General features: G+C 41.3%; 4 protein-coding genes across 5 annotated transcripts in view; 1 reads left to right on the forward strand and 3 right to left on the reverse strand.

Moving 5' to 3' along the window:
• Positions 1-7,181: 7,181 nt before the first annotated feature.
• On the reverse strand, positions 7,182-11,333 carry Timm8a (translocase of inner mitochondrial membrane 8A). Its single transcript, XM_051179597.1, has 2 exons — positions 11,165-11,333; positions 7,182-8,199 (listed from the first exon to the last, which is right to left on the reverse strand). Exons 1-2 carry the CDS (start codon positions 11,294-11,296, stop codon positions 8,038-8,040), a joined length of 294 nt encoding a protein of 97 aa, XP_051035554.1. The 5' UTR covers positions 11,297-11,333; the 3' UTR covers positions 7,182-8,037.
• Positions 11,334-11,977: 644 nt separating this feature from the next.
• On the reverse strand, positions 11,978-56,659 carry Btk (Bruton tyrosine kinase). Of its 2 annotated transcripts, none has more exons than XM_051179598.1 (19): positions 56,495-56,659; positions 48,045-48,215; positions 46,931-47,029; positions 41,494-41,562; positions 38,403-38,484; positions 29,578-29,706; positions 29,027-29,094; positions 26,828-27,015; positions 26,374-26,436; positions 25,447-25,501; positions 25,136-25,215; positions 24,834-24,961; positions 23,241-23,315; positions 22,355-22,526; positions 21,452-21,668; positions 19,485-19,549; positions 16,591-16,709; positions 15,621-15,778; positions 11,978-12,545 (listed from the first exon to the last, which is right to left on the reverse strand). In XM_051179598.1, the coding sequence occupies exons 2-19, from the start codon at positions 48,183-48,185 to the stop codon at positions 12,474-12,476; spliced, it is 1,980 nt and encodes a 659-aa protein (XP_051035555.1). In that variant the 5' UTR covers positions 48,186-48,215; positions 56,495-56,659; the 3' UTR covers positions 11,978-12,473. The 2 variants fall into 2 exon arrangements, with proteins under 2 accessions (XP_051035555.1, XP_051035556.1); XM_051179599.1 differs by having other exon boundaries at positions 56,484-56,642.
• A 4,361-nt stretch (positions 56,660-61,020) lies between these two features.
• Rpl36a (ribosomal protein L36a) lies at positions 61,021-64,110 on the forward strand. The gene is made up of 5 exons (XM_051179604.1): positions 61,021-61,180; positions 61,537-61,642; positions 61,946-62,013; positions 63,253-63,375; positions 64,052-64,110. Exons 1-5 carry the CDS (start codon positions 61,070-61,072, stop codon positions 64,070-64,072), a joined length of 429 nt encoding a protein of 142 aa, XP_051035561.1. The 5' UTR covers positions 61,021-61,069; the 3' UTR covers positions 64,073-64,110.
• Positions 64,111-65,308: 1,198 nt separating this feature from the next.
• Gla (galactosidase alpha) overlaps positions 65,309-71,375 on the reverse strand; it is an 11,680-nt gene continuing 5,613 nt past the window's right edge. The window contains exons 4-7 of the mRNA XM_051179603.1: positions 70,249-70,340; positions 68,797-68,958; positions 66,824-67,021; positions 65,309-65,867 (exon numbers count right to left, since the gene is read on the reverse strand). Coding sequence (XP_051035560.1) covers positions 65,604-65,867; positions 66,824-67,021; positions 68,797-68,958; positions 70,249-70,340 — 716 coding nt within the window. The 3' untranslated portion in view covers positions 65,309-65,603. The remainder of the gene's footprint in view (positions 65,868-66,823; positions 67,022-68,796; positions 68,959-70,248; positions 70,341-71,375) is intronic.

Consider the following 71,375-nt stretch of genomic DNA (forward strand, 5'->3'; position numbering starts at 1 on the left):
GAAGATCTTTTCCCATTATGTGAGCTGCTGTTTTGTCTTACTGACTGTGTCTTTTGCCTTACAGAAGTTATATGCACACACACACACACACACACACACACACACACACACACACAAACACACACACACAGTGTGTATGTATGTGATTAAATATATAAATACAACCTACTGAGTCTACATGTGTATATATGCTTTTAGGTCTGACCTATGTTAAAACTTACAGAACTGAATTTGAAAACAAGCCATATAGTTGATAATAATTTAAATATTTTAAAGTTAAATTCTGACCTAACATAATATTTTAAACTGTTTTTCCCCTTGAGGGCAAATTACCTGTTTATCATATGTAAGACCACATGGCCATAATACACAGCAGACTTTTTGTCATTAAACATACTAATATACACAATAAGTTTGGACTGCTACTTATAGTCCTAACACATGTAATTAGTTTGCCCAATGGGTTGGCTATAGTTCCTTTTTATTACAAACTTTCCTGTGTGTCAGTTTTTACACATGGGTACATTCACAGCATGAATTCCTAGAGGTCAGACTATGGAACAGAAACTGTGTACATTTGCAACCTGTCAAATGCTATTAATGTGGTGTCCATGAATATAGAACCAATTTACAATCCCACCAATTATAAGAAAAAGTACCTGTTTCTTCACACCCACATACAACAGGATGGCATCAGACTTTTGATTGTATGTTCTAAATATAAACACACCCAAAATTTAAAAACCAAAAAATAAAAAGTGACATATCTCTGTGACAATTTTTATTTCTTTTAGATATGAATGACTTTTGTCTTTGTTGTGGGAAAATGGGAATGGAAAACACCACACATAGAGCAGGCACCAGGGACTGAGTGGAGAATTTAAGGAGTGTATTCCCTCTGGCAGACTCTGGAGAGTAACCTCTAAATTACCTGAGCACATGGTCCAGTGACTTGGACTAGGCTAATCAGCATCATTTCTGACTTCTATCATTAGTGGGTTCAAATCATAGTATGCTTGACTGGGGACCATGAGTGAGAACTTAGCCTATGGGACTGAAGATGAGGAGTGCGAAATTCTAGAAGCAAGCACATTTCTAGAAATGGAAAGAGGGCCAGACAGGGAAGGTCTTTTCCAAGTAGCTGCAAATTTGAGATAAAGCCCTGTGCTTTTGCTTCCCAACACCAGTCTTTTCAATGTTCAAGAGCCATTTACATTTCCATATCTTTGAACTGTTCCATCTGTTATGGTTGATTGCATATTGACTTGAGTATGTTAAGGAGTACCCTGGGAATTTGCAAATACTATTTCTGGATATGCCTGTTGAGAGTATTTCCAAAAGCAATAACATTAGAATCAGTAGAGGGAGCCAAGAAGACTCAGGTTTATCAGAGTGAGCAGACATTCTCAGTTCCTGAATTCTGTATTTAGTGGAAAAGTCTAATTAAAACCCACTCAAAGAAAAAGATTTGTGTTCCTTTTGTTGGTTTTCTTTGATTATTAAATTTGTATTATTGCTGTAAAGGGTGTAATGCCAGAATGTACACTGTTAGTCAGAGGACAAATTGTGGTGTTGACTCTCTCTTTTCACCAATAAGTAGGATCCAGAGATTGAATTCCGGTTGTCATTCCTGGCATGGCAAGTGCCCTTGTCCACTAAACCTTCCCTGCTTTTCTTTTAGAGCCAGGGTCTCACTCTGTAGCCCAGCTTGACATAAAAGCCAGGCTGGCCTTGAATTCAAGATCTTCTTACCTCAGCCTCCTCCTGAGTGCTGAGATTTCAGGGATGTACCACCAAGTTTGGTTCCTGAGAAGGATCCATATCAGCGAGGACTTGAATAGGAATCAGAGCTGTCTATTAGAAATGTGTGTACAACCTTGGAGGTTTCCCTTATGAAGGAAAATGGACCTGTAACTAAAATACTGAGAACCACTGACAGAGGATAATAGTCAATGGAAAGAAGAACCCTAAAGTGTTGGCACCTTTGAAGAAAAGCAAATGACCTTAAGACCTACCATTGGGAAATAAAAATCAGAAAGCCCATGGAAACAGAAATTAGCCCTTAAAGACATGGTGTGTCCTTCTACACAGCGAAGGCAAAGAATAGCTGCTCAGAAGATAATTAGGGAGTGTTGATAATCTTTGCTTTGTAGCAACAATGTGTGTCTAGCAATGCTAGGACATGTTAGATTAAACTGGAACAATACTGCACTAGTCAATCAGGCCAGTTACATTATGTAGCAAGTAGTCTAAACCTTACCAAAAAAAAAAAAAAAAAAAAAACCTACAAGGCCAAATCATAGCCTAACAATTAACTGCTGAGGCCCTGAGGCAAAATGCCTCAAACAGATTAAATATAACCTAATTCAAAATTTGAGAACCTGAAATACTATAAAACTTTGTGGGTTGTGCTGAGACCCAAACCCGGGGTCCCAGGCATGCTAAGAACTGTTTCTTATTTTTCTTTCTATTGCTTTTTCCTTTCTTTATCAAAATAAAATGGTAAAAGTCAAATTTGCTGGGAGTGGTAATGCTGACCTGTAATCTGAACACTTGGGCAGACGAGGCAGGAGGACTAGAAATTCAAGATTTTTCCTTGGCCAGCTTGGATCATATGAAATCCTGACTCAAACAAAATGAACATCAAATGACTAATAGTTCACCCTTTTTTGTTCTTGGCTTGTTTAATAATTTTTTATGTTAAATTTTTATAGATCATTGTGAGTTAACTTTTAAGTATTTCTGAGTTTAGTTGTTTGCATATGTTCCTTAATTTGTAGGACGCACTAAATAACTTCAGGGGTTACCCAGTCTATGGAACTGAGGATAGCTGAATGTGAAACTCCATGTAACCCATTCAACTTGATTAGTTGTACTATTTTCCTTCCTAGATGTGTTTGTTTCCATTCTCATTGGCACATTATTCTCCAACTTATCTCTTCCTCCATTTATTTTTCTTTTACAATAGTAGGGACTGAACCCACAGTTGTCTTCATGCAAGCTGTTTTATTACTGAGCTACATCCACAGCCCCTTTTAAATTCTTTATTCTGGAACAGGGTCTTATTACATTGCTCAGGCTGACCTTGAACATGCAACCTTCCTGCTTCAGCCTCCAGAGTGGCTGGGATTACTTCGCAGCTCCTGCTCCTTTTCTATGATGCCTGCCATTCTACCTCTCTCCAAATTTCTCTCTCATGGCTTCTTTCTTTTCCTGGTATTGTCCCACTTCTACCTTAAGCCTTTCCTGTAGTCTCCTCTCAACTACTGCAATGGCCTTATAATTATTTTCTTTTCCTCTAACCCAAACTATGTACAGCTGCTAAAGTGATCTTTCTAAATAGATATGTAAGGATGATTCAAGGACTTTCATATACTTCAAGTAATTTTATATAGTTCTTGAAAGATTTAAAGCATGCATGGAGCCAGGTGTGGTGGCACACACCCATATCCCATCACTTGAGAGATGGTGGCAGGAGGATACAGAATTCATGACCAGTGTAGGGCTTCTGATCAGAGCAAGTTTCTGATTGGTTTGGAACTACATGAGACCTTGTCAGAAATCAATAAATAAAACCAAAAAAGCAAAACAAAACAAAAAGGGAGTGGATTACATCTGTTATTAATGTTTCTCATGCCATAGTGGATGGCCTCATGCCAATACTCATATGATCAGCACAAATTGGAACAAGGGGGTTAATGATAATGAAAAAAGATGTCATGAAATTGGAAAGGGGGCTAGAGAGATGACTCAGTGGTTAAGAGCACTGGTTGCTCTTCCAGAAGTCATGAGTTCAATTCCCAGCAATCATATGGTGTCTCACAATCATCTGTAGTGACCTCTGGTGCCCTCTTCTGGCCTGCAGGCAGACATGCAGGTAGAATAAGGTATGCTAAATAAATGAATTGGAAGGGGACTTGGGGGTATTGAGGAATTGATAAAATAAAAATACATTGTAAATATGTATGACCTTTTAGTATTAAAAATACGATTCAAAATGCAAATAATGCCATTTCACTCTCTAAAATCTTCCAATATCTTTCCATTGACTGTAGGAAAAACATCCAAAGTGTATTCATTTATGTGTATGGATGTTTTGCCTGCATGTATATTTGTGCACCATATGTGTACCTGGTACCCACCAAGGGAGTCAGATCTAGATCTGGAATTATGGCTGGTTGTGCCCCACCACGTAGATGTTGAGAATTGAATTTAGGTCCTCTGTAAGAATAACAAGTGGCCTTAACCACTGAGAAATCTCTCCAGCATCTCAAGATAGATACCCTTTTTAAAGGTTTTATCTTGGCTCACAGTTCCAGGAGATACAGTCTATTACTGCAGAAAACGCAGAAAAGAGCTGGTTACATTGCATCCACAACCACAAAGTAGAGATCAGTGATTCCAAACTCAAAATTCCTAACATAATATATTCCATTGGCTCTGGTACTTCATCAGTTAATTCGTTATTGAAGTGACTATTAAATGAGTACTGGAGAGATGTTTCTGTGGTTAAAAGGCTTCCTGCTCTTCCAGAGGACCTGAGTCCAGCTCCAGAGGTTTGGATACACTCTTCACAGACACATACAAATAAAACTAGAAAATAAAAATTTTGTAACAAAATAAGGCATGCCCTCATGTAGCCTTACACTCACTATTTAACCAAGGATGAATGTTAACTTTTCATTCTTATTCCATCTACTGAATGCTGGGATTAGAGACACATGCTGCCACACCGGGCTTTAAAGTGGCTTCTTGTTCTTCTCTTTTTCTCCCAAGCAATTACTTTGCCAGCATTATAAAAAATGCTGGTCTTTCAGTCAAATACATTCTTGACCCAGTGAGATAGTGCTCCATTCTGAACAATGATAATAATAATAATCAGCTAGCATTTACAGCTTTGCCAGGTGCTTTTCATGTTATTTCATTTTACAAGCCTGTGAGGTAGGTATACTATCTCAGTTTAATAGATGAAGAAATTGGTGATGAAAGAAGACTGGGAGATAACCCAGTGGGTACTGCTTGCTGCATAACAATGAGGACCTGAGTTTGGCTCCCTAGCATGTGAATAAGATGCCAAGCATGGAGGTATGTACCTGATACCCCAGTGTTGGGGAACAGAAACATGTAGGTCCCAGGAAAATGCTTGCCTGACAATCTAGGCAATATGGTGCTCTGGATCCAGAGAAAGACTCTGTATCTAAAATTAAGGTAGAGAATGATACAGAAAGATAATGTTAATCTCTAGCCTCCATATGTATATACAAGCAAGGGCACACGCGCACACACACACACACACACCACACACCCATGTGCATGTGTGCACTCACGTTGAACTAATGATGTAGCCCAGTCAGAATGCTTGCTTAGCCTAAAGAAAGTTCTGAATTCCATCTCCAATACCATATGAGCCAGCTTTCATTTGAGAGTTTTTAAAAATTATTACTATTATTAATAGTAGTAGTGGTGGTGATAGTAGTAACAGGTGTGTGAGAGACACAGACAGAATGCAGGTACACATGTGCCATGGTGTCTTGGTCAGTGTTCTATTGCTGTGAAGAGACACTATGATGGCAACTCTTATAAAAGGAAGCATTTAATTGGGCTGGCTTACAGTTTCAGAGGTTCAGTCCATTATCATCATGGCAGGAAGCATGGTGGCACACAGGCAGACATGATGCTAGTGGGGTAGCTTAGAGTTCTCCATCAGGATCTGCAGATAGCAGGAAGATGCTCTGGGCTTGGAATGGGCTTTTTAAAACTTCCAAGTCCACACCCAGTGACACACATCCAAGAAGGCCACACTTCCTAATTCTTTTAAATAGTGCTACTTCCTAACCACCAAGTATTCAAATCTATGAGCCTGTAGTAGCCATTCTCATTGTGTGTGTGTGTGTGTGTGTGTGTGTGTGTAATTCTGAGGACAACTTTTGGGAGTCTGTTCCCTCCTTCCACTATGTAGGTCCTGGGGATCAAATTCGAGTTGATCAGAAGGAATAATACAATATTTTAAGAATGAATAGTAATTCCAGGCTTAGTGGTACATGGCTTTAATTCCAGCACTTGGGAGGCAGAGACAGGAGGTTCTCTGAGTTTGAGGTCAGTCTGGTCTATGTAGTGAGCTCCAGGACAGCCAAGACAAAGAGAGAAACTCTCAAAAAACAAAAATAGAAAAAAGAACACTCTGTGTCACTTGTTTTAACCTTGACACATAAAAAAAAAAACAAAAAAAAAAACATGTCAGGTACCTACCTAAGTGTCTGAACTCTGCTTAACAGGAAAAAGGCTTAACTATTATTGCTACTACTTACCACACTACTATTACATGACATTACACACCTGCTAAAAAAAAATGTACTCAAATAGCTTTCCATCACACATCAAAAGGCCTCAAGCTGTCCTACCCTCACTTGTCTCATCCTACTGGACTTTTAATTTTACCTCATGGCATGTAGCTTTTACCCTGAGGCACTTGGGCTGTTATCTCTGCCAAACAATGCTCTTTGACACTCATTTGGTCACTTGGTTCTTCTTTCAGGTCTCAACTATTTGTTAAAAAATAGCAAAGCTCCACAAACATTTCCTAACACCCTTATAGACTTAATTTTTTTATGTATATGAAAACCTGCTTGCAGGTATGTATATGTACCATGTGTACCTAGTGCACATTGAAGTCAGAAAATGGCCTTGGAGCCTCTGGAACTAGCATTAGGATGGTTGTAAGTCCGTCATATGGATAAGAATTGAACACAGTCCTCTGCAAGAGCAACAAGCGCTCACTAAACCACTGAGCCAATCTCTCCAGTCCCATGCTGCTTCTTAATGGAACTTACTACACTTATATTCTAGAACTCTTCAGCCTTAGGGCTGGTGCTGTTGAATCCCTCTTACCAAACCCTGAGTATGACTTCAAAATGGCATTTTAGTTTGTTGACTTATATTTTCATCACAATTGGTAAAAAAAAAAAAAATATTCCCTATAGTGCCTATGAGGAAACATGGGCAACTTCCCTCTAGGTCTACACTCCAGTCTATTGAGTATTTCAAAACAAGAGGGACTACAATATAAGCTCTTCTATCAGGGACCTCTAGAAGAGACTAACCACATTTGTGTCTTGGAATGCGCCCACATGAAATCTGAGTTACAGATAAAAACCCAAAATAGAAAGCCTCTCCATCACAAGTTGATCTTGCAGAGCTTTTATTGCAGTGACCAAAAGAATGCAGTTAATGGAATTTATGACTAACATCAGGCATGCACCTCTACCTGAAACTGTTGTTAGTTCTTAACTGGCCTAAACTGTTAGACTTCTTTAGGCACATCTGTGAATTGTTTTGTAGCCTGATATACAAAGTAAGTTAACTTCTTCCCGTGGCAGTCTGGTACTAAGAAATATGCTCATGAGTTAGATTCCTTTATAACTAACTAAAGCCCTCTGGATTCTCAGGCTGCCCATTCTATCTTGAGACCATGTTTTTAATTGAGATTTAGTAAATCCCAGTATAGGGAAGGCAACCAAAAAGGCTGGATTGTATGAACACCCGTAGAACGTTTTTCAGCTCGGATAGTCAAACTTGAAAGATAAGAAAGCTCAGGGTTAAACAGTGCCAGGTTATTTCCCCACTGCTACTTTTTCTGACACAAAGACCACCCTAGAAAACCAGAAATGAATCCATACAAAGAGTTTTACCCTATGTGGTCCCATTATCAAATTATAGAAAGCACTTCCACTATCAAAATTATAGAAAGCAGTTAAGGGACCTTGAGAAAGCATAGTCCCGTATACAGTAATATGTGCATCTCATAATATCATTTGTCTGTCAATTATTTTCACATAATTAGCTTTAAAAACACAACCAAATACACATGACTCTCAACTCCCATACATAAAAATTGGTCTTTGTTCATTCTCAGGTGACAAGATGTCCCAAGGTGATAAAGAAAACTGGGAGCCAATCCCCCCCACAGCCATTTCTTCAACCATCCCATCCACAGCTCTTCATTGCTTGAACTACTTTTCCAAAGAGGTAATGCTGAGATCAGTCAGAAAGGCTTTCTGAGAAGACTGGTTTGGACTTCTGGGTCTGTTCCAGTCGATTTAAGATGAATTGGCTTGTATCAATGAAGCGCTCAACACAGTTCACAAAACAGGCCTCAGCCCGACTGTCCAACTTTGGCCCAGGCTTATCCATGCACTTCTCCTGTTATGAATAAGACAGAGAATCACAAAGGGAACTTGCAAACAAAATCCTTTTGCTTATAGAAATAATTTCACCTAAATCATCTGATTTGCTAGTACATTCGGACCCTGTGTTTTCTCTTACCTGTCACACCTAGATTTAAAATTGTATGGTATGTGTATATCTATGCATGTGTGGTATAACTAGAAAGAAGACTATGAGGAAAGAGATTGTAAAGGAGGTAAGAAATACCCATTAAGACAGACTTTGATCCATGGAAGGCCTTACCCTGCCTGGGGAGCAGAATAGGGATGGGCTGGAGTTTGGTGGGAGTGATAGGAGAGGATGGGAGGGTGAAGAAAGTGGGATTGACATGTAAAACAACCTTGTTTCAAAAAAAAGAAAAAATGAAACAAATATACAAAATTAATCATATGTGAAAGCAAGGAGAAAAAAGAAATACCCATTAGAAGAACACATATACCATGAAGAAACCAAAGGCTTTTTAAGATGACTTAAAAAAATTTATATAAAAATTTTCACATTACATTTTTCAAAAAGCCAATGAGAAACACAATTATCAATCCTTGTGTATAACAGAGTGGGAAAAGAGGCAAAAATACAAGTGAAGTAATACTTTTCAGGCAGTGGTGATGGTGGTGCACACCTTACCTCAGTCCCTGGAAGACAGAGGCAGAGGGATTCTGAGTTTGAGGGCTACACAGAAAAACCCTGACTGGTAAAACAAATCTACAAAAAACTAGTTAGGTACCCTAAAATCAATCAACAAAGAACGTCTATGAATGAACATTCTTTTTTTTTTTTTTAAGATTTTTTTGAGACAGGGTTTCTCTGTGTAGCTTTGTAGCTCAGGCTGACCTTGAACTCACAGAGCTCCCCCGTCTCAGCCTCCCAAGTGCTGGATTTAAAGCCGTGTGCCACCACCACCCTGAACTGACATTCTTTAACCTTGTTTACTTAAGGCAAAGTGGTTTGTCTTTTGAGATCGGGTCTCACTATGTAAACCTGGCTGGCTGGAACTCTATGTAGGCCAAGCTGGACAGAACTTGTGATCATTTTGTCTTTGTTTCCTAAGTTCTGGGACTGTACCATCCTACCCAACACCTATCAACAGTTCTTGAATCCCTCAGGAGTAGTGAAAAACTAGAGTTTTAAAAACACTGACAATTTCATATATGCAAAATACAGGTATATAATTTAATCATATTCACCATTATCCTCTACTTCCCAACTCCTCCTTCCCAACAACTCTTCCTGAACTCCCTTTATGATCCACTGAGTTTTGGGTTGCTTGCATGAGCATATAAGGTTCTTCTATTGGAGCATAAGAAACTTCAGTGGCTCACTTAGGAAAAATAAGGTTCCCTCTTCTAGTTCATTATTATTATTATTAATATAGACTAGGCTGGCCTCGAACTCACAGGGATCCGAGTGGTTGGATTAAAGACATGTGCCACCACTGCCCAGCTAGCTCATTATTCTTAAAGTAGTCATTAACCCCACTACTTCCCACCCAAGCATAATGAATCAGAGACTTTTTTAAAAAAGAAAAATGGGCATGGTGGTGCAACCCTTTAATCCCAGCACTCTGGTTGAGGCAGGTAGATCTGTATGAACTGCACAGCCTGGTCTACAAAGCAAATTCCAGGATAGCCAAGGCTGTTACACAAAGAAACCCTGTCTCAAGCGCGCGCGCACACACGCACACACGCACACACGCGCACGCACACACGCACACACGCGCGCGCACACACACACACACAGGGAGGGAGGGAGGGAGGGAGGGAGGGAAGGAGGGAGGGAGAAAGCAAGGAAGGAAGGAAGGAAAGAAGAAAGGGAGAGAGAGAGAATTGCCCATATCTTGGTGGTAAACACCTTTAATAGCACCAATCAGGAGGCAGAGGCAAGAAGATCTCTATAAATTCCAGGCCAGTCAGGTCGGGAGTGAATAGCAAATCTCAAAAGAAACAATTTTTAAAAATCAAAACACAAAAAAGCTGGAGGCATGAAGACCATTTTCAAGGTCATCTTTGGCTTTTCTCAGCTATCAATTCAGTATGTGGCTAGCTTGGAATACATGAAAACTTGTCTCAATTTTTAAAAAAGTCAAAGAATCGAAGCCTTCTGATTGAAGACAAACCAGAATCCAGCATTTCTAAAGAGTACAATCCAGCAATACATAAGTTTACAGAAAAAGGACCAAGTAAACCGATGATGTATGTGTTATAGTTAGAAGCTTTTAGAATACATTTCGTTCATGATTCTCTACATTATACACAAGACTCAGACTCTCTAATTCCACCGAATAATATCCATGGCCTCTAAATTCCTTAAGTTTTTATGTCACAGGAGGGCAGTGTGCTTGTCCTTGGCAACCAGAACACTTTGATCTCAGCTACAAACAAATGCCTTCTGCCCCTCTGCCAAAGTCCCCTCACCGAGCCGACTCAATTTCTCAACCTCAGACTTTAATGTCTTGGTATTACACAACTCACCGTGAGACAAATAAATATGTATGTTGGAAGAGATTATGCCACTTTTATATTTAATGGGCTAGAACCGCTTGTCTTTTCATCAGGAGGGGTTATAACTGGGTAATCTAGGTAAATCCCCAGGAGTCCAGAAATAACAATTACGGACTCTCTGGGATTTGGGCTCCCTAAAATTCCAGGACTGGGGCTTGTGATCGGTCTTAGTGGCCAGCACTACAGCCTCAAACCTCAGGTGCCTCCCGAGTGCTGGGTGGGACAGCCGTGTAAGCCCGTGACTCCCAACACTCTGCACCTATGTTCTCTCAGAGAAGTAGTCACCCTGGTCCCTTCCGACTCGGCCTAAGGAATCTGAGAACCCAGAGTGCAGTCAAGACCACCCACTATGGAGTTCCCGATATCCTAACAAGTCCTGTGGGGGCAAGGACACAGGGAGAGTAGGCACAGGGTCCAGATCCAAGCCCGGGGATCCTCACCCAGCAAAGTTCCGTCATCTGGTGCACCAGCTGCTGGAAGCGCTGCTTCTGAGTCTCCACCTCGATGAAATGCTGCAACTGCGGGTCTACAGCGCCCAAACCCGCGCCGGAAGAGGACGAGGAGGAATCCATCCCGGCGCGACCACGCGGGCCGAAACGAGCTCAGAACCAACTCGCCGACCTTCACGTGTCTGGGTGACGGAACCGGAACCACAACCTCCCCCCCCCACGCGGCGCCCCGCCCCGCCCCGTCCCACCTCGGGACCGCCCTGTGAGCTCACTGCGTCGGCGCGGAGCAGGCATCGCGCCGGCTCCCCCAGCTTCCCAAGCGATCGCGCTCTGCTGTCTCTATGGGCCATACCCTCTCCCAGCTGCGCCCCAGAGGTAGCGCCCAGCCAAGGCCTGAAGCCCCGCGGCGCCATGGGAGCGCTGATCCAAAGAGAAAAGAATAAAGGAAAAAAGGAAGCAGCTTCACACCACGTGGTCAAGTGAAGGCCCGGCCTTACAACTCCGCCCTACCCACTTCCAAATTGGCCCGCGCTTTCTCAGCCTCGGTTTTTACCCTCAGCCGGAACTCTTCCGCGAATTAAGTGGCTACTCTGGGTGGTCCCCTGGGTCCAGTCCTTTGATAGGGTTTCTTCTTGATGGAGGGAAATGAGGCTCTGACTGAGTTTGTCCCTAACTTTAAGATTCATTCAAATCATATCATATGTCTGTGTACCAAGCACCGTGAAAGTCTTATAGATTCATCTATAATTAAGAGGCAGGTTTGAACAAGTGAAATGTTTATTCTGTCGAATTCTAGATTAGGAATACGCCAAATTAATAACACATGATTTTCTGCAGTTCTCAAATAGGAAACTTGAGGGTGGCTGCGTGATGAATTAAAAGAGGAGATACCTTCATCTTTCCAGTAATTTTATTTTATCAAAACAACCCCTCCCATTTTAATGGCACCATTCCAGTCTGTCCTGCCCTCCAAACTCTTAACACTTACCCAACAAGCTGTTAGACAACTAGTGGAGCTATTTACACCTTTCCCTCCCCCCAAATGTTCCCATCCCAAATTCAGTCTGTTCGGAGTCTTGAAGTTATGGACAATACCAGGCACAGAAATTCTTTGGACTTTGCTCAGAAGCCGTGTGCTGGGAACTGAAAGAAGAAAGGCATTCCTAGATGTACAGGGGCCTTTATGTATTCAGTAGGAGCAGGGAAGGCTACAGAGCCCATTAGCCTTGGTGACCTCAGAAAAAAGTGGAATTAGGGCTTGTAGGAGAGAGGCGTAGATCCACGAAGCATTTCGGCCAGTTCAGGATTCTTCATCCATGACATCTAGAATGTTACTCAAGAGAATTTTGAAACTAGGACGTTCATCTGCTTTCTAAAACCAGAGAAAAAAATGTTACAGTGGAGAATCCAGAATCCACAAGGAATCCAGTAGTCAGTCACAAACTATTAGGCTTATTATGTATATACTAAATACCTAGCCACATATCTTCTTGATAACACGAAAAGAAGAGAAATGAAAAAGCAGGTCTCTGTAAAGTCCTTGTGTGCTTTTCATCTTTAGCAACTCAAGTAGTTTTTTTTTTTTTACAATTTATTTTTTTATTTTATGTGCATTGGTGTTTTGCCTGCATGTATGTCTGTGTGAAGGTGTTGGATCCCTTGGAACTTCAATTATAGACAGTTGTGAGCTGCTATGTGTGTGCTGAGAATTGAACCCTGGTCCTCAGAAAGAGCAGTCAGAGTTCTTAACCAAAAGGTATTTCTCCAGTCTATAATGCTAATAACTTTTGCCTTATCCCTCGAATCTCTTTCCAGAAATCAGTCAAGGACTTCCTATTTCCACTTCCATCTAGCTGTTATAAAAAACAATTCTAGGATTACTCTTTAAAAAAAAAATTGTATTTATTTATTGTGTGTACAGTGTTCTGCCTGCATACATACTTACAGGCCAAAAGAGGGCACCACATCTCTTTACAGATGATTATGAACCATGTGGTTGCTGGGAACTGAATTCAGGACCTCTGGAAGAACAGCCAGTGCTGTTAACCCCTGAGCCATCTCTCCAGCCCCAGATTACTCTTTTTTTTTATGTTTGGTTTTGAAACAGGGTTTCTCTACATAGCCCTGGCTGTCCTGAAACTGGATCTGTAGATCAGACAGGTCTCAAACTCATAAGAGATCCACCTGCCTCTCCCTTCTGAGTGCTGGGATTAAAGATGTGAACCACGGAGCCAGGCATAATTCAAGTTATTTGTGTGATAAGAACAATTTGCAAATAAATCTTACGGGCTGATTAAAACTGACACGTTCATTGCAAATTTATACACGCTATCTCCTTACTTCAGAGCTTGGAATGAAGATGGCTATCAAGTATCCTTCCCTGGTTCACAAGCATACTTCACAGAATTTCTGGGATAATGTTTAGCTAGCTTCCAAATGCATTTTCTGTCATCACAAAGCTAAATGGAAAAAAGTGAACTTTGCTAAGGGCTGGATTGGACCCTAAGCAAGCAGGGACTTTTGTTAGGCTGTCTTTAAGATTACAACTGTTTTGGCAATCCATGGTCAGATTGCCAATCCATGGAAAGTATACCAGGCTAGCCTTGAACTCACAGAGATCCACTTGCCTCTGTCTCCCAAATGCTGAGATTAAAGGCAGGTGCCACCACATGTGGTTGAGATTTGGTCTTTTTTGAAAAGAAAATTGTTTGGGTTTTTGTTGTTTGTGATAAGATGGAACTCTATATCTCAGGCTGCCATGTAGCCCAAGCTAGCCAGCCTGACACTCATGGCAAAACCCTCCTGCTTCAGATTCCTGAATGTTGGGACCACATAGGCCTAGTTGTCCTGATGTGTTTGATAATTCAGGAAGGATTCATAACAGAGTGGCCTCAATCTTACAGAAACAAAGGGTCATGAATTTCTTAGTATTCAGATCAGTGGTTTTCAAACTAGGCAAGTATCAGAAGTTCTAAGAAACATGAAAGGTTTTCTGAGTTCCATAGTTCCAGAATCTCTAGAAAAGAAACCCTGTAATTTATATTTTTTGTAAATGCCTTGGGAGACTAGACATGGTGGCACATGCCTTTAATCCTGACACTTGGAAAGAAGAGATAGGTGACTCTGTGAGTTCAGAGGCTGGTCTGGTCTACATAGTGAGCTCCAGGACAGTCAGGAATATGTAAAGAGACTGTATCTCAAAATAATAATAGTAATAATAAAATTCTTAGGAGTAAGGCATAGTAGCTCATGCTTGTAATCTTAGCACATGGGTGGTAGAAGCAGAAGAACCAGAAGCTGAACGTCAACCTTGGCTATATAATGAGTTTAAGGCCAGCCTGTCAATTGGAGACCCTGTCTGAAACAAATGCTTGCACCACATACCTGGTTTATGAAGTGCTAGGGACCAAACCAAGGCTTTATTCATGGTAGGTAAACATTCTACCAATTGAGGCACATTCCCCAGCCCCAGCAAATATATGGTGGCTCACTGTCCATAACTGTCCATACCTCCAGGTCCAGGGGACCTGATACCCTCTTCTGGTATCAGGCATAAACATGGTGCATAGACATACATACAAGCAAAACACCCATATATGTAAAAAAATTTAAAATATTTTAGAATCAAAACCCAAAAACCAAATCAGATAAACAAAAAGTACTTTAGGTCCCTTCTAAGCAACAGAGTTCTTAAGTCTCATTTAGAACCTCAACCAGAAAAGTTTGGCAGCTACTAAAGTGTAAGAGCCTGGAGGGGCAGAGAATGCATCCTCTGGAGCAGGAAGACTGTGGTAGATATTCACTATTATCTGCGTAAGTGCTTTCCTAATGAATACCTGTTTATCATTTATCTTGGGTATTGTGGCCACACTTAAGCCTCACCTTCAATTGGTACCCATGTGGGTTGATTCTCACAATCAGCTCACTTGGCTGGCTGGTCATGGCATCCATGACCCAAAGCAAGGCCTGCCAGCCTCCCTGTGTTTACTCAGTCAGATGATCCAGCCCCTTCCCTCCCTTATAATGGATCATGTTTGTACCTGAAGCCATGCCCCTAGGATATGGCCACCACTGCAATTTCACTGGCAAAGCAAGATGCCACTACAAGCAGGATCAAAACTCCTAGGTGAGTCCCAGATGATTTCAGATTGTAATGCCCATTGTCTTACCTGAGTGCTTTTGATAGATAGTACGGTCCCACAAACTCCCCACATTTAGAGCTGATATACGAATTTGTGTCTGGTCTGCTAATGATACTCTATCCAGGATGAGGGTGGCCATGGAAAAGCCATCAGAGGATTGGGATGCAGGCCAGAGTGAGAAAGTACATGCAGCTATAAGTCTGTGCCCAGCTGACAAGTGACCATGGAGAGAGGAGACTGGCTAGCAAATGAGAAATTAAGGAAATTCAAGGGAATAATTTAAAAGAGAACACTACAACGCTTACCTCATGCCAGCAGCTGTACATGATGGTATATACCCTCTCTGATGCCAGATGAGGCCTGTAGAGACGTAAGCCCTGAGCAATGTGTTCTGCCGTCTCACTGTTAGTAAATCTCTCATATGGCATCTTCCCAAGGGAGTAAATTTCCCACATTAAAACCCCTAGAAGATACAAAAGAAAAGTGTATTCAGTCTTTTAGGAGTACTTGGGGCCTAATCCTTCTGGATGAACCTTAAAGATTAAAATTAGTTTCACCCTCTGTGAATTTTGCATTTTGATCAAACATCTGCCATGGTCCTGGCTACACCGGTGTTAGAAGTCAGAGTCACACTATACTTGAACATTAGCTTGTCTAGAAGAGAGGCCGTGTCTTGTTTGTCTTGGTAGCTTCAGTGTCTGGCAGAATGCCTAGTACATAATCAGTATTCAGAAGCCATTCAATAATGAATGGTTTGTTTCCCAGGCTATATTGTAAGTTCTAAGAAAACACAGATTATGTCCAATTTGCTATGGTTGTCCTCAGAAGCCCCTGTGGTTCCTGACATCCTGACACATAAAAAGCACCCAAGGATCAGATGAATGATAAAAGGAATGCAAATGTCAACTGTCCCGATATGTTCTTCTTTGAACTGTATAATCTATATTCTTTCCCATCACCAGCATGTGTGTGTGTGTGTGCTTGCTCATGTACACCACAGCATACAGTGGAGGTCAGATAACAACCTTGAGTGTTGATCCACACCTTCCATTTGTTAGAGACAGGGTGTCCCTTGCTGTTTTTCTGGTCTCTGACTCCTATCTGCTGGTAGAGACATAGTGGGATTCCAGATGCCTGTATTCACTACTGCTTCCAGCTTTTGTCTGGGCTCTGGTGATCTGAACTTAAGTTGTAAGGCTTGCATGAGAAGCAGTTTTGTTTGTTTACCCACTGAGCCATCTCCACAACCTAACCTGTATGTTTGTATCTACTTACCAAAAGCCCAAATGTCAGATTTACTGCTGAACTTGCTATACATGAGCACTTCTGGTGGAGACCACCGGACTGGGAATTTGGAGCCTACTGAGCTGGTGTATTCATCATCCAGGACATACCTGCAAAGAATTCAAGACTGGTTTCCATTAAGATTTAGACAGCTTGATATGTGCCTGAGTCTTCTCAGCACACCCGTGGGGGCTGCACAAACACACATTCATATGTTTTCCCAAAATTTTCTGCAGGTCAGCCAGTGCATTCTACAAATGTAACTTTTAACAAAACCTTCGTTACAATTTTCTTCTTTAAAAAAAGTATTTATTTGCCTTCTATGTGGTTGAATCCACAGCATTGCATATGCCAGGCTACTACCTACTAGTGATATTCACTTCTGGTCCTTTTTGTACTTTGGGGTTTTTGTTGTTGTTTTGTTTTTGTTTTTTGTTAGTTTGTTCATTTAGTAGGTTTTTTGTTGTTCTTTTGGTTTGGTTTTTGTTGTTGTTGTTGTTGTTACTGGGTTTTTTGTTTGTTTGTTTGTTTGTTTTTTGAGACGGTTTCTCTGTGGCTTTGGAGCCTGTCCTGGAACTCACTCTTGTAGACCTGGTTGGTCTTGAACTCACAGAGATCCGCCTGCCTCTGCCTCCTGAGTGCTGGGATTAAAGGAATGCCACCAACAACCGGCTTGCACTTTTTTTTTTAACGAGACAGGGTGTCACTAAATTAAGTTTCTCCGTGTACTCTGTGTACTCTGGCTATCCTGGAAATCATTCTGTAGAAAAGGTTGGCCTTGAAATCATGGAGATCTGCCTGCCTCTGCCTCCAAGTTCTGGAACTAAAGATGTGTGCCACTACCACCCAGCTAATTGTGAGCCACAGGTGGAAACTGGGCTTGAACCCGGGTCCTCTGGAAGAGCATCCAGTGATCTTAACCAATGAACCATCTCTCCAGTCCCTTGAAATTTCCATCATGACTGCTACTTGAGCTTCCAGAGTAGCTGCGATTACAGGACTGCACCATCAGGCTCAGCTTTCAGATTGGTTTCTGATTTAGCTTTCCTGATACACAATATGCTTACAATAAGAATAAACAGATGAGAGGCTGGAGAGGTGGCTCAGAGGTTAAGAGTACTGACTGCTCTTCCAGAGGTCCTGAATTCAATTCCCAATAACCACATGTGGTGGCTCACAACCACCTATAATGCGATCTGGTGCCCTCTTCTGTTGTGCAGGCAAAATACTGTATATATAATAAATAAATCTTTATAAAAAAAAGAACAGGTGAATAAAACTAATAAGGACTTCTTTCCTCTTCTCTACCATTTTCTTTCTCTGCATTTCTTTTTTCCTTTTCTTTCATTCTGCAGTAGCCAATAAGGGTTAGATCAAAAAAGGAGGAATGGAAGACAGTCAGTAGGTTTAATATCAAGATAAGATATTGGGGAAATAGGAGAAGGATGAAGAGGGGGAGAAAGAGTGCAGAGGAAAAAGATGAAAGGAGAAGAGGGTTACGACAATGATGGAAAGGATGATCTTGGTGTGTTGGCACATGCTTGGAATCCCAGGATTCCAGAGGTTGAATCTGTTGATCTTGAACCCACAGATCACTAGGGAAAACACACAAGAGACTCTTCTCCAAGATAAAATACTTGCTTTTCTGCCTGGAAAACTGGGAGTGGGTTTTGTTAATCTGTTGACTTTTTTGCTATCTGTGGAGGGAGACCTCACCCACATTTTGCTATAGAGGCAGACCTTATCCAAAGTCGCCAGAAAGGTTATCCCAGGCTCTTCCTTCCCTAGACCGTTACCCATCCTTACGGGAGTTTTCACATGTACTTTATGTCATGCTGATCTCATTAGATTCTAGGCCTTTTAGCTACAGAACCCACCCTCATGGTTGCATGTACTGTCTAAAAGTTTCTATCTAGTCACAGCTTAAGCTTCATTGTGTGCCTGGAATTGGATTGATTACACTGATTATTACCTGGAAACCTTTTCCCAAAGTGTAGTGAGTTTTATATATGCTGACAATGAACCGTCTGGCATTAGACTCCCTGAAGTCTGATCAATCTGCATGGGGTTTTCACTCTCATCTCCTCAAGGGTTCACTTCCCTGCCCAAATACCTCATGAGTCAAGAGGATAGCTGAGTTCCAGAGCAGCCTGGGCTACACACTGAGTTTCAGACTAGTCTGTACTGGAGTGAGACATTTTGTCTCAAAAAAAAAAAACTAAAACCATAAGAAACATAACCAAACTTTAATCCCATCATGCAGGAAACACAGGCAGGCAGATCTCTGTGAGTTCAAGGCCAGCCTGGTCTAGAGATCTAGTTCCAAGACAGGCTCCAAAACAATACAGAGAAACCCTGTCTCAAAAAACCAAAAAAAAAAAAAAAAAAAAAAAGAAAGAAAGAAAAGAAATATAACAAAAAAGAAAGGGAAGAAAGGAAGGAAGGAGGAAGGATGAAATGAACTAAATATTTCAGACTGTACAGATGTTAGAAGACATTAGAATGAGAACAGGAAAAAAAGGAAACACACACACACACAAATGAGAACAGGAAGTCCAGGCATGATGATGCCTTTAATCCCTCCTGGTCTACATAGTGAGCTCCAGGATAGCCAGACCCTACATAGGGAGATCCTGTCTCAAAAAACAAAAAATGTAGAACAGAAAAACAACACAAAAAGTGTAACATAATCCTGTTTGTTCTGTGCTATTTTCATATCTAAAGTTGTCGATAAAGTCAGATGTGCTAGCAATGCCTGTAATCCCAGCAGTGGAGAAGCTGAGGCACGATAGAACACTCACGAGTTTGAGGCCACCATGGACTACATAGAATAACCATTTTTCCAAAATAAATACTAAATAGGAAGATGAAAAAGGCACACTCACCTAGACAGGCCAAAGTCAGATACTTTCACAACTCCTTGATCGTTTACCAAACAGTTTCGAGCTGCCTACAATACAATACATATCAGTGAGACTGCATCCTTGGCTACCAGGTAAAAGACATGAAGTTTCTGCCTACCAGCAAAATGAAAGTGGGAAGGCTCAGGGCCTTCTGCTAAGGGCACCTGCCACGTAACAGGAGTTATTTGATGCTACTGAGGTAGGGGTGTGTGTGTGTGTGTGTGTGTGTGTGTGTGTGTAGTTGTGTCTAAATGTGTATGCATGTGCATGTGTCGGTCAGAGCTTGATATCAGGTGTCTTCTTTGATCAATCTCTATTTCTTGAGATAGAGTCACTGAACCTAAAACTCACTGATTGGGCTAGGCTGGCCAATGAGCTCTATCTCTGCCTACAGCCCTAGTGCTGGGATTGCAGATGTGTGCTGCCACACCTGACTTTTATATGGGCACTATGGACCTGAACTTGGGTCTTTTTTTCTTACTCTGGAGGCACTTTACCAGAAAACCTACCTCCCTTGCCCTGAATTTTGTCTTTTTTGTTTGCTTGCTTGTTTGGTTTTTTTTTTTTTTTTTTTTTTTTTAGAGAGAAAGGGTCTTATCCTATACTTCAGGCTGACCTAGAACTCACTATGTAGCTCAGGCTGGCCTCAAACTCACAGGAATCTTCCTGTTTCCATCTCAAAGGTGCTGAGATTATGAGCATGGGGCAGCATGCTTGACTGATGCTGAGAAATTTTGTTGCATTTCCATCACATGGAAAGCAGCCTCCTATGTACTCCCTAAATCATGCAGAACAATTTCATTCTTGTGGACAGCTCCACGTCCCTGAATGGCTAAGAAAATTCAGAAGAAACACTGGGCAAATTTGTTTTGTTTTCTGCCCTTCTGGTAGCGGGACTAGGGCAATTCGAGTCTTCATCTGGCCGAAAGAGACAGAGGTACAAACTGATGCCTCTAGGGGCTAAGCAGGCAAACAAAGAGTTAAGTGGGTGGAATCTGCAGCCCAGCACCAGGTGACAATTAGCATGGACAGTGAGAGTATGTTTCCTGTCTTCCCAGATGGTCTAGGTTTTCAAGAGAAACTGGAAAGTACAGTTGATTTTTAAATGTAGAATGCTCCTCTCTAAGTATTATAGTATGTCAACTATAATAAAACAGTTTTTAAAATCATGAAAGATGACTGGAGAGATGGCTCAGAGGTTAAGAGCACATGGGCAGCTCTCCCACAGGTCTTGAGTTCAATTCCCAGCAACTACATGGTGGGTCATAGCCTTCTGTAATGAGATCTAGTGACCTCTTCTGGCCTGCAAGCATAATGCAGGTAGAGTGACCTCTTCTGGCCTGCAAGCATAATGCAGATAGAACATTGTATACATAATAAATACACAAATCTTTAAAAAACAAAACAACTCATGAGACAGCTGGAAAGATGGTCTGTTGGTAGAATGCTTGACTAGCAAGCACAAACCAGATGTGGTGATGCACACCTATAATCCTAGCATTTGGGAATAGAAAGAGAAAGACCAGAAGTCCAAATTCAGCCTGGGCTACATGTAACCCTGTCTCACAAATAAATTAAAATGAAAAGAACAAAAAAGTGGAACAAAATTTGTCCGTGGGTCCTGTTTGTAATTCTCATGTAACCTTGTACCAGGAAGAGTCCCACTAGTAGCCCTACTGGGAAACACGGGATTGCTCTTCTCCTCAAGGTCTAGAATGGGTTGTGTTTCCTCACAGGTGATGGAGACTTGGGGTAAATGGCAGGTTGGAATTGAGGCTGGAGACAACTTATGGGCTCAACACTGGTGCAGATGCATGCTTAATAATAACGTTTTCTAGAGAAAATCTAATGCTGGCTGGCGCTTGTGACCCTCCTCAACAGTGTATGCTATATCTTCCAATGCCCATTCCACCCCCTTGATCCCCACCCCAGCCCTTCCGAGGTCCCACCAGGTCTCGGTGAAGGAACTGCTTTGACTCCAAGTACTCCATTGCTTCACAGACATCTTTGCACATCTCCAGCAGCTGCTGAGTCTGAAAGCGGTGGCGCATCTCCCTCAGGTAGTTCAAAAGACACCCATTAGCCATGTACTCAGTGATAATGAAGATGGGGCGCTGTTTGGTGCAGACTCCATACAATTGCACCAGCTTCTCATGGGAAAGATTCCTACAGGAGAGGCAAGGAGCTAGTCCTCCAGTCTTGCCCCTGCAGACCAGTCATAAAGGGGCATAGGAGGAAAGGGAATGGCCTAGCATTGAACATCCAGTAAGGTACCACAATAACAAGGATATTTCTTTCTTCCCATCACAAAACCCAAAGGTGCTTCAGATGTGAGGAAGAACAGAGATTTGGAGTGTACCAAATGGACCAGAAACAAGCCCAAGCTTTAAAATCAGTAAGTAAAACTAGAATCAACCTTTCTTTTGAAAGTCTAATATTGTAATCTAGCCCCAAATGCTATTGAAAGGGGCAATATACATGCCCAACACTATTCTCAACCAGTATCTAAGTCAAAGAAATAATTACCTTAGCAATTCAGCTATTTATTTATTTATTTATTTATTTATTTATTTATTTAGAGACAGTGTTTCGCTGTGTGGCCTTGGAGCCTGTCCTGGAACTTGCTCTCTAGACCAGGCTAGCTTCAAACTCACAGAGATCAAAGGGATCAAAGGCATGCACCACCACTGCTCCACACCTTAGCAGTTTTTTAAGGTAACCTACCAAAGGTTAACTTCAGGGCCCTGATCAAAAGTTCCTCTCACTGTAAGTGATCTTAGACCACAGCGTGCTGTCCTTATGGTTCTAGACTTCTACAACTGGTCTGAGAATTAAATTTAGATGGAACTCACATCATGACTTTGGCTTCTTCAATGAATTCATCCTCAGACATGGAGCCTTCTCTGATCATCTTGATGGCCACATCATACTGGCCCCTCCATTTCCCATATTTTACTACACCGAATTGTCCAGTTCCAAGCTCCTTCAAGAAGGTCAGGTCTTTTGGATCGATTTCCCATGATCCTACCAACAAAGTCTTATTGTGACTCTTTGAGGAGGCATACATATATACATGCATACATACATAATGCCTATAATATGTAAGATTCCATACTAGGAAATAAATAGGAAAAATAGTAAAGGATCAATCCTCAGGAATACTAATCTACCTTTCTTTACTCAGATAAATCTCAGGGGAGGGGATTTACTGGTTGGAGGAATCAGGGGGTTTTAGGTACAAATTGGCCAAAAGAGAAGAAGATAAAACAAGCCACTTTCCAAAATCCAGTTGTGATTAGGTTAATAATGACAGTTAATAAACTCATGAATGATGTTGATTTTTTTAAACATGATAAAATAGAGCTGGTGAGATATCTCTGTAGGTAAAGGTACTTGTGCTTGGCACCAAACTTGAAGACACGAGTTTGAGCCCCTGAACACACATGTTGGAAGGAGAGAAACAATTCAATGTTATTTTCTGACCTGTGTGTGTGCTAATACAAGTTTGTGTGCACATGCACAAATGCATCAACAAGAAAGTCTCTTCTGTATCTGTTTTTGCAGTCCCAGAAGGAACCACTAGAGGGAGAAATTATTAAATATCTTGGTTCTGTCTGGCCTTTCCTAGAGACAGCTGGCACAGAAAAGTATCTCTTAAGAACATTCCAAAGGACAAGGTCTACTGAGGTAATTCTTGTAACTGCCAGTCCACCCAACTCTATAGAAAGAAGCTGTTACCATAGCCCAGGCCTGCAGTGGAAGGTGCATTTTTGTTTTGTTTAGACACAGGATATTTCAGCCTGGATATGAGTCCTGAAACAGAGAAGTTACAATGTCAGCATAGGAGATGGGAATTCCTTGTACATCAATTTAAATTCTCACAATTCTAGTATGAATCTTTCAAAGTAATTTTGAATCCCAGATCTCCACTAATTCATTGTTTTCTGAAGGTTTCTTCCCTCACAAATGTTTTTGAGGGCAAAAAAGGAAAAAAATAATTGAAATATATTCCTTATTGTTTCATATGGTAGTTCACACCTGTAATCCCATCAGTTTGGAAACTGAGGTGGAAAGATTGCTGTGAGTTGGAGGCCATCCTGGGCTACTTGACAAGATAGCAAGACCCTATCTCAAAAGAAAATAAAACTAGAAACAATGTGAAAGAAAGAAAAAGGACAGAAAGACTCTTCTTACTGAATGATTGAATAAATCCCCACATCACAGCCTGGGATTAGCTCACTTACATCCTACTCTCTCAATAAAGCATTCCCAAGTGTTCATGCTTCACCAATCCTCCCTGCTTTCATCGTGTTAGTCTGTGTGTACTTAGAAAGTGTGTTCTGCTGTTGTCTAACCTGTATGTTCTCTCAGGCCAACGATCTCGACTCAGAATTTTACTAACTTCTAGAGCAGAATGAATTGCAAGAGTACATGGTAGGAACATGAATAATTGCTGGCAAGTACATTCTGGTTCATTACTCACTAGTCTCATCATTATGTGTCCTTAGCACCAAATAAGAACTTAGTCCTGGGCTGGAGAAGTGGCTCAGTAGTTAAGAGTGCATAGTACTCTTGTAGAGGAACTAAATTCAGTTTCCAGCATTCACATAACTATAGTTCCAGGAAATCCAATGCCTCTGGCCTCGACAGGCACCTGCTCTCATTTACACAGACACAGACACACACACACACACACACACACATACATAAATTTTAAATCATAAATGTATGTTAAGAAGAAGAAGGAAGAGAAATAGTCTTGCCAGTCCTGGTGTGCAGGCCTGTAATCCCAACTAAGGAAGCAGAAGCAGGAGAATCATGCTTGAGCTACAGATTAAGGTCCAGGCCAGCCTGAATAACATAGTGAGAGGCTGTTTTAAATAAATAAATAAATAAAGTTGTATGTAGAGTAGCACAAGCCTTTAACCCCAGCACTGGGAGGCAGAGAGAGGCAGATCTCTAAATTCAAGGTCAGCCTGGTCTGAAAAGCAAATTCCAGGAGAGTCAGGGCTACATAGAGAAATCCTGTCTCGAAAACCAAAAGAAAAAAGTGTGAAAACAAACAGGCCTGGGAAAATTGCTCAGTGAAAGAATACCTGCCTAGGATGTTGGGTTCAATTTCCTGGCACTATATTTAAAAAAAAAAAAAAGTTAATACCTGTTGGATGCAAGGTGTGATTACATCTTGACTAGAACCCCATCCAGCATCACAGGGATTAACTTTCATCACTAATTCATACTGCCCTGTGTGACTACACTTCCTCCCACCCTTTTGTCTTGAGTTGCTTTTCTGGGGGTTTGGAGGCCTTCTCAGCTGCCTAGGGTACTCACCTGCAGAGTTATGTTGATGGTAGTTAATGAGTTCTGGGATGGTACTGAAAAGGTGTTTCTCAGCCAGATAATACTGGCTCTGTGGTGTGGAGCATACAACATAATGGCGTATCACCCCTTGAGGGTCCCTGAATGAATGATATTTAGTCAGTAACTTGAGGACCAGATAGGGAAGGCCCCAGAGAGTAAAGGGAGATGAGTGTTGAGTTTAAGACTGAGGAGTAAGAGAGGCAAAACATCAGGAAGTGTTGGGATGCCACCCTTGTCCTTTGCCCCCATGACTTTGGAACAGAAACACTTACCCTGTAGATTTAGCAAATACAGACACAGTATATTTTCCAGCTTTGCTGGAGTCTCTGACAATGAAACCTCCTTCTTTTCCCTAAAACAATAAAAAAGAAGTTAACCATTAAGAGAAAATGGTGTTTATGCCTACATCCTTCCTGCCCCAAACACGGGGAAGGGAAAAATAGAACGGCCCTGATTTTCCCCTCAAGATCTATGTTGGAGATTCAACCTCCTTGTTTTTAATGAATCAAATGGCCGAACTGGGATCCCAGTAGGCTTGTATTCACTGTACAGAGAATGCCCTTTGCCTGTGGCCTGTACTCACCTCTTGCTTTAGCAATTGCTCAGCTTGACTCCGAGTCATGTGCTTGGAATACCACCTGTGAAGAGAGAGTGCTTGATTGGCCTCTAGGCCATGTCCAAGTGTCTTTGAAGTTAGAGCATCCTCAGGGCTCACAGGTACTATGATTCCATCATTTCATTCCAACACTTTCAAGCATCTAGCAATAATCCACACAGCACACTCTAGCCCTTCCAAAGCTCAAGTTGACACTGAGTACTCAAGGATACAGAGTGTAGAGTGCAAACAGGGACATGGGTTCAATTTTGGTGTTTGTATGCTTGCAAATGTTTTCTGTGAGAGTTTCAGTTTGAGTGAGAGTCTTCTGCATTTGGGAGTCTGAAAAACTCTCCACCACGCATATGTGATTGGGGGGTGCATCCTAACAAAATATAAACACTAACTTGGCATATAGCATCATTTGACTGAGTTGGTACTAATTTTGATGTCAGTCTTAAAATAAACAAAGTTATTAAAAGTATATATAAAATATTTTAATCCCAGCACCCGGGAAACAGCGGCAAGGGGATCTATGTGATTCTGAGGCCAGCCTTGTCTACAGATTAAGTTCTAGGACAGTCAGGGCTACACAGAAAAAAAAAACCTGTCGTGAGAAACAAAACAAAAGAGTATATTTAAAAAAGTATGTAAAAATATATTTTGGGGGGGTGGGTTACTAGAGATGACTCAGCTGTTAAGAGCACTGACTTGTCTTCCAGAGGACCACATAGCAGCTTACAACTGTAACACTCATTCCAGGGGATCCAGCACACTCACACAGACTCACATGCAGGCAAAACACCAATGCACATAAAATAAAAATAAACAAAATCATTTTATAAAAAGTATATGCTGTCCTGAAATTTGTCCTGCAAGTTTGTGCCCAGAAAACATAAGTATAATCATACTCACTCATACATCTCTATGGAGTCTTCTGCTTCAGTGACATAGTTGCTAGGAATGTAACCCTCCTGCCTGTGGAGGAGACAATATGGTCATGCAGTGTTTCTTCATCCTTGGGTAGACAGATTCCTGTACCCACTTCCCTGAGCGCAAACCAAATAGCAGTGAGAGATATAAATATACCCCTCAATGAAGACTGTGTATCTGATGCACAGTGAAGCCAGCGAAGGGTGGAACTTCTGAACTCTGATATTGCATTGTGTGCATCAGCACAGACATTCTTAGAGGGGACATGCTGCACATAGAGCTGTACACGGACAAATACTGGAAGGGAGAGTGCATTTATGGTGTTGTGAGAAGAATAAGCTCTGGTCCAGACACTGAACAGGAGAATGGTGTTGTGGCATTTTGTGTGCAAGTGGAGTGGGCCGGCAGAGGTTCAGGAGGGGCTGCACACACTCACCCATTTTTATCTCGTGCTCGCCACCATGGTAGATTGCTTTCCTCCAGGATAAAGTACTCCTCGCCTTTTCGCAATTGTAAGTCATTTGCATTCATTGGCATATAATCATAAAGAGCCACAACCTTTTTCAGCTCACTTGTGGAAACTGGTGCTGCTGTTGGCTCAGGGGGGAGTGGTTTTTTCAAGATCTGTGTAGTTAGGAGGAAAAGTATAGGACAGAAGTTTGGCTAGTCATCAGACATGCTCCTCTCCTCCTTCCTTCTAACTCTTTGGTTTACAGGAGAAAGAAAATATTCTAACCCACAACAGGCATAATAAATACTTTGGTCAAGTTTCATTCCACCATCATTTAAGTCCCATTCAGGTGCTCCCAACTTGGGTACACATGAAGATCACCTAAGGAGTGTTTCATTATTCTTATCGACAGAAAGTTTCCAACAGACCAACTACATCAAATTTTCTGTTAGTAGAACCAAAACATTAGCATTCTCTAAATTCGACCAGGAATCCTGTTTGGTACTTAAGTAGTTCATGGATCTAGTAACTGATTTGGAACCTCAGATTCCTTCTTTGCAAAACGATCATACTAAAGCTTAAAGTAAAAATGGAGCCGCAAATCAAGTTTTTAAATCCTCTCTCTCTCTCTCTCTCTCTCTCTCTCTCTCTCTCTCTCTCTCTCTCTCTGTGTGTGTGTGTGTGTGTGTATTTATGCAAGTGTACAACAATGTACATGTGGAAGTCAGAATACAACTTTTCTTTAACCATGTATATCCCAAGGATCAAACTCACGTTGTGAGACTTGGTGGCAATCACCTTTACCTCACCAGCCATCTCAACAGCCCCCCAAAAATCAAATTTTGGAGTAAAATGTTAACCAGGGATGATGAAGTATGGACATAATCCCAGCGCTTTGGAGACAGAGGCAGATGGATTAAGAGTTTGAGGTCAGCCAAACATGATAATACACATGCCATCACTTGAGAGGGGTATAAAGGAAGATTAGCAGTTCAAGACCATCCTAAACTACATCTTGGCTACCTAAGACCATGCCCTCCCACTAAAACATGCTCAAGGAAAGGAAAGGAAAGGAGAGAGTTGAGGCCATCTTGGATTGTATAATGAGACACTATCTCAAAATGCAAAGGAGAAAGCAAGAAATAAATGAGGAATGGTAGTGATAGAATTTAATGTGCTCAGTGCTAAATTCTTTTAACCTTCTTGTATGTTTGAAAACACTTTTAACTAAAAATACATAAATAAACTGTACATGGTGCCGAATGCCTTTAATCCCACTACTCTGGATGTAGAGGCAGGCAGATCTTAGTGAGTTTGAGGACAGGCTGTCTACAGGATGAGTTCCAGGACACTCACAGCTACACAGAAAAACCATGTCTTGTCTTAGTTAGGGTTTCTATTGCTATGAAGGGACACCATGACCATAGCAACTCTTATAAAGGTAAACATTTCATTGGGGCTGGCTTACAGTTTCAGAGGTTTAGTCCATTATCGTCATGGTGGGAAGCATGGTGGCATGCAGGCAGACATGGTGCTGAAGAAGGAGCTGAGAGTTCTACATCCAGATCCAAAGGCAGTAGGAAAGGACTGAGCCACTAGGCCTTGTTTGGCCTTCTTTGACCTCAAAGCCCACCCCACCCCCACCCGCAGTGACAGAGTTCCTCCAACAAAGCCACATCTATAGGGAGGCCACACTACCTAACAGTGCTACTTCCTATGAGCCTATGGGGACCATTTTCTTTTAAACTACCACATGTATCAAAAAATTGAGATTAAATAAATTAAATAGCTGCCAAGAGGTACCTAATAGCCTTCTTCTCATTGAAGAGGAAGTCTAAGTAGAAGGGCAAACCATTTTGCTCAGTGTAGAGATCAATGAGTACTTCTAAGTTCCAGGCAACCCTGAGATGCTGATGTGTAGTCAGCGACTGACAATGTTTTTTTGTTGTTGTTGTTGTTTTGTTTTGTTTTTTAGTTTGTTTTTGTTTTTTGAGACAATTTCTCTGTGTAGCTCTGGCTGTTCTGGAACTGTCTATGGAACTCACTCTGTAGAGCAGGCTGGCCTCAACTCAGAAATTTACATGCTTCTGCCACCCAAGTGTTGAGATTAAAGGTATGGACCACCATGCCCGGTGACAGCAAGTTTTTATTTAGCCCACAGCTGCATGTACTTTCCCTTTATACCTGATCTTCTTCTGGGGTAGGGGGAAGAGGCTTTTTTGTTTTTCGATGAGAACTCCCAGGTTTTAAGCCTGTAAAACAAGAAGCCAGTGATACTATAAGATGCATTTATACGGGAGGGCCCAGAGACAGGTTTTATCCTCAGTCTTGCTGTTGTATATACTTCATTTGGCAAGTCAAAAGAGATTCTGGGTGCCTAGTCATTCATCTTAGCACGATACCAGGCGGATGTCAGCCACCATTAACTAATCTCTCCCCCAGCAGTGAAAACATGCAAATTTATGCTGAGTCCTTGAATTTGACAGACCTTTGAGACTAAAAAAAACTAATGTCAAAGGAAGGAGAAATCAGGATGAGGCACAGCTGTATGAAGCCTGGGATTCCATCTCCAGCAACACACACAGACACATGCACACACTCACTCACACACACAATCACTCACACACACTCACATACACACACTCTCTCTTTCTCTCTCTCTCTCTCTCTCTCTCTCTCACACACACACACACACACACATACACACGAGGGGTTGTACTGATCATGTATCTTACTTCCATTCCTGTTCTCCAAAATTTGGCAGCCCATAGCATTTTTGGCTGTTTGAGAGCAGCAGAGATACTGTCCATCAATCCAGAAGCAAGGGTGGTATTTCTGTACCAGGTCACTATTGTACCGGATTACTGTTGCAAGAGAGAAGAAAAATCACATAGAAAATGTCAGAGAACATACCCTCTGCCTGCTTTCCTCTTTGCCAAAGGTGAGTGTCAAGCATCAAACTACTACTCTCTCTCTCTCTCTCTCTACTTAGCCATCCTGAAGGACCCAGACAGCAAGCAGCCTGGTTGGTTCACAGGAGTAGCCTGGCCTGCCTGTCTGCACTTACTGGAATTATTTCCTGCACAGTTATCTTTGGTAGTTTGTCATAATGAGTATTCTTCAATCAACATGATAAGACTAGTTGATGTCTCCAGAACCCAATGACAAAGATAGTATCTATGTTTTTCCAGTAGCCATTATAGTTATCCTGCAACACAATTGTTAGTTACAGTGTTTGTTTTTCAGAAGAGGGAAATAAATGTACCCAGTTCTAACTCATTCCATATTTTAGTATACTAATTTCCTGGTTCCCACTTCCTGAGTCATCTTTTTTTATTATTATTATATGTTTGTTGATACAAAGTCTCACTTTGTAGCCCAGGCTGACCTGTAATTCACTATATAGCCGAGAGTAGCCTTAGACTCAAAATTAATGACTACTGCTTCATATCTTGAAGTTCCGTGGGTAAGCTACTCTGCCTGGACCCTGAGCCGTATTAGTGACACCTACATTAGGGAGAGCTTGCAACATTAGGCATATAGAATAGTCAGCAGAGCTGAGCTTGTCAGATATTGTGAGTCTAGCTTTAGGAAAAACCAAACACACATACAAACCAAAAAAGACACCATGATCCCAATCTTCCTTGGCCACTGACATTGGTATAAATATACATGCATACATATATACATAATCATCTCAATGTCAAAATACGTGTAAGTTTCATTTCCCTCACAGGGCTTGTAGGCAGGCTCAAAAAGTCTTCTAGGAAGCAAAGTAATTGACAAAGAGTGGTTTGCAGATAGGTATAATTACTGTTCATAATTCAGTGGCATCTCAAGAACCTTACAATGAAGTCAACTTCAAAAGCATTTTTTGTCTTATTGGTTTTTTTTGTTATTGTTGTTTTGATTTTCTTTTTTTTTTTTTTTTTCTTTTTTCTTTTTTCTTTCAAGACGGTTTTTTCTGTGCAGCCCTGGCTATCCTGGAACTCACTCTGCAAACTAAGCTGGCTTTGAAAAGAGATCCACCTGCTTCTACCTCCTGAGTGCTGGGATTAAAGGTGTGCACCACCACCACCTGGCAATTTCCATTTACTTTTAGAGAGCAATGTAATGTTAGGTGGATAGGGAGGTGGGCAGGATTATTCTAGATTCTAGGAGGAGTTGGAGGAGGGGGGAAACATGATTAAAAATATATTGTATGAAAGTTTAGTTTTAAAAAAGTATTCAGGCCATGACTGATAGACTGAAGCCTGGCAACCTGAACTGGATTCCAAGACCATACCTAAAAGTTAACTGTGGGGGCTGAAGAGATGGCTCAGAGGTTAAGAGCACTAATTGCTCTCTCTGAGGTCCAGAGTTCAATTCCCAGCAACCATATGGTGGCTCACAACCATCTGTAACGAGATTTGGTGCCCTATTCTGTCATGCATAATAAATAAATACATACTACATAAATAAATAAATCTTTTTTAAAAAACTTAACTGTGGTCCACAAATGTGTAACTCCAGCATTTCTCCTGAGATGGATGTTAACGAGAAGAAAATCAAGGTGGGAGGTGGAGACAGGAGAGTTCCCTGGGAGCTTGAAAATGTAACACAATGGCAGAAAGGAGACATGATGCCTCAAAACTATGATGTAAGGTGAGACACAATTTCCCAAAAGTTCTCTTCTGAACTCACACTTGGCCATGGCACATGCACACCCACAGTCACTCACAAGCAAACAAAGTAAATCAACACCTGAAAAGGCATCTGGGGTTCGTGGCGTCAGAGCACCGAGAGCAGTAAAGACAGGGGAAACAACCCACAACAGGGAGCACTGTGACAAAGATCCAGGCTGCTCCAAAGCCTTGCACATTACTGCAAAGAAGAATCTTTTAGAAAATAAGAAGAAAACCAAAATATTCCAGTGTAGAAAATAACTAAAGTTCTTAAGAGCTCACAGTCATACCTTACTCTCTTAACGCTGCGGGAAGAGGCCTAGAAGTTTCAAGGGCCATGTGTGTTTTATAGGCAAACAAACTAAAAGTAACATTTTTTTTAAAAAGTGTATGACTGTAATCCCAGCACTTGGAAACATGAGGCAGGAGGATCAAGGGTTAAGGAACTGGAGAGATGGCTCAGTGATTAAGAGCCCTGGCTGCTCTTCCAGAGGTCCTGAGTTTAACTCCCAGCCATCATATGGTTACTCACAACCATCCGTCATGAGATATGGTGCCCTCCTTTGGCTTGTAGGCATACGTGCAGGCAGAACACTGAATACATGATAAATAAATAAATCTTTAAAAATTATTAAAAATGTTTTTCAAAAAAAGTTCAAGGTTTGTCTGGGCTATATACAACACAAAACCCTGAAGCTGAAGATGTAGCTTACTTGACAGAGTACTAGCTTAGCATGCACAAGACCCTGGGCTCAATCCCTGGCGCTTCACAAAACAGGTATAGCAAGCCGAGTGGTGCTAGTGCTCATATTTAATCCTAGAACTCAGGAGGCAGAGGCAGGCGGATCTCTGTGAGTTCAAGGTCAGCCTGGTCTACAGAGTGAGTTGCAGGACAGCCAGACAATTTCATAGAGAAACCCTATCTTGAAAAACAAAACAAAAACAGGTATAGTGGCATACACTGGTAATCCCCAGACTCAGGAAATAGAGGCAGAATTTCAAGGCCATCCATCCTTAACTGCATAGCACGTTTGAGGCCAGTCTGGGCTACGTGAAACCCTCTCTCAAAAAGCAAATAAATAAAACAACAACAAAAAGGTGGCTTTTTGGTGCTTTTCACAGACACTTTTGGGGTGGGTGCATATGGTACTACGGACTGAGCATGCTAGGCAAGCGCTGTACCACTGAGCCACATTCCCAGTTCCTCATCATGACTCTCAACCACTTTCCCCTGCCACCTTCTTAGTGTTCCTCTTCACCATTACCAAGCACAGGGTGGTGACCGTTGCATCACCTATAGAAACTTTAAAAACAGTAATGTAATACAAGTGACCAAAAGTTTATCTACCTTTAATTATTAGCAGGCGCTGGTAAATCTAAATAATGCCACTGAAACTCCACCCCGCCTGGGCTAATTGCTCTGACCACAACCGCTCTCTCCTCCCCTGTGTGCTACTCCCTTCACCAAGGGGTTTCAAGACCTCCAGTTCCTCTGTACCTTCTGGGGGGGAACCAACAGACACTGTTACTACTTAACATCTAGCCACTCTGACAAACTAGCCTATGCTTATCTGCTACTAGGTGGGAAATATAGCTTCCTGCTTTCTCCAATTTCAGTGTACTCATTAAAGAATCCCTTCACTGGGTGTAGTGGGTCACGCCTTTACTCCCAGCACTCAGAAGGCTGAGGTAGGTGGATCTCTGAGTTCCAGGCTAGCACCATCTACATAGGGAGTTCCCGGCTAGCACTGTCTGCACAGGAAGTCCCAAGTCTTCCAAAGCTACATCATCTGAAAAAAGAAAAATAAATTGTAGGTCCACATCTGTAATCCCATTACTTGGGAGACTCGGGTAGGTGGATCAGTAGTAGTTCAAGGGCAACCTGAGTTACAAAACAAGATCCAGGCCAGGCTAAGCTGTGTGGTGAGACTTTAGCTCCAAAATAACAACAGAAAGGAACTATTTACGTTCCTAAATAGTGTCTGTTTCTTAAGAAGTCTCTCTGGGACTGAGGGCTGGACAATTGGTTCAGCTGTTAAGAACACTTGTTGCTCTTGCAGAGGACTTGATTTTGATTCCCAGCCCCCACACCATCGGCCACAACCATATGTAACTCCAGGTCCAGGAAATCTGGTGCTGTCTTCTGACTTCTGATGGCACCAAGCATGTACAAGGTGCCAATACATACATTCAGGAAAAATACTAACATACATAAAATAAAATAATAAAAAAGAAGTCTCTTGGGACTGGTAGCTCGATGGCAGAATGGTTGCCTAGTCTGTGGCCTGCTGCAATATGCCTTGCTAGCTCAGCACTTGGAAGTCTAAAGTTGGAGATGCCATGAGTTTGAGGCCAGCCTTAGATACACAATGAATTTTAAGCTAGCCTGGCTGACTTAGTGAAACCCTGTCTCAAAATGAGCAAGACAAAGCAAAACAGTACAACAACAAAAAAAAAATTTGAAGACAGCGACCCTCCTGTTGTTGGATATCTAGAACTTGTATTTCCAGCAACCTAGAGAAGACCTAGAAAAGCAGAGTGTCCCATCAGGAGAACCTAGGGGCCACTGATTGTTTCAGCCATGCACAGGTGGCAGGTCAGGTAAGTACAATGGTTGGTGCTTATTCTACAAGTACTTGAAAGACTGATCTATGGCACTGACACTACCAGAAGACTGTCTAAAATTCTTATTCTAACATGCATAATTCACTGCCTACATTGGTTGTTGAAGCTTTGCCTGTATCATTGTTCCATTAATTTTGGTGAGCTTGTATTTAAAGGTCAATAAGAATATGCTTTATTAAGCCTGACCAAACAAACTCAAGAATAATTGTGAGGCTGAGGTATATAGGTCAGCAACAGAACATACCCTTAGAATGAACAAGACTCTGGTTTTATGTACTAGCACTAAAGAGGAGGAGCAGTAGTGATAGGAGAGAAATAGTTGTTGTTCTAATGTAGAAGTATCCACTACTGTGTTTAAGGAAACAAAGGGAAAGAGCCCCTGGCTGAGTCCTATCGATATGGCTATTTTTTGGAAAGTCCTAGGTGTGATGAGTCACACCTATCCCAGCACTGGTAGGGCTGAATCAGAAGGATGTTCTGGGCTATAGTGTAAGATATTGTCTTCGAATCCCCCAAGACAGCGCCCCTTACCAGCAGGAAGTAGTTTGGAAAGAACGACGCCCAAATTCCCAAATATTGTGTATAAATGTTTGTTTTCATTTAATTGGACTTTGTTATATAAAATTAAATAAAAAAAAAAGATATTGTCACAAACAACAGAAAATAAAAATAGAAAAGGGGAGGCCGGTGAGATGGCTGCAGGTAAAGACACCTACCACCAAATCTGATAACCTGACTTCAATCCCCAGGATCCACATGATGAGAAGAGAGAGAGAAATCCCTCAAGGAAAGTTTTCCTCTGGCTTTCAGACTTGTAGCATGGCACACATGCTTGCACACACATGCACTCAAACTTAATAAAAAAGGTGGAGGAAGAAGAGGCAGAAGAGGATGAGGGAGAGGAGGTGAGGGAGGAGCAGATAGAGGAGAAGGAAGAGGAGGTGAGGGAGGAGCAGATAGAGGAGGAAGAAGAGGAGGGAGGGAAAGAGAAAGTAGATGAAAAGGAGGAGGAGAGGAAGAAATGGGAAACAGAAAAAACAGCAGCTAGATGTTAGGTCTTGTTTTTAAATTATGGTAACAACTTATTTAGGATAAATTACATAGACCTGTGGTGCTTAGCTACTTTTGTCATTAATTGTTTAGCCTCGCTTAGATCCAGTACTTTGGAAGGCTCCTCCATGCTTCCTTATGGTTAAAACCCTCCAGCAGTAATCAATACTCAATGAAAACTTCTCCTCTGCATGTTGGTGATTTCCACTTGAAGCTTCTTAACCCAAGGCAGGGACAGTATTGCCACAATGAGATGTGAAGGTTTCTAATAACGTTTTTTTAAATGTCTTGTTTTTGAGACAGGGTTTTGAAATTTGTAGCCCTGGCTAGCCTAGAACTCTCTATGTAGACCAAGCTAGCCTGGAACTCACAAAGATCTCCTGCCTCTGCCTGCTTGGTGCTGGAATTAAAGACATGTGTCACCACAAGAAGCACAACAGCTCTCACTTCTTTTCATTATTAGCACCAAAGACTATCCTGATATTATTATGAGTCTCATCTGAATTTCAATACAAATCACTAGATGATGCTCCTGCTTCGTCTCCTTAGAGTGACTCACACAGCTGAAAGCCTAAATGATTCTAAAAAAGATGCCATTTTAAAGTGATATGTGGCCGTCATTTCCATGCAGGCTAGCAACATGTGACACTTGTCCTTTTGGGGGCCCTTAGCCCACCCTTAGCACATGAAAGTACTTCTACACTGAAGTTTTGCCTTTTTATTTTAATACACTGAGTTTCAAGGTACATGGCTTTGCACATGCTAGGCAAGCCCTTTACCCTTGAGATAGATCTTCAGTCCTACAGGGTTTTTTTTTGGGGGGGGGAGAGAAAGAATGAAGAAAGAGAGACCACAATTTGAAAATAGCAAGAAATGAAAAAATAGTTTCTTATATAACACTTCTCTAACATTTCTTTGTGTGTAAAATATGTCCTGGAGATATCTAAACATTATCAAGAACAGTAATAAACCCCAATAAACTTGCAGAAGGAGTAGGAAGAGGAGGAGGAGCAGAAGGAGAAGGAAGAGGAGGAGAAGAAGGAAAAAAAGAAAAAGAAAAAGAAGCCACTGCTCCTGTTGTATCCTGTGGGATGTCCAAAAAGGCCAAACAGGTTTGAAAGTTATACTGGAGATAGGTTCAGCAAAACAGAAACTAGAAAGAGGATGCAAAACTGTACCTAGCCATACCATCAACAATCCAGCTGAAGTGACAGAATTTTTGTTGTCTTAACTTTATGTTTAGACTATTGCTATTTTGGTTAATGAACTTGGTTTGGAAATTAGTGTTTGAAGGGTAAAAGAAATGCTAACTCACACATTTCTCCCTCACTTCTCTTCAGATAGTCTGCCCATGGTTTCCTGCTTCCTAACCCGCTGCTAGCCATTATTGCAGAGCATAAATTGGTGGTAGGCACTTACTCCCGTAGAAAAATCAATTTGCGCATCTTTTATCACTTTTACTTTCTATGTGTGAGAATTGAATTAACACTGTCTAGGGAAACAAAGAGGTACAAATATAGATGCCCTCTGTAGTTTTTCTAGCAGTCTCCAGGAATAGTTGGCTGGCTTGGAAATAGTATATTTGTTTTGAGAATGGAGTCTCAAGCCTGTCCCCAGGCTTCACCACTGTGATTTTGCCACCTCTTTGACCCTCAATTCTTTCACCTGGAGACAGGATGGTAAATCATAAAACCACTGTGAAGATTAAATGAGTTGATACATTTGAAGCCCTTATCACAGACTCTGGCTCATAGTAATTGCCTGTAAGGTGCTCATTGTTGTTGCTCTTAGTTGAAGATTGTTGCGAGAATGTAACACAATAATACATATAAGTTACTTCACTCAGTGTCTGGTAAACAGTAAGAACGCTATAAGCAAATGGTCCTTTCCTTCCTTTTCTCTTTCAGTTTGAAAGAATTGGTGATTGTAATTTATACTAATTATACTTTCAAGGGGATGAACAAGGCAAACCACTGAGTATTGGAATCTAAGTGTTTGTGAAGATAAAGGGCTGTCATGCAATAACCCAACTGTGCCTTTATCGGGCTGCCCTCCTTCCTGTTTCGCTAGGCAGCCTTTCCTGATGTCAACTCAACCAGTTAATCTCTCAGTCACTTGACATGTAGCTATATATACACACGAGAATATGTGCATGCATCCTGTGCTGCAAGCATTTCCAGAGAAACTTATCTTTATCACTGTGTGGTGAAACACTGAGGAAATGTTCAAGTTTTAGTCTTCACAAAGCAATGAGTACAAAATAACTCTGGGAGATACTTACCCACAATGAAGAGATGGTTACACCATCTTATTTAGTGCCTTATGGTTTTACTCATTCCTTTACAAATGTTATTATTTGTTTGATTCTTAGGCAACTCTAGAGGTGGGTATGTCAGGTATTATAATCATTGCTACTTGGCAGATAAAAACTGGATCATAGCCTACTTGACAAAAGTCAGTAATAGAAACTGGCTTGAAACCAGACTCTTTATCTCTGACTTCAAGCATTCTCACAGCCCATCTAATTATTTTTTAAAGCTAGGTATTTCATACCCAGGACTTTAAATATTATATAATCATTGAGCAACATACCACCTTTGTAAATGGTGCATTTACATGATACTGTTATATAAAGTTTTGTGTAAATAAGAAAATGAAGACACAGCCAGGTGGTGCATACCTATAATGCTAGCACTCGGGAGGCAGAGACAGATTAATGTCTGAGTTAGAGGCCAGCATGGTCTACAGAATGAGTTCCAGGACAGCCAGGGCTGTTACAGAGAGACCCTGTCTCTAAAAACCAAAAAATAATAATAATGAAGGGCTGGAGAGATGGCTTCCTGGGTAAAGGAGCTTTTCATGCAAGCCTGGCGGGCCCAAGTTCCATTCCTAAAACCCACAATGGAAGGAGAAAATCGACTACTGAAAGTGTCTCCATACTTGCTGAGGTGTGCCACTCGCGTGTGCGCGCACACACACACATACACTCATATAATAATAATAATAATAATAATAATAATAATAATAATACTTTAAAAGCACAAAATTATACTGGAGAGATAATGGAACTAGGTTACAACTCAGTCTAATATGTTATTTTTTATTCATACTTTTTATTCATATTCTATACCTCATTTCTCTTTTCTTCCCTCCTGTCTCTCTTTCTTAAGATTTCTTTCTCTTCCTTTTTAAAACTAGTTTACTTTCAAAGTAATGCTCACCATTTTTGAGCTGGTGAATCCACCGCTTTCTCAGCTCTTCAGTTGGGGAGAAAACATAGAGAGGTCCTTCATCATATACAACCTGGAGTAATAGACACACCAAATTTCAAGGTTAGAATTCAGAGAATAGAAGAAAATCTTAGAGCAATGAGTGAATCTTAAGGCACAACACTGTATAAATGTTGTATAAAAGGAAGAGAAAGCCAGGATCTTCAGTTAGCAGTGGTTTTGGGGTCAAGGTAATCAGTTGAAGAATTCCTGAACTATTCATGTCCAGGGACATAAGACTTCAAAGTTCTTAGCTTTTGAATACTTTTAAGTCCTCTTGATGTATGTTTTAACTTATGTGCCCACTTAGTCCACAATGTCTTTTTTAGCATTTGGTAGAGTTTTTTTTTTCTTTAACAAAGACTATTTTATGATCTCAGTATTAAATTTTGCTTTATATGGTAAGCTTTGAATAGTATTTATGGGGTTTGGGGCTTGGAAAAGAGGGAGTAAATTTTTAATTTGTGACTATTAAAACCCTTGCCAGTGGCTTTCTCTCATTAACATTTGCCATAACAAATTTAGAACTACAAATTCACTTCAAATTGAATACATATATAACAGGGACTATCATCAAATCAGTATTTATATTTTAACACTTACCAAGTTCACTATGTTGGATATAACACAGATGCATAAAAAATAAAAGATTTGGTTCTTTTATAAATCATGGTGATTTATAACTGTAATCCCATCACTCAGGACACTGAAACAGGAGGATGGTAAATTCTAGGCTAGCCTGAGATACATAGTGAAATAGTGTCTCAAGAAACATTATTGGATCTAACCTTCACAAAGTTAGGAGGTATCATACAATGAATTCTAAAGTTAAATATTAGTTATTTTTGAATTTAAAATTATTTTTATTTATAAAATGCCGTTCTTCATCGTCTCTTCATGCAGCCAAACAAGATCATGTTCAAAGACAGTTGGGATAAAAAATGTCACAAACACTCGTCCTTCACAAGTTTTCTAACTGTCAGCCAGGAAAGAAGTCATTTTACATTCTTCTTTTTGCTTGTTGGTCTTGCTGTGCTCATATGTCCATGACAGAAAGCCCCCTCCCCTGAGACTTTCCACTTCCTTTTCTGGCTTTCACTGCTGCTGAGGCTGCTACATTCACCAAATGTGGCCTACACAGTTCTCAGGATACAGGCAAGCTGTTTTGAAGCCCAAATTTGAAGCCCAAATTGTACTCTTTTCTATGGCTTACACTGCACTATCAAAAAGATGTTCTTCGCCTGTTTCAGACTATCTGGGAATTTAGGTTTATGTCTAATAAGCCTTCCCCACACTGAACTTCCTAATATTACCCCTTCCCTCCCCTTTCCTGTCTTTTCAACCCATCTGGCCGCCATTAAATAGCCATGCAGAGCCAGAAGGAAGTGAAATGATCAGTCAACAAGCAGAATGTCTTTCTTAATTCAGCCACCATAAACAAGACAGTATAGTAGGACTCCTATTGACTTATAATCTTTTTTGGGGTGTAGATATAGAAAGAAACTGTATTAGATAAGGAAAATACAAAAGCAAATATGCTTGTCAATCTCATATATTGTGTGTAAAATTTTAAAATATAAATAAGCAAGCCTTTGCTGGATGGCCAGGAGGCTTCTGCTGCATATTTACTAAATGAAGGTCTTTGAATAGCAAATATATCTCATTTGCAACTCAGAAGCATCTTGTAAGAAACTGACAGCCATTTTCATGCATATTAGCATTCAAAGAATAAGACCTCTATCTCTAAGACTCCATGGGAGGGCAGAATCCTAACTTCCATGTGACTAACCAACAAACACAGCTGTCCTAATCTCATTTACACCAACCTACCCTTTGTTTGCTTTTATGTGGCTTCAAAAGAAATCATTAATCTTACAAGTGACACAGCTGAGGTATAAAATTAGCCAGTCCCACCTTTACTGTAGATAAGACCTCTGACATAGGGTTAATTATACTAGTGGTTGCCTAGGTTACCTTTCAGAGATCTCCAAGGTCTCTTATCAACCACTATCACCAGTTCTGTCTGGGTGTGGTAGCACCCACTACAGTTAGTAACTCTGTAATCCCAGCAACTGGGAGGCTATGGTAGGAGGATTGTAAATTTGAGATCTGCCTTACATCTCATAGAGAGACCTCCACTTTTTAAAAGAAAAAACTGGAGGACAGATTTTGTTGATCTGTCCTGGAAGGCATCACCCTTCCTGTGGAGTGTGTGTGTGTGTGTGTGTGTGTGTGTGTGTGTGTGTGTGTGTGGTGGGTGGGATGGGAGGGTGGTGGTGGGGGCATGGGAGGGAGAGAGGAATGGAGAGAGAGGGAACTGGGATGGATATGTAAACGAAGAAAAATAAATAAATAAATAAATAAATAAATAAATGGAGGAGAGAAGAAGATTAACATGGAGCGATTTAAAATAGAGAGGGAGAGGACTAAGAGGGAGATGAGGGTTAGGGAGGAGAGGAAGAGGCTTAGAGCAAAGGGGAAGAAGGGTAGGAGAGGGATTGGGGGACAGAGAGTGGGTGAGAGAGATAGAGACAGGGAGAGAGAGAGAGTTGGGAGGGGTAGGATGGAGAGAGAGAGGGAATTAGGAGAAACTTGGGCCTATGTAGATTCCCAAATGATGATCTAGTGGAGCCAAAAACTCCACCCTCGTACCATGTCATTTTCTGAAGACATTTCCCATGAAAAGCCATGACAATTGACTGTGCATTGGCCCATGACTGATTAGCTTTAACCACCTGTCTCCATACCTTAAATTACCCCACTTATTTTTCCAATAAATGTCCTTCAACCCTTGCAGGGAAGACAATTTGACACTTGCATCTCCTACTTCCACAGCTGTCTGCCTTGTAAATGACCTCTTTCTCACTTGGAAACTCATCTCAGTGAGTGGCATACTATGCAGTGGGCCAAATAGGCCTGGTTTCCTAACATGACTTCCTTGACTACTTCAATTCCTGCTCACTGGGACCTAGTATCCTTTATCAGATCCCTAATTACTTCATTACAGAGGATTTTCCAGAGTGGGCCAGATAAAATAACTCACCTGGAATGGGTACGGGAACCTTTCAATGATTGAAATCTGTTCCATCTCACTAGACTCCTCACCCCTCCTCTGTAATAAAAGAAGGAAGGAAGCATGGTTACCTATGGAAGTTGTGGTGGTTTGAATAAGAATGTCCCCATTGCTTTACATATATTTGAATACTTGGTCCCTGATTGGTGGAACTTTTGGGGGAAGGATTAGGACATGTGGTCTTATTGGAGGAAGTGTCACTGGGGCCAGGCTTTGGGGTACCAAAAAACCTCCCAGCTTCCAAGTTGTGGGTCAAAATGTAGGCTCTCAGCTATTGCTGTGGATATGCCTTTACTCTACCATCATGGACTCTAACCCACTGAAACCATAGTCACCAAATTAAACACTTTCTTTTACAAGTTGTTTTGGACATGGTGTTCTATCACAGTAATAGAAAAATAACTTAAGACAGAAGTGCTGCTCTTTTATGAATTTCTTTAGGTTTTGGGAATCTTCTACCATGGATTCAGAAAACATTTGCAAAAAAATTAGTTCTTATTTTTTAGAAAATATTTATTGTGTGTGTGTGTGTGTGTGTGTGTGTGTGTGTGTGTGTGTGTGTGAGCGTGAAATGCCCACAGATTCCAGAAAAGGACATGTTATACCCAGGAGCTGGAGTTATGACAATTGTCAGCCATCCATTGTGGGTGCTGGGAACTGTACTTATGCCCTCTGCAAGAACAGCAATTGCTCTTAACTACTGAGCCAACACTTCAGGCCCCAAAATAAGTTCATAATTATTACTTCCCACAGACTTATAGACATTTCAAATCATTAGCAAAAATGTAGCTTCTCAATAATTGGTGCTAGGAACTGGATAGCTATTTCACATCACACACCAATGTAAAGTTCAGATGGATTGAAGAGCATAAAATGAAAGCAGAACTATGGTGGAATGGGGTTGTAGCTCAGTACTAAAGGGAGATCAAGCCAACCTGGGCTACCTGAGGTACAGAGTGAAACTGTCAAAAATGCAAACAGAAAAAGAAAGACAGAAACAAAAAGATGAAAGTGCTATGTGTGGTGGCATTTGCATTTCTTATTACCACCTGGGAGGCAGAGGTCAATTTCTGTAAGTTCAAGGCCAGCCTGGTCAGCTGGAAATACATAGTGAGACCATTTATCAGAGAGAGAGAGAGAGAGAGAGAGAGAGAGAGAGAGAGAGAGAGAGAGAGGGACAAAGATGGAGAAAAGAAGATGAAGGGAAAGGATGAAGGAGGAAAGAAACTGCTGTGTGGGTAGAATAAAATAAACCAAAATCAAATTTAAAGATTAAAAAACTGGAAGAGCCATGCAGTGGAGGCACACACCTTTAATCTCAAGACTCGGGAGTCAGAGGAAGGTGGATCTCAGAGTTCGAGACCAGTCTGGTCTAAAAGAGCTAGTTCCAGGACAGTCAGAGCTGTCCTGTTACACAAAGAAGCCCTGTCTCAAACAAACAAAAAACTGGAAGAATATTTTCAACACACTAATATTAACAAAAGAATAATACTCTTATATCAAGATGTCTTTGTAAGTGTTAGAAACACAGTAAATATCTCAATAAATGTAGCCAAAAGATGAATCTGCAACTCACAAATGAAAAAATAGAAATGAGTAATATTGTTCAGTCTTATAAGAAACAAGTCAGCAATGAAATATTATGTTTCTTCTCTGAAAAATTAACTAGCATTTAAAATATCTCATGTTTTAAAGATGTATAAAATGCCACCCTACATAGTTTATAGAACTATAAAATGCCACAACTCCACTTCTGAAAAATGAAATGGAATAGAAACAAAAAGAACGGAAGCATTGGGTCTGGAGAGATGGTTCATCAGTTAAGAGCACTGGCTAATTTTGCAAAGGAGTGGGTTTAACTCTCAGGATGCACACCTCAGCTCACAAACACCTGTAACTTCAGGTCCAGTGAATCTAACTCCCTAGTCTGGCCTCCATTCATACCAGGCATGCACACACTCACTGCATTTATACACATGCAGACAAAACACTCAAACACCTTAAAAATGTTTGGGGCTGAAGATGGCTCAGCAGTTACAAGCTCTTGCTAACCTGCAAAAGACCAAGATTTGGTTCCCAGTACCTACTTGGAAGCTCACAATTGCCTGTAACTTCAGTTCCATGAGATCCTACACTAGATCTGATGCAGTGTACTGGCCTCCACTGGCACCAGGTACCAGGCATGTACGTGGTGCCATGCATGCAAACATTCACAAAATAATAAACCTGAAAAGTAAGGGTGGGGTGCTGAAGAGATGAGTCAGCAGTTAAGACCACTGGCTATTCTTGCAGAGGACCCAGGCTTGATGCTGAACACCAATACTGCAATTTACAAATGTAGGTAACTCCAATTCCAGAGAATCTGACTTCCGCTTCTAGACATACATACATTCAAAACACCCATACAAATAAAATAATAAAAATAGTTTTAAAAAAGTGCAAAGGAACAACAAACAGTCTCAGAAAGTAAAGGCACTTTTCACCAAGCCTGGTGACCTGAGTTCAATCTCCAGGAACTCCATGGTCGAAGGTGAGAACTGATTTCTTCAAGTTGTCTTCTGCCTTCCATATTTATGCTGTGGCGCATTTGCACCCACCCATTTACACAAAATAGACAGACAGATGATAGATAGATAGATAGATAGATAGATAGATACATCAAAAATGTAGCCAGGTGTGTTGGTACACGCCTTTAATTATAGCACTCAGGAGGCAGAGGCAGGTGGATCTCTGACTTTAAGTTTGGCCTGTTCTACGTAGTAAATTCCTAGCCAGCTAGGGCTCCATACTCCCAAATAAATAAACAAACAAATAAGTAAATAAAGATAGATAGATAGAAAAATAGACAGATAAATAGATAGATAGATACAATAAAATAATTTTAAAGGGAAAAGAAAGACATGATGGGAGATGTCATTCTGTGAATATGTTTCTTGTATTGGTTAATGAATAAAGCACTGTTGGCCAATAGGAAAGCAAGATAGGTGGGACTAGGAGACAAGGAGAATTCGGCGGGAGAGGTAGGAGAGATTCAAAATGTAGGACCAGGGGAGCAGAACCCTGGACCCTCTCTCTGGTAAGATAACACCATGTGGAAACACTTAGATCGATAAAAATGATTTAATATTTAAGTTAGAGCTAGCCAATAAGTAATGCTAGTAACAGGCCAACAGCATTATATCTAATACAGTGTCTCTGTGTGTTATTTGGGGCTGGTGTGGCAATGGGACCAGGCCAGCGGGAAAACATGCTCGTAACAAAGACATCTGACTTGGACCGCTGGCTTCCACATCCATACAAAAAAGTATACATGCATTTACATACATTCATACCACACACGCACAAAAAAATAAGTAAAAAATTTAAAACACCAACTTCCTCCCCCCACAAAAAAGATAGCTTGGAAAGCAAGATATATAATATATAGATGCATGTGTATTGCTAGTGGAGAAAAATATATTTAAACCTGTATGTACCAGTATGAGTATGATAATTACTTAAGTGGATAATGAGGTTATACATCTTTTTATCTTAGTTTTGTGATTTCTTTATTTTTCCATTTTCTATACTAGATATGCATAGTCTTATAAACAGGAAAAATAAGATGACAAAAAAATCAACTCAATAATCAGCAGGTACTATTCCCTGGAAAAACCCTGGGAATTCGGGGAGGGGGGATAAACAATAAGATATTAAAGAATATAATTTAGGGGCTGGAGAGATAACTGAGTAGTTAAAATCACTCACAGTTCTTGTAAATGACCCAGGTTTAATTCCCAGCACCCATGTGGTGGCTAACAACCATCTGTAAGTCTAGCTCCAGGGGATCCAATGCCTTCCCTGGTCCCTTCAGGTACAAGGCAAGAATGTAGTGCACAGATATACATACAGGTAAAACACCCATGCACACACAATAATAATTATTGTGAATTTTTTTTTAAAAAGAAAAAAATAGGCTTTAGCCGGGCATTGGTGGTGCATGACTTTAATCCCAGGACTCGGGAGGCGAGGCAGGCAGATCTCTGTGAGTTTGAGAGCAGCCTGCTCTACAGAGCTAGTTTCAGGACAGCCAAGGCTACACAGAGAAACTAAAAGAAAAAAACGGCTTTAATTTCATGACCATAATATCAGTACTTGGAGGGTGGAGTTAGAATTGCAAAGAATTAAAGGTCAGTCTGAGTTGCATGGTGAATTTCAGGCCAGTCTAGGTTACAGAGTAGGACTCAAAATAAACAAACAAACAAATAAATAAAGTTCTTTAAAATAATCTCCTGTGATTCAGCCTTTTCATGGAGACCCACTCAAGTCATAACTCTAACATTGGCACTTGAAAGAGGAAAACCAATTCTCTGCCCATTGTGAGAGGCCAATACATCATTAATTTAATTTGGGTGTTATAAAGTTATTCAGGTTAAGTGTGCACCAATTCATGGAAGACTGAAGACTTTTCAGGCTGGAAAGTTGGCTCAGTGGTTAAGAGTACATATGAAACTACCCACCCAAGAGGATTCAAGCTTGATCCCAAGAAGCCACAGCCACTCACAACCACCTGAAATTCTAACTCAGGAATCTGACAGTAGCCTCTGTATACACACCACAAACACACACACACACACACACACACACACACACACACACACACACACACACACACGGTTAAAAATAAAATAAATTTTCAAACAAAGCAAGCAAATTCTCTTTTGGCAAATTCTTTTTTAATCTCTCTCTCTATGTATGTATGTGTGTGTGTGTGTATGTATGTACTTATTTTCAGGAGCTTGACTGTGGAGGGCAGAGGACAGCCTCAGCTGTCAGTCCTCATCTTCTACCTTCTTTGAGACATGCTCACGTTTTTTAGCTGTTGCAAATGCCAGACTAATTGGACCTTGAGCTTACAAGAATTCTGTCTCTGCCTCCCATCTTTCAGGAAGTGTGCATGCACTCCTGGGTCTGGCTTTAGTTGGGTTCCAGGGATTCTCAAGACCTCAGACTTCTCTGGCAAGCACTTTACCACTGAACCATCGCCTGAATGACAAACTGTTCTTTCCTTCTTTCATTTTTGCTTTCTATCTGTTTCGTGTGTGTGTGTGTGTGTGTGTGTGTGTGTGTGTGTGTGTGTGTGTGTGTGTGTGTGTGTGTCCACAGTTCTCATGTGGAGGTGAGCAGACAATTTTCAGGAGTTGGTTCTCTCCTTCCACTATGTGAGGTTCAGGAATAGAACTAAAGTCGTCAGGCTTGGCAGCAATTCCCCTTACCCACTTGGTCATCTCACTGCCTCCTGATGAAGAGTTTGTAAAGAAACAAAACTGTTCTACAATGCACTATAACAGCACTTTCCTATGGTGTATTTGTAAGTTCCAATCGCCTTACAAACTGCAGCTCCCCCTCTTTGACACTAACTTCTTACCGGAATCTGTCTTTCTGGTGGAGGATTTTTTTCAGGAACTACTGTTTCAACGCAGGTGATCTTCTCAACATCTATTGAACCTTTCTTACTGCCTCTTCTCTGAAGGAATGAGGAAGAAAATGCAGGAAGATTAAGAATGATCAAGCAACCAGACGTTTATACATTGTTATCATCCCCTGTAGTGAGGCAGCACACATACTCTATCAGAAGCTGGTTTCTCTTTGTTTTTTGAGACAGCAATCTCACTATATAGCCCTGACTGGCCTGGAACTCACTATGTAGACCAGAGTTCTAGCATTAGTGAGTGCCTCCTTGCCTAGCCAAAAAAAAAAAAAAAAAAAAAATGTTATTTTTAAAGTAAAAAATAATCCAACATCTACCTAACCTTTAAATACCAAATCAAAACAGATGACAAGGAAGAATAAATGATTATAGGCAATTTTGTCACAGGAAACAAAAAGGCAGGCTGGCGGTAGTGACAAACACATGTAATCCCAGCACTCACGGTGTGGAGACATTGGCCATTGGTGGGGTGGGGGTGAGGGTGTGTTAGGTGTGAGTTCCAGGACAGAGAAACCCTGTCTCAAAACAACAAACAAACAAACAAAAAAACTAAATCAAGCTGGGAGGTGGTAACGCACACCTTTAAATCTCAGCACTCGGGAGGCATAGGCAGGCATATCTCTGTGAGTTCAAGACCAGCCTGGTCTATAAGAGCTAGTTCCAGGACAGCTTCCAAAGCCACAGAGAAACCCTGTCTCGAAAAACGAAAAGAAGCCAATGCAAAACAAACCCAAAAAACAACAGACCAAACCAAACAAAATGACAACAAAAAGAGATAAAAGGCAATGCTGAATCCTTGGATTGTATTCTCAGCAAGCATATAATGAACTGTTACCAACTGCAAGGTTCCATGACAGACATACTGAACAGCTTCTAACACTCTTGAATTTTTCCCTGGCATGATTGCACCTAGTCCTGGTCTAGGAAATATTTTTTAGAGTTTGATGTACTTAGGTCTGTTTTCTTTCTACAACCCCCTTGCCCAGTGCCCCTATCTCATGTCTAAATCCTTGAAATGGGGAAATTCAGACTTCACATTTGGGAAACTTACCCCACGATCAAAGTCATACTCATAGTAGGAAAGTTTTTGCACAGTCAAGAGAAATAGGCGCTTCTTAAAGTTTAAAGGTGAGGTTTTCTTTTTCTGTTGGGAGCGCTTCAGAAAGATGCTCTCCAGGATCACTGCTGCCATGACTTCCACTCTCCAGAACTCACTTGTATGCTGTGGATAATGCAAGGTTTTGAGATTTTAGCACAATCATCTCTATCCCTCCTGGTTCCACCCCAGTCTTTGTTACCTGTTTTAACCAAACCCAAATGTGCAACACAAGAAAGGAGCCTTACTTATTTCCTAACCTCCTCCTTCCACAGTCTCCAATTCTGTCAAATTTCAGGTACAGTGAATGTACACTGAACAAAGCCTGGCTTCTTGTGTAAGGGAACTGGTTCTAGATAACCAACGACATATGCCAGGGCGTTTGGCAATGTCTAGACACCACTTCCACTTTACACTACTTACCCTTTAATGACACATGGCCAGAATCTGTAAATGGCAAAAAATCTCTGTGAAACTCTTGACCCTAATATTCTCAGAAAGCATCATTCAGGTACCAGAATTTCACTAAGGCAGATACTGGTCTTTCAGTTCCAAGTTTCCTAAACAATAAATGTAATTTTTCAGAAGTTGACCCATTCAGGTCTGTAGCCAAAAGGACATTGAAAGGTTCACCTGTACTTGTGAACATACATACAATAACTGCCATTCAACTGATTTAGCTCATCCCTTACTGTCTGGATTACAAAGGAGAGAAGCTTGGTTTTCAAGTTGAAAATAGCTTTATTGCAGTGTATTTGGGCTTTGGCCTCCAGCTCCCGTTTCTTTAGATGGTTCCTTCTAGATGGTACCAGGTAAAAGTGATGTAACTACTGAGCAGTGCTTAAGAGCACTTGTTGCTCTAGCAGGCAACCAGCATTCCATTTCCAGAACCCACATGATTGCAACCACCCATAACTCCGGTTCCAGTAGATTAGGTGCCTTCTTCTGACCTCCAAGGACACCAGACATGCAAGTGGTGTATATGTGTACATGTAGACCAACACTCATAACTGTACAACAAAATTAAATATTAAATTGTCCTTTTCTAAAAGAGAAAAGCAATGTAACTATGTTGCTATTAAGGATGCTAGCTGTACTCATGTAGGAAGAACAATATGCTTAGAATACTCTAAAAAATTCTATAAAATCATCAAAGAGTCTTTGGAATACACGGCCTTGCATGATGGAGACTCAACCACTGAGACACATCACTAGCTCCTTTTCAATTTTTATTATATTTTTGACACTGTATCTCCTGGGTAGCTTATGCTTGCCTTCAACTCATTTGGTGGCCCAGACAGGCCTGTTCTGCTGCCTCCACATCTAGAGTACTATGTAAATTATAGGCCTGCAGCACCAGGCATGGCTCGCCAATGGCTTCTTCAGACAGACACACAAACACCACATCAATCCACTTACAGTTTATGTACAATTTTACCAATTCTAAACTTTCATTAGAAACATAAGTGAAAAGAGGACAGTCATAAAGACAGACCAGAGAGTAAAATGATTTGTCAGATCTCCTAGGACCTTTCTTAGAAGCAGGGGTTCTTTCCTCCCAAGGAGTGTGCAGATGTATTTTCATTAAATCCTTTTGCTTTTGGTGGCACTATGGGAACCAGATAAGTAAAGTTGGAACTTTTCCTTTTTATCTGAAAAGCTGATTTTATTTTTTTTCCCAGTAAGAAGATAAATGTCATCTTTTTTTTTTTTAAGCCTGGTGCTATTCCCAGGTATTTTGCTCTTTCTCGAGGCATAGACAGTTCTAGTATCATGAAGAGAAGACGAGAATGGATTCAAAGAATATCAGAATGCTCAAAATGACCTTTGCCTTCTATGTATTGCACAGCTACTGCCTTTTCTGCCAGTGCACTGGGTTAATGTTTTATTGCTGATCTTTGAAGAAAAATGATGCAGAAATGCAAACCTTTCCCCACAACTTGCTACAGGAGTCTCCTTTCTTGGCCTCTGCCTAAAATGGACTCCCACCAGAGTGACAAGCTGACAAGATTATGAGCAATCAGTCCTACCTTCACTTTCAGCTCAAATTCCAAAGAAGTTCCTCTTAATAGCACAGTCCTCTCTTTACTCACAAGTAGTGGTAACAGAGCAACAATACTCTAATCTTATTAGCTGCTGAGTCATGGAGACCCTTGTAATAATATCACTCTTGCTTCATGGTGAATTATAATTAAGTACCTTTTCAGACCCACATTACAGAAGGCAAAATAAAGCCCTAAGAAAACCGAGTAAGCAGTAAAGATGATCAAAAGCATTGCAACAAACCATGTCCAATTGTGGGTATGTGCTAGAGAGCAAAGCGCTTGAGGACTTTTTCCTTCAGTTGTGTTATGGGATCTTAGTGGACACACTCCTTGCTTAGACACAGCATTGACTTCAGTCCAGATAATGTCCTTTCATGTCCTGTAAGACATGTGCTTATGTGAAAAAGAAAAAAAGACATGTGCTGAGTGTTGCCTCTGCCTGCCTCCTGCTTTCCTCTCTCCCTCCCTCCCTTCCTCCCTCCCTTCTTTCCTTTAACAAATACAATTCATACAACAGGAAGCCTTCTGTCTCTCTAAAATGCCAGTACTGAGCTAAGGTTTAGTGCTGGTCTAAGTATGAGGAAGTGAGTAACCATCACCCCTCTGAGCAAGCAGTGAAATGGCCTCTACCTCTAGACAATTGAACTGCATGGTTATTGTAATTCCCATAGTTTGGTATCCCCTTGACTTTCTTTCTCATTCCTTAGAAGGCAATACAGACTTACACAACCTCAAAATATGGTGGTTATTCCTTAGACTTCTCTGGTCAATTAGCCAATAATAGAAAAGGAGAAACATTTATATCTGCATCTTCTAGAAGGCTGGTATAGTGTAGAGGACTGCTCAGTGTTAGCAGGTAGAGCCTTGTAGCTACTTACTGTGGGAAGCTCTCATTTTGCCTCTAACAATTCCATTGGCTAATACAGGCAATCCCACCACAAAGTACGTATGACAAGGGCTGCCTCTGTGTGTGTTAATCAAGGGGTGGGAGACAGGGTGGAAACAGAAGTGACAGAAATGTCACATATGCTGAGAGAGGTTCAAACAGATGATGAAAAAGAAAAGGGAGAAAAATAATAGAAAATCTAAGTTGTTTGTGTGACATATAGTTTCAGGGTTATAACATTAAAGTCTGAATACAAAGAATACACAAAGTGACCTTTTGCAGCCGCTCAACTCTGTGTGTAGCAGTGGAATCCAGAAAGAAGAAGCCAGTTAGTAAGAGGTCAGTCATCATACAAACATCACTGTGCCAAGGAATTAACACAAATAGCACTTGAAGAGTCAATAAATGAAAGCATCACTGGCCATTACCCTTGCCTGTGATAAGAGAAAACACTACTCAGAACAACACTAGAGCAATATTCAGTAAGCTATACAGCTTGCCTATGTTTGAAGAGAGTTGATGAGATAGATGTGAGTCAATAGTACCTCAAACAACTACTTAACCAGAATATTCGAGAGGTATCATTTTCTCATTATTCCTCCTTTAAAGTTCTGGGTAATTGACCATCAAGTATCTGGTCTTTTCTATTCTCTCCGTAGAAGTATAGAAGAGAATTCCTGTTCCAGTGTCATTTATCTGTTAGGCACTTTTTATTATTTTATTATTTATGTATGTGGTGCTGGGAATGAAACCCAGGACCTTATGTATCCTTGTCTAGAGCTCTACCACTGAGCATGTTCCAGCTTCTGGACAGCATCTTCTATGTGTTATTCCATGTATTCTTCACAACAAACATAAAGAATCTAATAATTGTAGACTATATGACTTGTCCACTGTCATTCATCTATAGCTCCCACTGTATAGTTCTTGTAGGTTCTGTAGCATGCATTTACTTCCCAGATTGAGTTAGGCTGAATTCCATTTGTTGGCCACAAAGTCCCATGTAGCCCAGGTTATCAACAAACTTTCTGTGTGGTCAAGGATGTCCTTGGCCTTCTGATCCTCTCCAGCCTCTTATCCCCTGAGTTATAGGCCTACACCACCAAACCCAGTTTGTGTGGTAATGTCAAACCCAGTGACTCTTCCTTTTCCTTCCTTTGAGACAGAGTCTCACTATGTCTCCCTGACTGTCCTACAACTCTCTATGTAGACCAGACTGGCTTTAAACACACATAGATCCTCCTGCCTCTGCCACCCAATTTCTAGGATTAAAGGCGTGCACCACCACACCCAGGCAGAAGAAAGGTCTTTAAAATGTCAACTCCATAGCAACAAAGCAACCCAATTATTAGTGACAAGTTCCAAAAAAAAAAAAACAGTTTAGACTCTATTGGAACCTCTTTATTTTGTCAGCATTACAGGTGACCAAATTCATGGGAAACACTAACAGTGTTGCTGCTTTATTTTTCAGTTGACTTTCTGTTTCCCTTTGGTTAAAACATTTATTTTTCCCTATTATGTTAAAATAACAAATTCATTGTAGAAAAACTTTCAAGTTCAGGGATATTAAAAATAAAAAAATCAATTACAAATCTCATATATAGATGTATTAGTATTTTGGCATATTCTTCATTTTTCTGTGCAGATTTCTTATTGTATTTGGAATCATATTGCACACATATAGTTTTCTTGTGTTTAAATTATTCATCTGTCCATGCAATAATGCTTTTTGCCAAAAATAGTTTCTTTTTTGTTTTGTTTTGTTTTGTTTTGAGACAGGGTTTCTCTGTATTGTTTTGAACCTGTCCTGGAACTCGCTCTGTAGACGAGTCTGGCCTTAAACTCAGAGATCTGCCTGACTCTGCAGCAGAGTGCTGGGATTAAAGGGGTGCGCCGCCAATGCCCGGCTTAAAATAAAAAGTTTCTAAGATTCTTGTTGGACATTATTCCTAGCCAAGCCTGTGTAGTAAGCATGTCATCTAAGCACTCAGGAAGCTAAGACAGGAGGATCACATAGCTTAAGGCCAGGCTGGGTTGTACAGTAAAACCCTGTCTTGAAATCTAAATAAAAAGAGCAATACCACCACCACCAATAATTAATAATAATGATGAAGACAAATTGGAGAGATAGCTCAGCAGTTAAGAAGAGTGCTTGCTGCTTTTCTAGAGGATCCAAGTTCAGTTCCCAGCATCCATACCAGCCATTCAGAACTGCCTATAACTCCAGCTCAAGGGAAGCTGTCACTCTCTGTAGGCATCAGCATACACTAACACATACATGTACACCACACACACAATCACATACTCACCAAACACAGACAAACCATATATACACAATGACACGCATACACACAGATACAAGCAGACCCATACCACAGACAACAGCATCATCTATACAAACATACATACCACACACAATGCATAAAGAAATATGGAGCCAGGTGTTGGTGGCACACACCTTTAATGCCAGCACTCGAGAGGCAGAGACAGGCAGATCTCCGTGAGTTCGAGGCCAGCCTGGCCTACAGAGAAAGTTCCAGGATAGACTCCAAAGTTACACAGAGAAACCCTGGCTCAACAAACAAAAAACAAAACAAAACAACAACAACAACAACAACAAAAAAAAAACGGAATGTAAAAGAAAAGAAGTACGGAAACTGTGTATGCATTTTGCATTTTGATCCATATTGCCAAAACACCTTCCAGAAATAGCATGGCAATTCCTGCTCCCGAGAGCAGGCTGTGACAGCCCTAGCCCCCTTTTCTCTCCATCCTTACGTCATTTTTACTCCATTTGCACTCGTCTTTCATGCTGACTTTATTGTACACTAGCTTTGTCACCCTGTCAGAGATCTCACACTCCAGTTTGTTTTCATCTCCTCCTAACTCTCTAAACTTTCTTTCTAGGAGTGAGACTTTATTTTCACTTTGGTAAAGAGTCAGCAGTGAGAAAAGCTGAGGCTCAAATAGCCAGTGTTACCCAAAGTTTTTGCGTGCCGTGACTTATTTGAAGAGGGCTTTCAAAGAGTGGGAAGTGGGGAGGAATGCCTGTGATTAAATAGTCCGGGTTATAAAGTTCTCAGATCATACTCAATTACTGTATAGGACCCCTCCATAACAAACTGAAAGTTACACGTGGCCCAATTGTGTCACGCTCCTCAGAGGTGTGTTCCCCTCCCCCTCTCCTGATGGCTTCATGCATAACCAATCAAGTTTAGAGTAAAATAAGTCAGTCTCCTCTGTAACAACAACTACTTCTTCCTCCTCCTCCCCTCTCCACTCTCCTCTTTCTTCTCTCCCTTCATGAAACAAGGTCTTGCTCTGCAGTTCAGATTGATCTAGAATGCCAGGATATCCTCTTGTCTCAGCCTCCTGAGTGCTGGGATTGAGTGTGTGCCACCACACCCAGCTCTTCTTTAACTGTTTCTTGAACTCTGTTACACTAAAAATTCTAGCCCTCCTTTATCTTCAGGAATTAGCACTGCTGAGGGAAAAGTGGACATACAGACACAAGTGCCTCTTTGGAGAATGCCCAGACTTTGGTTTTCAGCAGCTATATCTTCCCCCTTATAACTAAGTGACTTCCTGCTATGGCTATAGACCACTGCCAAGACACTCTATAGGAAATTTGCTCAAATGGAAATAACAAATCATGGTGACTATTTAATTTGCACCAGGACCCTATAAATAGATGGAAAGTTACACTAGTTCTCCCCAATAAGGCATTTGCAAACAGTTTGAATAAAACATAACAGCCATAAGCAACAGGAATCTGGATGTTTGCACAAGCAAATAGATCAAACAGTCTGTGTTAAACAACAACAACAACAACCCTAGCCAGGTGTGGTAATGTCTACAACAATCCCAGCACACAGGAGAATAAGGCAGAAGGATCTCAAGTTTGAGACTAGTCTGGGATATATAGCCCAGCTAGGTAGGTAAGACCTTATTTCCAAAGAAAATAAACATTGTCAGAACAGAGTGGGTAAGGCAGGCCTTAAGGGAAACTGCATGGGTGTACTACTTTAAGTTTCTATGAGAATCTTTACTTTGTGGCTTATTTCAAACAATTGAGAAAGGCAATAGTACACTTGCTCCAGAAGTGTGTCATACAAAATGAGTGGAGGAGCAGAACTAAAATGTTACACCTAACAGCAAAGAGGGCAGCCTCTGAGCTGTGGGGAGTGTCCCTCCACCCCAGCCTCTGCACTACTACTATTCTGCATCTGGAAAATGCAAGCCCCCCCCCACCACTGCTGCTCTGGAAATGCACAGCAAGGGATACACCTTCCAGCCTTGAGAACTGGCTAGTGAGGAAGATAGAATTCCATTTGGATGTCTGGCCAATCACTGCGGAATGTCTCCATCAGCAAGATCCAAACAATATAGTCTAAATTTCACACCATTTGCCCCTATCCCAACCCTATCAGCTACCAGCAGGGCTCCAGAGGAACAAAATTGGTCATGAGTGCTGAGATACAGCACTTGTCAGGGGACTATTAACAACTGTACGTTTATTTACACAGTAAGTCCTGGCAAGAATGTTCCAAGCAAAGTAGCAGGCCAGTGGGAAGTGGGAAGAGAAAGAAAAAATAGTTCGAGGAGGAAGTGGCAAGATAAATTGGATGCAATTTCAAGGCTATTAAATACTGATTCTGGATCAGGGGACAGTGACCAGGAAAAGAAGGGGAAGGGGAAAGGAAATGAGAGGAGAAATAATGAAGCCAGAAGAAAAGACAGCCATGCACATGGTAGGTAATGCTGAGAGAGAGAGAGAGAGAGAGAGAGAAAAAAAAAACCTTCCAGGGGACCTTAGGGGTTGACCACACTGTCTCGGCTGGGGCGGAGGCTGCTTTCCGCTGGCTCTGTCTCCTACCCACTATTACCACGAGGTTGCCACAGCCTCCACACAAACCTTCCTATAAGCCAGCTCTCATCCTTGTAATATATCTGGCCTGTTGAAGGCTAAAACAAATGGAGGCTGCCCCATGTAACACAGACCTTTCCTCAGTTAGCACTGCTACTTGAGACACTCGAGCTGCTGTTTTAGAGTTTTTGCAGATTAAGCGGCCTCTTAGAATTTCTTCATTTAAGGGTCTCATTGAAACGAGGACACATTTTGCAAACAGTATTTGGTGAAAAAGGCTTGCTTTTACCCTACTGCTGCCTACCGTGTTTCTTTCCCACCAAGAGCTGCAGAGCTCCATTTCCAACATTGGCTACCTTTTCAAATGATCAGCTCGAGTCACTCTTTCCTCACCCCACCACACTGGCCATCTTCAGAAGACCATTACATTCCTCTCCATCATTGGAAGAGAATGCCAGGGTCTTCTGCTGGTGACACACTCTCACTCTCCACGAGCCTCCTCCGACAGCAGATATATGGAACCAGCCATGTTTCCTGTCTGGCCTTTAAGGGTTCCAAGAGAAGTCAGTATGGCTGCTGCCCAGTGTCTGTCTCACCTCAGACCCACCTCAATTCTGACTTAATGCAGGTAGCTTTCCAGATGTAATGAGATGCCGGGACTTGGAAGGTGGATCTCGATCTCGGAAGACACTGGCCCTGGAGACATATTCTTACAGTCCAGAGAGGAAGGACGGTCTGAGCAAACCCCACCCTTTCACAGGCACTCAGTTCCCTTTTTTTGTTTCCTGACTTGAACCAATGCCTTTTTTCTTAGCAATATGGTATCTGGTTCCGTGCTACTGTCCTTATTCTACTCTCCCCACCCTCATTTGTCTGGGACCTCTTTCACTAATAGAATCCAAAATTTTTACCTTCCCTGGGGTTGTTGAGTCCCCTGAGATAATGGGGCTGGACAGAGCAAACGGTCATCAAACTACCCTCCCTGGGGTAAAGGGATGACATACCTAAAGGATTGTTGGGGATGATCAGCACAGGAAGAAGAGAGATACCCAAGCTGGTGAGACACAGAACAAAGCCAGTGTCGTTAAGGTCTTCTGTCCTCTCAGGAGGGGAGACTCAGGGTCATGCAGTTCAACTTGAGGGACAAAGAGGGCTTACTCAGAGACCCTGGAATACATAGCCTGACAGAGGTAGAGACAAGACTTCCCCTGCTGAGTCATTTTCTAAGAAAGCTCTTTTTTTTTCCTACAGATAAATATGCCTGAATATGAGCCCACACAAAGACTTGTGCCCTTCCCCATTTTTGGTGAATGTTCTTTAGCAAATAATTCTTCCTTCAAGATTCAGCTTTATGAGCTGAGCCATGAGGAAATACATTTGGAATCAAGGTACTAGGGTGATGGAGGCTGTGCCATCACAAGTTCAAACCTTTTTTCTTATCCGAGATAAACAATTAATGACATTTTCTTTGATTCTGTAAAGCAATAAACAAGACTAGATGTGTTCCTTGAATCCTGACTGTTACCTCAACAGGTCCCAGCTTCTGTCTTCACTCAGGGGATTCTCCAAAGAAATACAGTCAGTATGCTAGCAGAGTCCCTAGTGTATGACTTCCTTGTCCATCTTCACTCATGGAACACTTTCATATTGCCTTACCCTGAGATGTTATGCCATAATACAGAGTTTTGAAAGCACCAGATTCCATTTAAAGCATTTATAGAATGGCAGGCTGGTAAATCATTCCACTGGTATAGATGGATGAGCACCGAGTGTTATATGGCTCTCCCTACTTCATTGAGGAGTTATATCCTTTCCCTGGCCACATGCAGTAACTGTTCTAGTTACCAATGGAGTGAATACAGATATTCACCATCAGGTAGATGTTCCTTGTCACATGTTCCATCCTTTCTAAAGGTCCATTTGGGGTAGGAATTGCAAGTTAGTAGGAGCACTGTGGGAAATTAAGCAAAGGGGAAGGGAAGATAAAGCAACTTCTTCACCCTATGCTTATAACCACTCATCTAGCACACTCATCCATACCAACAGGACTATGCCCAAACAGTGCCAACAAATAAGCTAGCATAGACTCAAATTACTCCAGAGGGCTGACCGGCAAGATGGTCCAGCAGGTTAATGTACTTGCTGCCAAACCTGATTAGTTGTGTTCAATACCCATGGGATGAGAGGAGGTGGCAGTAGCACTTGTGAAAACACTACTGGGCTTTGCTGATAGCAGCTAAGAGAAATGGCAAGTCATAAACACACATGGTCAATGCAAAAGTCAAGACGACATTGGGCATTTTGTTTGTTTGTTTTGTTTTGGTCGAGACCAGGTTTCTCAGTGGAGCTTTGGAGCCTGCTGTGGAACTGGATTTGTAGACCAGGCTGGCCTTGAACTCACAGAAATCTGCCTGACTCTGACATTGGGCATATATACATACATACATACATACATACATACATACATACATACATATATGTAAAATAGCTAGCGGAAAGTGAATGTCTCACACACTGTGCAATGCCAGACTATACCTAGAGTCTTTTCTTGAAAGGATGAAAATACAGCCTAACTCTCTAATGACCACTAAAAGTTAGAAATTAAAATAAAGTCCATCAGCATGTATTTCAAAATCACCCTAGCATCATGCAAAGCTCAGGAAAAAGAAAAACACATGAAATAGCATGGTCACAATGACTGGTTTCTGGAAATTATTATTATTATTCATAACCACCTAGTTTCTGAAGAATGTTGTTGTCCACAACAACAGCCTGGGAACTGTTATGGGTCATCTTGTCCACAAAGAAAAGTAATAACTAAAAGACAGGACTCATGGCAAGAGCTTCTGCCAATAAGATATAGATAACTCCCTGACTGGAGAGTACATTCTCCCAGCCACTCAAGGACAAGGCCACTGAGCCCACTGGTCCTAGAGAAAGAAAACCCCTTAAACTTGCAGGTGCACTAAATCTCTGTAACCTAGGAAACCTTATTAACTATTCCAAGTTTTGAACTGTCCCATGACCTTGCTTTTAGGCCTAATGAAAATAACAGGCTAGCTTTGAAACTGGCCTTGTTAACTTTTTTGTAAATCCTATAAAAGCTATCTCAATTCTGCCCTCGGGGTCCTCAGTCCTCTACCCCTGTGTGGTGTATGACTGTGGACCCCAGTGCACTTGGAATAAAAACTCCTCATGCTATTTGCAGACCACTTCTCGTGAGTGATTTGGGGTGTCACCTTTCCTGAGTGGGAGCGTGAAGGTCCACGCTCTGCAGGTCTTTCAATCTTGAGTTCTGAGTGCTTTATTTTGGGGAAATTAATGAGGAGAAAAGAAAACAATTGCTGAACAAACTTTGAACTATAAGATGAATAATTTCTGGTGATCTAATATGTAACATAGAGACTGTTTTAATATTCTGTTGCTTATTTGAAATTGGATAAGAGAGCAAACTTCAGTGTCTTATCCGTACAGACACACAGATACACACAGACACACACACACTCTCATAGACAATAATGGATGGTGACAGATGTGTTAATTTGACTGTGGCAGTTATTATACAAGATGGGTGTATATTATCACATTATATACCTTAAACAAATCTAATTTTGTCAATTAAATGTTTTAAAATAAAATACTCCCCAAACCACATCACATGGGGGAATGATTAAAGCAACAAAGTTTGATTAGATGAAGGCTAATTGTCTTTATATCCCCAGATTACTTACATGGAAAACAAAAACAAACAAATAAATGAACAAACTTTAGAAACTCCCTAAAGACCAGTGAGATTTTCAAGAGTCTAGAGGGAGGAAAATACTGCTGGACTTCAGTCTGCCAGCTTGACAAAAAAATGCAGCAGACACTTGGGTGAAAAAAGAGTCAACTTGTTCCTGGAGCATTATGCAGGGTCTCCTAACATTAGCTCCTAGGCCACTGCTGCTGCCTCTGCATTCTAGCCCAAAGTCTGCCCTGCAGGGGCCTTTCTTTTCTTGTGTAATATACTGGTTAAGGATAGGCCTATATAGTATTAAATGGCTTAAGATAGAATTTCAACTTCAAAAATAACCATGTGTGTGACTTTGGAGAAGTGAATATAGTGCCTTAATTTCCTCATTTGGTAAACACTAGTAATAGTAAAGATCGGCAGGATTAAAAGAGGCAGGCATATAGATATGGTGGCACATAGTATATACCTGTGACCTCCACCACTCAGGAGAAGGGTCAGAAGTTTACAGCCATCTTCAGCTATATAGGTGAGTTTAAGGCCAGCCTGGGATTTGTGAGGCCCTCACTGCCTCAAAGATAGCTGTTATAATATGCAGAGCATAATGGTAATATTATGTGCTAGTAAAAGGAAAACAGATTCTGGAGTCAGAATACATGGAGGTGGGGTGCACACCCTGAATCCACTACTATGAACATTAAACAAATATTTTGATATGCCGCTGGATCAAGGCCCTCCCCTGGTAATGAAAGTAGCATTACTACCTTTCTCCTGGAATCACTCTGAGAATCTATTGTAAGACTTAGCTCCCTTCAGCCTTTCTCTGTCTTGACACTTCATAGATGTCCACTGCCAAGTATTCACGGAAATGCAGAGGTATGTTTTCTTGGTTGGCCCAACATAAATCCGTTGTCAGTTTTCAGAACTAAGATCAGCCAATTTACTTCCTCGGCTAAAAGGTGCTGCTTTCATTGTTCTTTTTCTTCAAAGTACTTAGCCTGCAATTGGACAGTGATGAGCACAATCAATTACTATGTCCTGACCCTACAACAGTGCCTGAAACAGAATACATATTAAATAAACGAACTGAAGCGATTGGCTCCCTTCCGGGGCTTCCTTGGGCCACATTTTGCTGTGAAAGACCATTTCAGTCTCCTTGAAGTGGAACAAGAATGCTAGGCTGAGATGGAAGACCGCTTCATCTGATCCTAGTCCCTGTTACGCTCTAACATGGGAGGTCAGTCTCAGAAGACTTTTGCTTTCCTGGCTTAAGCTACTAACTTGCAACGTTCGCCAAAAGGGGAGGAGTGATGAATTGCAGGGCGCTGGGTGGGAGGAAGTGGAGAAGAGAGCCACAGACTTGAGGTGGAGACTTAGCTGAAGCGCTAGCTGGTTGCTGAAACAGATCATCCAGCCATCTGAGGGCGCTGTGCTGGGATTCTTACAGACTCTATGATAGCTGTCTCCCACGGCTCAGGGGAAGTGCACCCAGGCTCCTCCTATAAACTTCCGTCGCTGGCCTTCCCTCTTTCTTTCTGTGCCGATATCGCTCCCGCCAACATGGTATGTTCGTGTGTTGGGGTTTCGTAGTATCCAGCTCAATCCTTGCGTCTGCCGTGGACAGTACTGTCCCAGAGTGCGTTAAGGCTCTGGCAAGACTTCGATGTACCTAAGAAATCTAGTATTGCCGAGAGCGACACATAGCGAAGCGAGTTATAGGCGGAAGAATTGAAGTGCCGGGATGAAGTGCTGTGGGTGGATACACTGTGTGGGATGGCGTGTGTGACTGAACCAACTTTTAGATATACATGGTCGTTGTGTTTTAGCGAGTAGTTGCAGAGTGAGTCAGCATCTGGATCCAGGGAGGGTGCTGGCTGTGCTCCGGTACCTGCATGTTCTGAACACTATATTTTTACTAGGTGAATGTTCCTAAGACCCGCCGGACGTTCTGCAAGAAATGTGGCAAGCACCAGCCCCATAAAGTGACGCAGTACAAGAAGGGCAAGGACTCTTTGTATGCCCAGGGTAAGCTGCTTATATGTAATTTGGTGGTGGTTGGGGGACGGTGGGGGAAGTTGTTGGGAGATACTATGTAAGCCAAGCTGGCCTTAAATAAGCAGTCCTGCCTCAGCCTGTCAAGGACCGGGGTTGTGCCTGTTTGTTACCATGCCAGAATGAATAACTGGGTTTTGATGTTACATTTATGAGACTGTTACAAGTTCAGGTGTTTACCCCCTGGTCTGCCCCAAATTTAAACTTAAGACTTCCGGGTGCTTATTTTGACATATGATCTGTAGCATATCATAACAATTTCGTAACTTTTTCCAGGAAAGCGGCGTTATGACAGGAAACAGAGTGGATATGGTGGGCAGACTAAGCCCATTTTCCGAAAAAAGGTTAGTGATTATGAACTGACAGTTTCTTTATTCGTTGGAGGTTTTTTGTTCTTTGCCTTTTTGAGACAGGGTTTCTCTGTAACAATACTGGCTGTCCTGGAACTCACTTTGTAGACCAGGCTGGCCTCACAGAGATCCACTTGCCTCTGCTTCCTAAGTGCTGTGATTTAAAGATGTGTACCACCTCCTCCCGGCTTGACATGCTTCTTGCATTTGTCATCAAAATTGCCTACAAGCATTACTATAGTGTTAAAAACAGCAAAGTTACCGAACTTGAGGCACGGATGTTTTTCTAAGCCACCGGGGCTGAGAAATAACCCAGATCTGACTGTAGTCTGGAGTGTAGCATCTCAGTATTTACAATACCTCCTAAAGAGGAAAAAATGAAGGAATGTGCCCTGCTTTCCTAAGAACTGAATTATTTGTACACCAGCAAGACCTTCCATTAGTTAGTTCTTCCTCATGCCAGAATCCTCAGCTCTTTGTTGATGGAGGCTCAGTGGTAAGAGTGCTTGCCAAGCATGAGAGCACCTCAGGTTCAATTCCCTGTACTACCATGAAAAGCTGTTTGGATTTCTCCAGGCTCATGAAGTCTTCATTCCTTACAGTAAGTGTATAGGCCTTTCCACCACTCCTGTTGAATGAGGTTCCTTTATGTTCGGCTACTTAGCAGTGGCTTGGAACAGATCATATCATTTCTTTGTTCCTCTGCCAGCCTGGTTGTAAAAATTAAATGAATGACCTCTTGGGTCCTGGATTGGGGGTAGGGTAATGGTAATGCCTGGTCATTTAAATGTCCAGCTAGTTTGTTTGGCAAATGGATGTGTGCTTCAGCTTTCAAACTGTAAAATAGCAACAAAACTAGGACTAAAATAGTGGACCTGAATATGATTATTACAGGGGAATAACTGATCTTAGGACTAATTGGAGTCCTAAGAATTCCAAAAGTTGTGTTTCATATTTGCATGAATTTGGCTGGCTTTTACTCGATTCAACAACTAAACAATACAAATAGCTTGAAAGGCTACAAATTTAAAGCAGTTTTTTGTAGCCCCGGCGGACCTTGGATTCATGCGCCTTGAGTGCTGGGAACACAGGCATGTACAGCCACATACAGCTTCAGTTTTGCTACTGTTTTAAGTTCTCAAAATCACTGGCTTCTGGATCTTTTCCCCTCTAGCTAAATGCAGACCAGGGCAAAATAATTTTTTGAAGGATTTGACTTCGTTTCTTTTGTAGGCTAAAACTACAAAGAAGATTGTGCTGAGGCTTGAGTGTGTTGAGCCTAACTGCAGATCTAAGCGGATGCTGGCTATTAAGAGATGCAAGCATTTTGAACTGGGAGGTGATAAGAAGAGAAAGGTAACCTCTTTTTTTGTTTATGTATGATTTATTTAATATGCTTACAGTGTTCTGCCTACATGTATGCCTTTGGGCCAGAAGAGGACACCAGGTCCGTTGTGAGCCACCATGTAGTTGCTGGGAAATGAACTCAGGACCTCTAGAAGAGCAGCTGGTGCTCTTAAACCACTGAGGCATCTCTCCAGCCCAGTACCCTCCTTTTAAATAATAGCTTCATTTGTAGAGGTAACTGTAGGGCACCCTCCAAGATAATTGTCTATAGCTGAAGGTACAAGTTACATATACCATATTTGAAATTCTTGAGGGAAGAAGTGCTTTATTTTTAGGTGTTTTTTTGTGTGTGTTTTTTCAAGGCAGGGTTTCTCTGGCTTTGGAGACTGTTCGGGAACTAGCTCTGTAGATCATGCTGGCCTTAACTCACAGATTCACCTGCCTCCTGAGTGCTGGGACAAATTTGTGAATTTTTATATGCTTTATTAGCTGGAAAATCTAAAGTCTTGAACACTAGTATATCTAAATGGCTTCGAGATTATAGTATATACATTTTGCTATAATTAGGGAAGGAAGAGACAACAGGGTCTTGGATTGAACCCAGGGCCATGGTAGGCAGACACCCAACTACTAAGCTGCATTGCATGCTGAACTCAAACACTTTGTTATTCTGTTCTGTTTACAGGGCCAAGTGATCCAGTTCTAAGCTGATCTTGTTATGAAGACAATAAAAGAAACTCACCTCATTTGATTGTGGTTGGTCTTTTGGGAAGGAATAAACTGAAACTATCGAAACATCCTTAAAGTTTCTGCTTGATGGTTGAATACAACTTTTAGGATTGAACTTTGTTGAGCCCTTGTGAAATGTGACTTGTCATTGGGATCCTACTTACAGGTTAAAATCCATGAGTTACGGGCTATCATAAAGTCACAAATAGAGACTTATTTCAAGGTACTGTTGGCCAGTAACATGTTAAGTTTTAGTCTTACATAGCTTTGCTACTTCTGACCTTTAGTGAGACTTGGCTATATTCTCTGGGCAGCATAATATACTGCAATAAATGTTACTGGTTTTTAGATTCATGCCCCTTTAAACATCCTGACATGGCCACATAACTTTTACTGTGTTGAAATCAGCCTCCCAGCAAATCCACCTCCTTGTGGGTGCAAGGAATTAACCTGGGTCCCCAGGAAGAGCAGTTGCTGCTCTTACCCTGCTGAATTAGCTCTCTGGCCCATGTCTGGGTTTAACTTTTGCATGAATGAGTGCAGGTTGTCAGAAACCAATTTTGAAAGTCTCCCACCAAGGATTCCAGGTCATAGGGATTTCCCTAAAAATTATCTGTCCCCTTCAGTAGTATTTCAGATGTGTGTTTTTATGCCATTTTGTGTGCATTTAAAATACCAGAGGTATATACATTTGCTCATGATTTATGTGTGTGTGTGTGATTGAGATTTTCACATATCCCTGGCTAGGTCTATTTTGGCAATCCACTTCAGCTTTCTGAATGCTGTGTTATATATATTAATATCTGCTTGGTGAAGACTAGATAAAAATGGGAGCAAAGGAGCAGTCTTGAAATCCTGACCACAAGTTATCATGGATTAGAATGTATACTAATTTACTTGAGACTATGGTCTTTGTCACTAGGGCAGTTCATTTGGTGTTTAATGTGTAGCCTCCATTCGAAGCCCATCATCACCTGGCATTTCTTAAACTCTTTAATTGAGGAAGCTGATTTGTTTTATTTTTTTTCCTTTGCACTAGAAGGTACTTCCCCTAGTGATCAGTGTGTAGTTGTCTTGGTTTTAAATCCTGCCCAGTTAAGAGCTGGCTTAGTGATATAGAACACTTGGTTCACAACCATGATTTACTCGAGTTGCAGGGAATCCTATACCCTCTGACATAGTGGGCACCATGCATGCATGTGGAACACATACGTGTAGGTAAAACAAGCACATAGAAATTTATTTTGTTTTTAATCTTGGCTATACGGGTTCTTTTGTATAAACATCTGGCTCAGAATCATAAGGGCCAAAATAAACAAGTATACCTGAAACATATGTTACAGAGCTTGGCACAGGGGTATCTATTTCAAAAGACTTTGCAAAAACTTACCTTGAGAATTAACTTTAAAGGCTAGGACTTTGGGCTTATTTAAAGGGGGAAACAGGAAAGACGCAGGAAAGTAGTTCAGTCCTTGGCAAAACTAGCCACTTAACGTACATATCTACCTTTAGATGTAGTCTAGTCGAAGCAGAACAGTGCCTGATGGATTTATTCGAGTTTTTAAGGGTAAGGTCCATTCATAGAAGCCTAGCTGTACTTTCTCGGGGAGGAGTTGTGTGATGATGCAACCAGGATTACAGGCTATTCCTTTACCAAGGGAAGCCACCTGGATGGTGTAAAAACGAGGTCCACCAATTTCCTGCAGGTTTCTCACAGCCACAGCCCAGCCTAAGTTTGTGAGTGGTCGTTCCCAAACCTCAATGTTGTTTTCCTGAAAAGCCAAGAAAAGTGTGAGCATGTGGGAACCCCATTACTGGACTTATTTGATATTCAGCCTTATTGTAAGAACTATCATGCATTTGGAGGAAAAATTAAAACTATCCAGCAGTATATGTCCACCTTTAATCTCAGCACTCAGAGGCAGATCTCTGAATTCAAGGCCAGCCTGGTCTCCAAAGGGAATTACAGGACAATCAGGGCTACACAGATTTTTCTGTTTTTGAGATACAAACAGACTTAATCCATCAAAGCCCCCCCCCAAAAAAAAAACCCCAAAACAAAACAAACAAAAAAGACCTAACCCACCACCACCAAAGTCCATAGTTCTGGTAAAGTCTAAATGTACTGAACTTTCTTTTTTACTTCTGTAGTTCAGTTTTTGTCTAATTAACCATTCTAGTTAAACTGAAGTATGTCAACCCAGGATTATTATTATTGCTCACCTGTTAAGGGCTTGGGGCTACACTGGGATCTTGAACACCTTTAATCCTACCTAAGCACTCAGGAGGCAGAGGTAAATTGGAGAACAGCCTGGTCTATAGAAGGAGTTAAAGGACAGCCAGAATGGCACAGAGAAACCCTGCCTTGAAAAAACGAAAACAAAACCCAACCTTTTATTGGCTTAAACCCTTGTTATAGTAGTGTTCTCTGGTGGACACCCTGTAAAAAGCATGGTCTACAGAGTTCCAGGACAGGTTCCAAAGCTACAGAGAAGCCCTGATTCAAACAGTTCTGACAAAGTCTTACTGTTTAACTACTCAGTTCTTAAGCTCAAGGGAAAAATAACAGAAAAAAAAGTCAATCATTTCTTCATGTTGTACAGTTAGGCTTGAGGTAATTTGGCACTTAAGTATTAAAAGGCCATCACAAAATACTTCAAGTCATAAACTTGAAAGCAGGATAATATAATTCTGGTCAGTTTTCTTGCAGGAAACTTTCTTTACTTACCTTTCTAAAACAGTACCCCTGCTTGCCCAAGGGGTCTTGGTTGATGGCAATTACATCCTTATTCTGAAGGAGAGCTTTGGCTTGAGAGCTGATTTGTCGGAGATCATTGGACATGAGTAGAGGAGCTGCCATGATAGCCCAGAGGGCCATCTGAGTTATCTGCTGGTCCCAGCTCAGGCCAAAGTTCCCAATCACTAACTAGAACAAAGAGTGAAAACACTGAGATGACAGAATCAACTGTTTGGGTTTTTGTTGTCTATTGAGGGCACAGAGGTCCTTGTACTCACAGAGAAGCATTAAGGAAAACTAGAATGGTTTTAAACACACATGGGCCTCTTCTCAACTCCTGCCCAGAAGGCTGGGAGTGGATTTTAACAACCTGGCAATCTGCGAAGGCAGACCTCACCCCATCCTCTTCCCTTCCTAGACCATTACCCATCTTTATAGATGTCACATGTACTTTATGGCCTGCTGATCTCTATGCTATCTTGGTCAGAGACCACACTAGATTTTAGGCCTTTTAGCTACAGAACCTAATTTCACAGTCATGTGTACTGTGTAAGAGTTTATATCTAGTCACAGCTTAAGCTTCATTGTGTACCTGGAATTGGACTAATTAGACTGACTGTTGCTAGAAAACCTTTTCCCAAAGTGTATTGTGTTTTATATATGCTGACAATGAATCACCTGGCATTAAATTCCCCGATGTCTGATCAAGGTTGAGCAAGTCAATCTGCATGGGGTTTTCTTCTCTGACTGGACCTGAGTCTGGTCCCCCGACTCAGTGGGGTTGCGTTTTGTTTCTCCTTTCTTTCTCTCTCTCTCTCTCTCTCTCTGTTTCTTTCTTTCTTTGGAAAGAAGGTCTTACTAAGTAGTGCAGGTTAAACTTTTGGCCTTGAATTTGGAGCCATTCTCCTGCCTCAGTCTCTGGAGCGCTGAGACTCCAAGCAGCTACACAAGGCATGTTGGAAAATGTTAAAACTTTCCTGAGAGAGTCTATTTTCCACAGCACTGTGATGTAAGTGCTCACCGAAAGCCTCTCCCTAGGGCAGCATGTGTAGGGCAGTGCTAGAAACCTTGCTTGGTTTGTGCTAGGTCTTTGTTTTGAAAGGATGAAAATACAGCCTAACTCTCTAATGACCACTAAAAGTTAGAAATTTAAAAATATCCACCAACATGTATTTAAAAATCACCGTAGCTGCATGCAAAGCTCGGGAAAAAGAAAACACATGAAATAGCTTGTCACGATGACTGGTTTCTGGAAATTATTATTATTATTCAAAACCACCTAGTTTCTGGGGAATATTGTTATCCACAACAACAGCCTGGGAACTGTTATGGGTCATCCTGTCCACAAAGAAAATTAATAACTAAAAGAGACGGGACTCATGGCAAGAAGGGAAAACCAGAAAGAACAAGTGCTTCTGCCAATAGGCAGAGATAACTCCCTGACAGGAGAGTACATTCTCCCAGCCACTCAGGCAGGGACAAGGCCACTGAGCCCACTGGTTCTAGAGAAAGAAAACCACCTAATCTTGCAGGTGTGCTAAATAATCCCACCTTGTAAAAACTGTGTACTCTATGAAATTTCTGTAACTTAGGAAACCTTATTAACCATTCCAAGTTTTGAACTGTCACATGAAAAGAACTGTCCCTGGTGAAAATAACAGGCTAGCTTTGAAACTGGCCTTGTTAGCTTTGATGTAAATCCTATAAAAGCTTTCTCAATTCTGTCCTCAGGGTCCTCAGTCCTCTACCCCTGTGTGGTGTATGACTTTGGACCCCAGTGCACTTGGAATAAAAACTCCTCATGCTATTTGAATCGAGACAGCTTCTTGTGAGTGATTTGGGGTGTCCCTTTCCTGAGTGGGAGCGTGAAGGTCCACGCTCTGCAGGTCTTTCATTTTCAGAGTCAGGCACCAAGAGAGAAAAAAAGCCACAATCTTTTAAATGAGGAAGGCTCAGGTTTTTACCATGTCTGGGTCATTCCAACCCCCTGGTCCAGCGACTTCAACTATCTCCTTCTGGTTAGTTGTTGTCCAGGCCAAGATATTCTTTATGCTTTCCCAGGAATCATAAACATCATCAAAATTTCTCCAGTGATTGCAGTAATACTGGATATCTGTGTAATTGGGCTGTAAAAAGACAGAATTGTTCAGTCGTAACTTTGCTGTGAGAGACAATCCAGTTTAAAGGCGGTTCTGATGGCCTCTATAGTCTACAGATCAAATGTCTCCCCATAACAAATAACAAAGCCTGTCTTTTGGAGTTCTAAATGTAAGAGAATTTTACTTTAGAAGATGTTCACTTCATAAGTAGGTCATATGGTTTAAGTGTGTGTTTAAAGTGACTATGTGGACATGCACTGAACAGTGGTATCTAGGTACTGGCCTTATAAAAGAACTTTGTTTTTATTGGAATCTATAAACTAGCCTAAAGTGGCATGTTTCTATTTTTATAATAAAATAATCACAATGCTCTAAATGAGTAAAAATAAAGTTTACAAAATTATATAATATGCCATCAAACATGATACAATCTGAATCTGAGACTAGCCATTTGTGGAATGAAGCAGTTTGTAGATATGTAGGTGTCACAGTAGTCATATCCAAGGTCTAAAATGTTGAAGAAAAAGACTACCTAAAAATTTCAAGAGAAAAATAGGGTTTAAATTCATTCCATAAACACTGATTCAAGTTACCATATGCTAGGGATACAGTGAGAAAGAGCTACCCTCCTGGATTTACATTTTAGTCAGGAGATGGACAAACAAGTAAATAATAAAGTTAAGTTCTTTCAGGAAACCAAGCAGCCAGTGACTGGAGAGGGAATGGGCAGAAGGCTATTTTAAAGTAGATAAGACCCAAGTTTGTAGCCTCTGGGCTACATAGAGTTACATGAAAAGGTCTTTGGGTGGCACAGTACCATGCACAGTGAATATACACTAATGGGGTAAATCGGGTATGTGATTGACAGACAGAAAACTGCAGCAAGGAAAACAGTTGTTGGAAGACAAAGGCAGGTTAATGGAGTTTGATTTTATTCCAAGTGCAATGGAAAGCCAGTTAAGTTTTAAGGAGGGGACTGATTAGATGTCCTTGACATTTCTAAGAAGACAGTTCTGCTGCTGCTTGGAAAATGGTGGGGGGTAGGGAAGAGAGCAGAGATAAGAAATCAGGCTGCAGAGCAGGCTGGGTAGAAATGGGAGTGGCCAGGAATGCCAGTGTGGGTGTGGTGGGATAACAGACCTTAGTAAGTTCAAGATAGATTTTGGAGGGAATACTGGCAGGATTGCTGGTGAACAGGAGGGATATGAACAGTGAAATAAAAGGGAAAAAATCCAAGATGGTTTCATAGTTAGTGGAAGCTGAGACTATACTTACAATAAGCATTCTGAGATGTAGGCCTTGGGCTCACTAACTCACCTTATGAAAGGGTCTCATATAAAGAGGCCACTCACAGGAGTATACAATGCTTCTGCCAGTCCTATTCAAGGCCAAGGACATGTACTTATAACCTGCATGAGAAAACAATGGGTAAAATAGGGGAAACGTTCAGTTACTTGGAAGGTCTGTGTTTATATTGTAAACCAGTGACAAAGAAAAGTTGTTCTCTCTCTCTCTCTCTCTCTCTCTCTCTCTCTCTCTCTCTCTCTCTCTCTCTGTCTCTCTCTCTCTGCTGAAATTGTGCTGCCAGGATTGCCTTGAGGAGGTGGTGTGGAGATGATGCATATATATGGGAAAGGCAGGGGGGTAAGATGCTACTTTATCTGTGACAATCTGGACTCTTTATTTTTATTTTTTCAAGACTGGGTTTCTCTGTGGTTTTGGAGGCTGTTCTTGTAGACCAGGTTGGTCTTGAACTCACAGAAATCTGCCTGCCTCTGCCTCCCCAGTGCTGGGATTAAAGGCGTGCGCCATTACCATCTGTTGACAATCTGGACTCTTACAAATGATGTTAGACACTGGTATAATTACTAATGTTAACTCATTTTTCAGAGTCCTTGAATCAAAAGTGCACAGTATATCCCATGTGTCATGGTTAGGCACGTATACATTCCACACAAATGAATAAATGACTGGGGTTAGTTCTTTGGAGGCTCAGCTTCCCTATGGCCTCAAAGTTTTTGACACCGTGGCTTGATCCTTCAGTTCATGCTAAGGAAAAGGCTGAGAAATGATTGTGGTTCTCTCTCTCTCTCTCTCCCCATCCTTCCCTCCCCTCTCTCTGGTTTCTTTGAAACAGGGTTTCTCTGTGTAACAGCCCCAAATATTCTCACCCAGTAGACCAGGCTGGCCTTGAACTCACAGAGTTCCACCTGACTCTGCCTCCTGTGTGCCACCACCATCACTCCCTGGCCATGATTTTATTTCTTGAAAAAAAAAAAAAAACACACACTATTTGGGCTGGTGAGGTGCTTCAGCCAATAAAGGTGCTTGTTGCCAAGCCTGATGACCTGAGTTTGATCCCTGGGACTCACACAGTTGGAAAGAGAAAACCAATTCCTGTAAGTTGTCCTCTGTCTTCTCAACAGGTATCATAGCACATCCAC

Source organism: Phodopus roborovskii, unplaced genomic scaffold (genome assembly GCF_943737965.1).
Source record: "Phodopus roborovskii unplaced genomic scaffold, PHOROB, whole genome shotgun sequence".
NCBI lineage: Eukaryota > Metazoa > Chordata > Mammalia > Rodentia > Cricetidae > Phodopus > Phodopus roborovskii.

Bases quoted from the DNA above. Each gene is read 5' to 3' on its own strand.
- Timm8a (XM_051179597.1), bottom strand. From the start codon at position 11,296: ATGGATTCCTCCTCGTCCTCTTCCGGCGCGGGTTTGGGCGCTGTAGAC. The intron at 8,200-11,164 runs GTGAGGATCCCC...TATTCATAACAG, and splicing joins AGATGACGGAACTTTGCTGG to GAGAAGTGCATGGATAAGCC.
- Btk (XM_051179598.1), bottom strand. From the start codon at position 48,185: ATGGCAGCAGTGATCCTGGAGAGCATCTTTCTGAAGCGCTCCCAACAG. The intron at 41,563-46,930 runs GTAAGAAGTTAG...CTTTTATTACAG, and splicing joins CACCAGAAAGACAGATTCCG to AGGAGGGGTGAGGAGTCTAG. The intron at 29,095-29,577 runs GTAAGATACATG...CTTGTTTTACAG, and splicing joins TTTGGAGAACAGGAATGGAA to GCTTAAAACCTGGGAGTTCT.
- Rpl36a (XM_051179604.1), top strand. From the start codon at position 61,070: ATGATAGCTGTCTCCCACGGCTCAGGGGAAGTGCACCCAGGCTCCTCC. The intron at 62,014-63,252 runs GTTAGTGATTAT...TTTCTTTTGTAG, and splicing joins AGCCCATTTTCCGAAAAAAG to GCTAAAACTACAAAGAAGAT. The intron at 63,376-64,051 runs GTAACCTCTTTT...TTCTGTTTACAG, and splicing joins GAGGTGATAAGAAGAGAAAG to GGCCAAGTGATCCAGTTCTA.